At 46.1% G+C, this 72089-nt stretch overlaps 1 protein-coding gene across 1 annotated transcript; it reads left to right on the top strand.

Moving 5' to 3' along the window:
- Positions 1-2542: 2542 nt before the first annotated feature.
- LOC137357498 (G-protein coupled receptor 15-like) lies at positions 2543-33163 on the top strand. Its single transcript, XM_068023848.1, has 6 exons — positions 2543-2656; positions 12104-12199; positions 12624-12787; positions 12908-13151; positions 14146-14389; positions 32265-33163. Exons 1-6 carry the CDS (start codon positions 2543-2545, stop codon positions 33161-33163), a joined length of 1761 nt encoding a protein of 586 aa, XP_067879949.1.
- Positions 33164-72089: the final 38926 nt, after the last annotated feature.

Here is a 72089-nt window from a genome sequence, read left to right on the forward strand (position 1 = left end):
GTACTGTTCTTTGTTCTTTGTACCTTGTCGAATGTCTTCTCCTGATTGAGGGAGAGAAAGGTGACAGACAGACCAGTCCTCTGGGAAAGATGGATCAGCTCCTGCAATAGGTAGATGTTGTCCTGGATGGACCTGCCCAGGACTGTGTAGGACTGGCTGGGGTGGATCATGTCGGCCAGCATGGAACCCAGATGGGTAGACATAGCCCGGACAAGGATCTTATAATCCATTCTGAGGAGGGAGACCGGACGCCAGTTTTTAAGCAGGCGGAGATCACCCTTCTTCGGCAACAGGACATGACTGCCTGCCCCACAAGAGGGGCATCTCCCCTGTTGCCAGGCTTTCCCCCAGGACCCGCACGTAATTGCCCGCCCCCCCGGACGTCTCAGAACACCCTGAGGAACTCCACAGTCAGCCCGTCCAGACCCGGGCATTTTCCCCTTGACAGCTGGTGGTGGGCACTGGTCAGCCCTGCCAACGTGAGCGGAGCCTTCAAACCTTCGCCGCCCTCCAGTCAATCCTTCGGCATGCTCCCCCCCCCAAAACTCTGCACGCATCCTCGCTGACGGGTCCGGAGAGAACAATGTGCCAAAGTAGGTATGGACCAAATGGCCCATTCCCTCCGGTCTGTGACAGAGGATCCGTCGTCAGCCAGCAGCTCAAAGAGCTGCTTAGGGATCTCCCACCATTTTTCCAGCGCGTAGAAAAAAGGTGAGGCACGGTCCAAATACTTCCACCTCGGGACACTAAGAGCTGCAGGTCCCTCAGCATGTTTTCTTTGTATGCCTGCCACAGGGCCAAGTCCATGATGGCATGACCGAGATGGGTCTCCAAGTCAAGCATCTTCCTCTCTAGGTATCCGATATCGGCTTCCCGCCTCTTGGTTGACCTCCTCGCATACGCCTGACAGAAGACACAGATGTGAGTCTTGCCCTCATCCCACCATCCCACCATCCCACCATAGCCTCAAAGAGGGGAAGCCCCCCTGCTTCCTTCTCCAGTCAGCCTGGAATCGATGGAACGGGTCCCGGAATCACTCGTCCTCCAGCAGCCAGTTGCTGAAGTGTCAGTTTGCGGACCCCACCCGTGTGCGGAGCGGAGTGAACTCCGCCCACACCAGGCGATGGTCCGAGTATGACACCAGCCACAAGGAGGCCACTGAGATGTGGGAGCTGTACGCCTGCAAAATGTAGAGGTGGTCGATTCGGGACCCTCCTCCTTCAGACCTCCATGTGAAGGCGCTGGATTCGGGACTGAGATTCTGCCAGATGTCCACCAACTGATCAGCTCCCTCAACTTCTTCACCAACGTTTAGCTGCGCTGGGGACCAGAGTGATCCCTCACCTTGAGGGTACAGTTCAAAGCCCCTCCTGAAGATGATGCACTCACCGTTATCAATGGAGCTCAAGAGTGCGGACATTTCGTTAAAGAAGTGCGCTTGCTACATACCAGGCCTGGGCACGTACATGTCCACAATGTGGAGTGGCATGCTACCCAGGCAAACAACGAGGTGGAGCAAATGGCCCAGCACATGCTCCTTGACCCCCAAGATCTCTGGCTTAAATATTGGGGCCAACAAGATAGACACCTCACTAGAAATAGGGGTGATGTGACTCATGTAGACCCCACCCTGCTACTCCAGGTATCAGGTGGCTTCGTCTCCCGGAACGGCGTGGGTTTCCTGCAGAATGCTCACCGCATACCTCCCTTCCCTGAGGACTGAGAGATTGTGACATCTGCAGAGAAACCACCTGCTTCTGTTAATGCTGAGGTTGGCTCTGGTTATGTTCATGTCGAAAGTACTTTGATCCCAACACCACTGTGAGCAGGGAGCAGAAGTGCACCTCACCTTCCACTCTCCCAGCAACCCATTGACGAATGCTATAAACCGGTACCTCTTAACCAGTTTCACACTCGTGCCCTTCCCTCCCTTCTTGAGGGTGGCAGGGATAGACTGGGTGATCAGCACCAAATTGGACCACTGGCCGAGGGCCAGCTGAACTTTATTGTGGCAACCCCTGCATGCCACGAGGAAGCCCCAGAGTTCCGTGGTGGGGATGAGAGGAGACTCGGTGGGAGGCACGAAAGAGTCCACTGCCTCACTGGTGATGATTCAATGTCATCCTCCATGCCCCACACCGAATCCCCATCCTCATCCGGGTTGTCATCGCTAGTGTCTGACATACCCACCACACACAGTGGGGTGGATGCCCCGGGTGTGCCAACTGGTCCCACCTCCATCACGATGCACCCCCAGGATCGATGGTGGCTGAGTCATCTCTGGGTTCATCTATTTAGCTGGAGCTAATAGGCGACAATGCTTCAGGATCCCCCTCCACCTCCGCTGGCCAAAGAGATTCAAGGGGTTCAGGGTAAACATGCTCCCACAAAGAAAAAGGAGGAGGCAGTCAAATCTAGAGCCTCATGGATGTCAAAGAACCTGCAGGGTAAGATAAAGCAGATAAGGAAAGCTTATGTCCGACACCAAGAACTCAGTACTACAGAAAGCCTAGAGGAGTATAAAAAGTGAAGTGAAATCAAAATGAAAATTACGAAAGCAAAGAGTGGGCATGAAAGAATAATAGCAAGCAAAAGCAAGGTGAACCTGAAGATGTTTTATCAATATAATAAGAGGAAGAGAATAACTAAGGAAAGGGTAAAAGACCAAAGAGGTAACCTATGTGTAGGGGTGGAAGGTGTTGGTATGGTTCTTATAGAATAGTTTGCATCTGTCTTCACAAAAGAGGGGGACAATGCAGATATTGTAGTTAAGGAGGAAGAGTGTGATAAACATCGGGAGAGAGGAAGTATTAGTGGGATTAGCATCCTTGAAAGTTGATAAATCACCAGGGCCGGATGAAATGTACTCTAGGCTGTTAAATGAAGCAAGAGAGGAAATAACAGAAGGTCTGACCATCATTTTCCAGTCCTCACTGTGTATAAGTGTGGTGCTGGAGGATTTGGACGTCTGTTTAAAAAGGGAGCGAAGGATAGGCTGAATAATTACAGGCCTGTCAGTCTAACCTCAGTAGTAGGAAAATTATTGGATTCTATTCTGAGAGACAGGATAAACTGTCACTGAGAAAGGCACAGGTTAATCAAGGAAAGTCAGTATGGATTTGTTAAGGGAAGATCTTGTTTGATCAACTCGATCGAGTTTTTTTGGCAAAGTAACAAGGAAGATAGATGAGGGTAGTACAGTTGATGTGGTCTACATGGATTTTTAGTAAGGCTTTTGACATCGTCCCACATGGCAGACTGATTAAAAAAATAAAATCCCATGGGCTCCAGTGTAATGCAGCAAGGTGGATACAAAATTGGTTCAGTGGCAGAAAACAAAGGGTAATTGTTGATGGTTGTTTTTGCGACTGGAGGGCTGTTTCCAGTGGCGTTCCGCAGGTACTGGGTCCCTGCTTTTTCTGGTATATATTAACGATTTGGATGTAAATGTAGGGGGCATGATTACAAAGTTTGCTGATGACACAAATATTGCCCGTGTAGTAGATAGCGAGGAGGATAGCTGTAGGCTGCAGGAAGATATTGATGGTCTAGTCAGATGGGCAGAAAAGTGGCAAATGGAATTCAACTTGGAGAAGTGTGAGGTCATGCATTTGGGGAGGTCAAACTAGACAAAGAAATGCACAATTAATGGGAAAATACTGGGAAGTGTAGAGGAAGTGAGGGAGCTTGGAGTGAATGTCCACATATCCCTGAAGGTAGCAGGACAGGTCGATAAGGTGGTTAAGAAGGCATATGGAATCCTTTCCTTTATTAGCCGAGGTATAGTATATAAGAGCAGGGAGGTTATGCTGGAACTGTGTAACTCATTGGTTAGGCCACAACTTGAGTACTGTGTGCAGTTCTGGTCACCTCATTACAGAAAGGATGTAACTGCACTCGAGAGGGTACAGAGGAAATTTACGAGCATGTTGCCAGGACTGGAAAAATGCAGGAAAGTTTGGATAGGCTGGGGTTGTTCTCCTTGGAACAGAGAAGACTGAGCAGAGAGCTGATTGAAATGTACAAAATTTTGAGGACCCTGGATAAAGTGGAGCTGAAGGGTCTCTGAGCAGAGAGGTCAATGATGAGGGGCAGATATTTAAAGTGATGTGCAGAAAAAAATAGAGGGGAGATGAAGAAAAACCTTTTCACCCAGAGGGTGGTGGGGGTCTGGAATTCACTGCCTGAATGGGTAGTTGAGGCAGAAACCCTCAACTCATTCAAAAGGAGTCTGGATACACACCTCAAGTGCTGTCATCTGCAGGGCTACAGCCCAAATTCTGGAAGGTGGGATCAGAATAGATGGATAATTTTTCAGCTGGCACAGACACGATGGGCCGAGTGGCCTCTTTCTGTGCCTTAAACTTTCTATGATTCTATGATTTTAAGTCAGTGGCTCAGTAACAGGAAACAAAGGGTTATGGTCAACATATGTTTTGTGCAAATGGAAAGCTGTTTCCAGTGGCGTTCACAGGGCTCAGTGTTGGGACCCTTGCTGTTTGTGGTATATATTAATGATTTGGACTGAAATGTGGGAGGAATGATCGGGAAATTTGCTGATGATACAAAAATTGCCGTGTGGTTGATATTGAAGAAGATAGCTGTAGACTCCAGAATGATATCAACAGTTTGGTTGAGTGGGTGGGAAAGTGACAAATGGAATTCAATCTGGAGAAGTGTGAGGTAATGCATTTTGGGAGGGCAGATAAAGTGAGGGAATACACAATAAACGGGAGGATATTGAGCGGGGTAGAGGAAGTCAGAGACCATGGAATGCATGTCCATAGGTCCCTGAAGGTGGCAGGACAGGTAGGTAAAGTGGCAAAGTAGGCACATGGAGTGCTTTCCTTTACTGGCCGAGGTATAGAATACAAAAGCAGGGATGTAATGCTGGAACTGTATAAAACATGGTTAGGCCGCAGCTGGAGTATTGTGTACAGTTCTGGTCACCACATTACAGAAAGGACAATAATTGCTCTGGAGAGAGTACAGAGGAGATTTACAAGAATGTTGCCAGGGCTCGAAAGTTGCAGCTATGAGGAAAGATTGGATAGGCTAGAGTTGTTTTCCTCAGAACAGAGGAGGCTGAGGGGTAACTTAATAGAGGTGTATAAAATTATGAGGGGCCGAGATAGAGTAGACAGGATGGACCTGTTGCCCCTCGTGGAGAGGTCCATTACCGTGAGGCACAGATTTAAGGATTTAAGGTAGAAGGATTAGAGGGTATATGAGAAAATCTTATTCACCCAGAGGGTATCTGGAATTCACTGCCAGGAACGGTGGTGGAGGCAGAAACTCTCATCTCATTTAAAAGGTACCTGGACCTGCACCTGAAGTGTTGCAACCTGTAAGGCTATGGACCAGGTGCTGGAAGGTGGGATTAGATTGGGCGGCTAGTTTTTCAGCTGGTGCAGACATGATGGGCTGAATGGCCTCCTTCTGTGCCGTAACTTTTCTATGGTTCTTAGTCAGGATGGTGTGTGACTTGGAGGGGAACCTGCAGGTGGTGGTGTTCCCATGCGTCTCCTGCCCTTGCCCTTCTAGGTGGTAGAGGTCTTGGGTTTGGAAGATACTGTCGAAGGTGCCTTGGTGAGTTGCAGCAGTGCATCTTGTTTAAGGTAGTGGATTGGGTGCTCATCAAGCGTAATGCATGGTGTCAAATTTCCAGAATGTTTCTGGAACTGCACTCATCCAGGCAAGTAGAACCTATTCCATCCCTTGACTATTGAGTATAGAACAGGGGTCACAATTTCAAAATTAGGTAAACCATTTAGGACTGAGATGAAGAGAATTTTTTTCACTCAGAGGGTTGTGAATCGTTGGAATTCTCAATCCCAGTGCTGTGGATGTTCATTTTTAGAACATTACAGTGCAGTACAGGCCCTTCGGCCCTCGATGTTGCGCCGACCTGTGAAACCATCTGACCTACACTATTCCATTTTCATCCACATGTCTATCCAATGACCACTTAAATGCCCTTAAAGTTGGCGAGTCTACTACTGTTGCAGGCAGGGCGTTCCACGCCCCTACTACTCTCTGAGTAAAGAATCTACCTCTAACATCTGTCCTATATCGATCACCCCTCAACTTAAAGCTATGTCCCCTCGTGTTTGCCATCACCATCCGAGGAAAAAGACTCTCACTATCCACCCTATCTAACCCTCTGATTATCTTATATGTCTCTATTAAGTCACCTCTCCTCCTCCTTCTCTCCAATGAAAATAACCTCAAGTCCCTCAGCCTTTCCTCGTAAGACCTTCCCTCCGTACCAGGCAACATCCTAGTAAATCTCCTCTGCACCCTTTCCAAAGCTTCCACATCCTTCCTATAATGCGGTGACCAGAACTGCACGCAATACTCCAGGTGCGGCTGCACCAGAGTTTTGTACAGCTGCAGCATGACCTCGTGGCTCCGAATCTCGATCCCCCTACTAATAAAAGCTAACACACCATATGCCTTCTTAACAGCCCTATTAACCTGGGTGGCAACTTTCAGGGATTTATGTACCTGGACACCAAGATCTCACTGTTCATCTACACTCCCAAGAATCTTTCCATTAGCCCAGTACTCTGCATTCCTGTTACTCCTTCCAAAGTGAATCACCTCACACTTTTCCGCATTAAACTCCATTTGCCATCTCTCAGCCCAGCTCTGCAGCCTATCTATGTCCCTCTGTACCCTACAACATCCTTCGGCACTATCCACAGCTCCACCGACCTTCATGTCATCCGTAAATTTACTAACCCACCCTTCTACACGCTCTTTCAGGTCATTTATAAAAATGACAAACAACAGTGGCCCCAAAACAGGTCCTTGCGGTACACCACTAGTAACTAAACTCCAGGATGAACATTTGCCATCAACCACCACCTTTCAACTAGCCACTTTCTGATCCAAAGCTCCAAATCACCTTCAACCCCATACTTCCGTATTTTCTGCAATAGCCTACCGTGGGGAACCTTATCAAACGCCTTACTGAAATCCATATACACCACATCCACTGCTTTACCCTCATCCACCTGTTTGGTCACCTTCTCGAAAAACTCAATAAGGTTTGTGAGGCACGACCTACCCTTTACAAAACCGTGCTGACTATCGCTAATGAACTTATTCTTTTCAAGATGATTATAAATCCTGTGTCTTATAACCTTTTCCAACATTTTACCCACAACCGAAGTAAGGCTCACAGGTCTATAATTACCAGGGCTGTCTCTACTCCCCTTCTTGAACAAGGGGACAACATTTGCTATCCTCCAGTCTTCCAGCACTATTCCTGTCGACAATGACGACATAAAGATCAAGGACAAAGGCTCTGCAATCTCCTCCCTGGCTTCCCAGATAATCCAAGGATAAATCCCATTTGGCCCAGGGGACTTATCTATTTTCACACTTTCCAAAATTGCTAACACCTCCTCCTTGTGAACCTCAATCCCATCTAGCCTAGTAGTCTGTATCTCAGTATTCTCCTCGACAACATTTTCTTTCTCTACTGTAAATACTGACGAAAAATATTCATTTAACGCTTCCCTTATCTCCTCTGATTCCACAAACAACTTCCCACTACTATCCTTGATTGGCCCTGATCTAACTCCAGTCATTCTTTTCTTCCTGATATACCTATAGAAAGCCTTAGGATTTTCCCTGATCCTATCCGCCAATGACTTCTCGTGTCCTCTCCTCGCTCTTCTTAGCTCTCCCTTTAGATCCTTCCTGGCTAGTTTGTAACTCTCAAGCGCCCTAACTGAGCCTTCACGTCTCATCCTAACATAAGCCTTCTTCTTTCTCTTGACAAGCGCTTCAACTTCTTTAGTAAACCATGGCTCCCTCGCTCGACAACTTCCTCCCTGCTTGACAGGTACATATTTATCAAGGACACACAGAAGCTGCTCCTTGAATAAGCTCCACATTTCTATTGTGCCCATCCCCTGCAGTTTCCTTCCCCATCCTACGCATCCTAAATCTTGCCTAATCGCATCATAATTTCCTTTCCCCCAGCTATAAATCTTGCCCTGCGGTATATACCTGTCCCTGCCCATCGCTAAGGTAAACCTAACCGAATTGTGATCACTATCACCAAAGTGCACACCTACATCTAAATCTAACACCTGGCCGGGTTCATTACCCAGTACCAAATCCAATGTGGCATCGCCCCTGGTTGGCCTGTCTACATACTGTGTCAGAAAACCCTCCTGCACACACTGGACAAAAACTGACCCATCTAAAGTACTCGAACTATAGTATTTCCAGTCAATATTTGGAAAGTTAAAGTCCCCCATAACAACTACCCTGTTACTCTCGCCCCTGTCGAGAATCATCTTCGCTATCCTTTCCTCTACATCTCTGGAACTATTCGGAGGTCTATAGAAGACTCCCAACAGGGTGACCTCCCATCTCCTGTTTCTACCTCGGCCCATACTACCTCAGTAGACGAGTCCTCAAACGTCCTTTCTTCCACTGTAATACTCTCCTTGAATAACAATGTCACACCCCCCCTCTTTTAACATCTTCTCTGTTCTTACTGAAACATCTAAATCCAGGAACCTGCAACATCCATTCCTGTCCCTGCTCTACCCATGTCTCCGAACAGGCCACTACATCGAGATCCCAGGTACCAATCCATGCTGCAAGCTCACCCACCTTATTTCGGATGCTCCTGGCATTGCAGTAGACACACTATAAACCAAGTTCTTGCTTGCCAGTGCCCTCTTGCGTCCTTGTAACCTGATCCCTGACCTCACTACTCTCAACATCCTGTACACTGGAGCTACAATTTAGGTTCCCATTCCCCTGCTGAATTAGTTTAAACCCCCCTGAAGAGCACTAGCAAATATCCCCCCCCAGGATATTGGTACCCCTCTGGTTCAGGTGAAGACCATCCTGTTTGTAGAGGTCCCACCTACCCCTGAAAGAGCCCCAGTTATCCAGGAAACCAAAACCCTCCCTCCTACACCATCCCTGCAGCCACGTGTTCAACTCCTCTCTCTCCCTATTCCTCGCTTCGCTAGCACGTGGCACGGGCAACAACCCAGAGATAACAACTCTGTTTGTTCTCGCTCTAAGCTTCCACCCTAGCTCCCTGAATTTCTGCCTTAAATCCCCATCTCTCTTCCTACCTATGTCGTTGGTGCCTATGTGGACCACGACTTGGGGCTGCTCCCCCTCCCCCTTAAGGATCCCAAAAACACGATCCGAGACATCACGAACCCTGGCACCTGGGAGGCAACACACCAACCGTGAGTCCCTCTCGTTCCCACAGAACCTCCTATCTGTTCCCCTAACTATGGAGTCCCCAATGACTAATGCTCTGCTCCTCTTCCCCCTACCCTTCTGAAAAACAGGGACAGACTCTGTGCCAGATACCTGTACCCCATTGCTTACCCCTGGTAAGTCGTCCCCCGCAACAGTATCCAAAACGGTATACCTGTTGTTGAGGGAAACGGCCAGAGGGGATCCCTGCACTGCCTGCTGGTTCCCTCTCCTTCCCCTGATGGTAACCCATCTACCTACTTCTTTTACCTGAGGTGTGACTACCTCCCCATAACTCCTATCAATAACCCCCTCCGCCTCCCGAATGATCCGAAGTTCATCCAGCTCCAGCTCCAGTTTCCTAACGCAGTCCTTGAGGAGCTGGAGTTGGGTGCACTTCCCGCAGATGCAGTCAGCAGGGACACTCTTGGCGACCCTTACCTCCCACATTCTGCAGGAGGATCATTCAACTGCCTTTACCTCCATTCCCACTATTCTAAATTCTAAATTTGTTGAATATATTCAAGGTTTTGGCGTACTAAAGAAATTAGGGAATATGGGATAGTGTGGAAAGGTGCAGTTGGGGCATGTGGACCAGCCATGAATTTATTGAATGGCAGAGCAGGTGCGAAGGGCTGAATGGCTTCGTCTGGCTCCTATTTCTTATCTTTTTATGTTCTTAGAGAAGGGGAAAGAGAAAGAGATGACAGAAAGAGAGAGAGACAGAGAGAGAGAGCGAAGGTGTGTAGCAGAGAGACTGAGAGAATGAGAAGAGAGAGAGAGACCAGGAGAGACAGAGGTCTGAATTTTATGCCACCCCAGCGGGTCGGATGGTGGCGTGGGTGTGGCGTAAAATTGAGCGGGAGGCTCCGGGAAGCCTCCCTGGTCCACCTCTGCCTCCAGCCAAGTTTACGGATTCGGGTGGTCGGTGGGAAACCGCCCGCCCGTCCGAGGCCAATGAAAGCCCTTAAGTAGCCACTTAATGGCCACTTAAGGCCCTCGCCTGCTCCACGGGTCTTTTACCTGTGGAAAGCGGGCATGCTGGGAACGTGAAGGGGGGGCATGGTAATCAGGCACAGGTTGGCTGATTGAGGGCCGCCTCCCCTCCCAAAACACCCCCGGGACCCAAGACGCCGCCTCCCCTCAAACAACTACTCCAGCCTCACCAAGGAAGGACCGCTCCCCCTGGTGAGGCAACACCTACTTACCATCCCTCCTGGATCTATGACATCAGCTGGGCTGCAGTCCCAACAGTGGCCACTACTCCTGGTGGCTCTGCTGGGAATAAGAGCTACCGGCCCACTGATTGGCCGGCAGCTCACTGAGGCGGGACCTCCTCCCTCAAGTGGGCGGAAGTTCCGCCTTGGGACAATTAAAGCCCGGGAACCCATAAAATGCAGGACGGATCCCCAGGCTAGGCGGAAGCGGGTTTGCCATCGACTTTCACATCGGTGGTGAATTCCCGTCTGCCTAAGGTAAAATTCAGGCCCAGAGAAAAAGGAAGAAAGAGACACAAAGATGCAGAGAGAGACAAGCCTGCAGAGAGGCAGGAAGATGAAGAGACGGAGAAGGACAGATAGAGACAGAGAGGAAGTTACAGAGTGAGAGATGAGGAAAAGACATTGAGAGGAAGAGAGATAGTGAGAATGGGGAGAGGGACAGAGAAGTGTCAGTAGAGGAAGGCAGAGAGTGGGAGGAGGGGTGGCAGATACAATGAGATAGGCAGAGAGAGTGAGAGGTAGAGAGATACAGAGATGGAGCGACTGGGGCAGAGGGAGGAAGGGGCAGAGACACAGAGAGAGGAACAAAGAGCGTGACAGGATGAGAGACAGGTAGACAGTGTAAGGTAAAGAACGGATCAGTTCGAGAGATATTCAGAGACGGATATAGAAAAAGAGACAGAGAGAGAAGTAGAAATAGACATAGAGGAAGAAAGTGTGGAGTTAGAGAGTCAGAGTGGGTGAGGGTGTGAAAGAGGGAGGCAGTGAGTGAGATAGTCAGAGAAAGTGAGAGGGTGAGAGAAAAATAGAGAGATGGGAAAGAGAGGTATACTGAGAATGGAGAGAGCAAGGAAAAAGGGGAGAGAGGGAAAGGGAGAGAGAATTAGGGATGTGGACAGTGTGAGAGCAATAGGCAGAGCAAGAGAGAGAGGGATGAAAAAAAGAGAAGTACTTAGTGGGATATAGATAATGAGGGAGACAGAGAAAGAAGCAGAGAGATAGAGGGACAGGGACAGCTTAGCTCATCTGCTGCTGAAACCCTCATCCATGCCTTTGTTCCCTCGGGACATGATAATTCCAATGCACTCCTGGCTGGCCTCCCACATTCTACTCTCTGTAACTTTGTGGTCACCCTAAATTCTGCTGCCCTATTCTAACTTTCACCAAATTCTGTTCGCGCAACATCCCTGTGCTCACTGACCTACATTGTCTCTTGGCCCAGCAACACCTCAATTTTAATATTCTTATTCATGTAATCCAATCCCCTCGTGGCCTCGCCCCTCTGATTATCCCCATCTCCACTTGTGCTGTGGAAGTCTAGAGTCATAAAACGGGGCAAGCTGCACTGCCAGCTACTTCCAGTGTGTCTTGCAGGATACCCATTCTGGTTGAGGCTTTAGGGTGGGCGTAACGTGAATGTGCCTGTAACATGAGGAGCCGTCTTAATATGGGGTCAATCAGCCAATCCAGCAGCTTGGACAAAGGTTTTTGAAACTTGATCTGTACATATCCACTGAGCACCTCTCAGATGAATGTGCGTTCAGCAGCACACGGAACATCCGTCTAGCATTATTGAAAAGGACCAGGTATCCAAATTACACGTCAGGGGCTTTTGATTAACTTCTTCTATTGCAAAGGCAGTGGAGGTGTGGATGGTTTTCTGGAGGCTGCGTTGTGAGCTGCAGCATGCATTCAGGGAGGCCAGTGGATCTGGTGACCCAGCTCTGGCCGAGGTAACGGAAGTGTAGTTACAGTGCTTCTCTGTCCACAAGGGGGTGAAAGGTTATCGTGGGTCGGTGGTAATGTGGAGAAATCAGTTCTGCCATGAACTTATTGAATGTCAGAGCAGGTTCGAGGGGCTGAGTGGCCTACTCCTGCTCCTACTAATGTTCGTAACATGGCCAACACAGGGAGTAGAGGCTGCAGAGAGGGGAAGCTCTGCAAAGTGGGAGGAGGAGAGGGCTCTGCCCTTCCCACCCTCGGTTTTCCAAGAACCAAAAGAGCAGTGGTCCTAATCCCGACCCCTGAGGAACACCACTGTATACCTTCCACCACTTTGTTCTGGTTTCTGTTCCATGGTCACTGTTTCTATCCATGCTGTCACTGCCCCTTTAACCCATAGGGTTCAATTTTGCAAACCTGTCCATTGAATCACAGTTGATCAAATACCTTTTGAAAGTCCCTACACATAACTTCAATTACACAACCCTCATTAACATTCTTCATTGCTTTATCAAAGAACTGCATCAAATCTACCTCATCGTCATCTTTCTCGACTCCTCCACTGTTGCTAAATTATCAGACTGGTTATCTGACATCCAGTACTGGACAAGCAGAACTTTACTCCACTTAAATATTGGGAAGATTGAAGCCAATTTTTCCGCTCCCCACTCCAAACTCCATTCTTTTGTTACTGATTCCTTCTCTCTTCCTCCTCACAGTCTGAGATTAAGCCAGTCTTTTCAGAAGCTTGGTGCCACATTTGAGCATGAAATGAGTTTCCAATCTCATATTCGTGTCATCGCTATGACCTCCTATTTCCACCTCAGTAACATTGCTCAACTTCGTTCCTGTCTCAGCTCATCTGCTGCTGAAGCTCTCATTCATGCCTCCATTACCTCTAGACTGGACTATTCCAATGCACTCCTGGCTGGTCTCCCACATTCTAGTTTCTGCAAACTTGAGGTCATCCAAAACTCTGCTGCCCGTCTCTTAACTTTAACCAAGTCCCGTTCACGTGTCATCACGTGCTCACTGACCTACACTGGGTCTCACTCAAGCAATGGCTTGAGTTTAAAATACTCAACCTTGTTTCCAAATCCCTCCATTGCCTCACCTCTCCCTACCTCTGTAATCTCCTCCAGCCCCTCCAACCCCCAAGATATCTGGCCTCTTGTTCATGTTGATATAAATTTGTCTGCTACTGGTGACCACACCTTAAATTGCCTAGGCCCCAAGCTTTTAAATACCCTCCCTACACCTCTCCACCTCTTCACTTCTCCACCTCGCTTTCTTCCTTCAAGACACTCCTTAAAACCTACCTGTTTGACTAAACTTTTGTTCATCTGACCTTATAGCTTCTATTGTGACTTGGTGTCATACTTTGTTTTATAATGCCTTGGAATGTTTTATTACATTAAAGGTGCTATATAAATATAATTTGCTTTGTTGAAGTTTGCCAGACATGATTTTCCATTTGGATATCCATGCTGCTTGCCAGTTGTTATACCATGTTTTTTCAGGAATGAATACTTTAGTCCTGGATTTTGACCTCTAGACATTTCCTCAGCAGCAACATTAGACTGTTTACTCCATCTCTCCTTTTTTAAACAGGGTGTAACATTTGTAACCTTCCAGCCCTCTGTCACCACTCCCATATCCAAGGAGGATTGAAAAATTCTTGTCAGGGCCTCCACGATTTCCAAAACTCCTTCTCTCAGCAACTCTCATATATCGCATTCAGACCAGGCAAATGTTCAACTTTATTGTTGTGCAAAGAGTGTTGGAGTGATAAGGGCTAACTTAACCTGATTGTTCAGTGACTGTAATTAATGTCAGTCTTCATGGGCTCTAATTGTGTCACTGGAGGCTTTCCCTCTTCTATTAATAAGGGGCACTTTTCAGTGTGTTATTCCATAGTGTCAAAGGGCGTATAACATCTGGCACTAAAAAGGAATAGTGGTCCCAGAGAGTGGGAGAGGATAGTTGGAATCTGAGAACAATAGACTGGAATGTCACAAGAATGAGTCAGAATCTGAGAAGAATAGATTGGAATATTACAACAATGGGCAGGAGTTTCTCCTGGGATCTTCACATTCTTTCTACAGATTATGATTCGCTATCATTACAATCTCGGATCCATTACGCACTTATGATTATGCAATACATTTACTATCCAATCCTCGCTATTGTTGGTGTCCCTGGTAAGTCTCTCTATCCTGATATTGATTCTATAAACCATGTTTAACTGCAGTACTGTTATTATCATTTACTCTGCCCACCTTGCTGCTTTTGTTATTCCTGGTAAATCTCTTTCTCCAGCTATTAGCTCTATAAACCATTGTTAACTAGAATAGCATTCTTGTAATTTTCTCCCTCATCTTTGCTGCTGTTGCTGCCCCTGGTAAGTCTGTATTTCCCGCTATTAGATCTGTAAACCCTGTTCCACTGAAATACTATTCTTGTCTTTTAAAACTTTGGGAAGATTGAAGCCAGAGTCATCAATCTCCATCACAAAATCTGCCCCCTATCCATGAACTACACACCCCTCCCTGGCCAATGTCTGAGGCTGAAACAGATTGTTTACAACCTCTGAATTCTATTTTAACCTGAGCTTATATTCCCTCCATGGGCAACCCTGCCGACTACCACCTCTGTAATATTGCCTGCCTCCACTTCTGCCTGTCTATCTGCTGCACAAACCCTTATCTGTACCTTTGTTAAATTCACTCTTGACTATTCCAATTCTATCCTGGCCACCCTCCCAGTTCCAAGCCTCCATAAACCACAGTCCATTCAAAACTCAAGCCTGTATCCTAACTCACACCATACCTGGTTCACTTAACACTCTATGCTAACTGACCTATATTGGGGTCTGATCTGACAACACCTAAATTTTAATATTCTCATTGTTGTGTTTGACTCATTCCAATTCCCTGGTCATTTCCCATATAATTGCAGAACTTTTGCCTTCAAGTCTTTTTCCAAGTCCCCTTTTAAGGTGAATTGCCTTTCCTCAGTATCTCTCCCTGGCCGGGATTTTCAGCTCTAGAGCACCACTGGTGTCGACACTGCGGGAACCTGCATCCATAACATGGTGCAAGCCGAGCGGCTGGCCACTTCTGGCGTGTGCTGCACAGTGCCCCATGCTGGGCAGGGCTCTAGCCTGGGTGAACATTGTGTATTCTGGTAGCATGAGAAGTTGTCAAAAAGTGACATCAAGCATCTGTTTATGAGCTTTGATGCACAACTTTGAAACTTGGTCTGTGCATGTCCACTGAACATCTGTGTTAGTCACTGTCAGTTGAACATGTGTTCAGCAGCACAAGGAGTCCCCTGTCGAGCTATTTAAAAGGACCAGGCATCCAACTTGCAGGTGAGGGGCTGTTGACTTACTTTTCCAATGCAAAGTTAGTAGAGGTGCTGTGGATGGCTTTCTCGAGGTTGCGTTGAGAACTGCTGTAGACATTAGGAAGACCAGAGGATTTGGTGACCCAACACTGGACAAGGTATGGGGACTATAGCCACAGTACATCTAGGTTGGCAATATGAGTAGCAAATGGAGAAGAGGCTGTAGAGAGGGGAAGCTCTGCAAAGAGGGAGGAGGAGGGGGCTTTGCTCTACTCAGCCCGTGTTTTTCAAGAGCACCTACACCTAACCCAGGAGCAGTGTGCGAAGCGACTCTGATTCAATAAGAGCTGTTGCACTTCCTGCAGCACAACCTGGTTCTGCACCAAGTGTCGAATGGCGCTAAGCAGTGGCCATTAAGGTCACAGTTTCATTGAATGCATCCTGATCTTTCCAGGCTCGAAACGCATCTCCCACTAAAGCTGCCTGTCGAAGCCAGGTGAGGTGAATACACTGTTTTCTCCCACAGAAGGGAGAAGCAGGTTGAGATGTCCCGTGGCTTTGGCAGGATACCGGGGTTCTGGATGGTGTATGTGCCTCCATATCTACGAGGAGAGATACAGGAACTGTAGGCAGTTGGAGTGTGACCAGGCACCGTATGTCACGGTGCTGAATGTCCACCATCCTGGCAGCAGCCACATTACCTTCATTCTGAATCAATCAGTTGTTCCTACCATTTTTGGGCCTTCGCAGGGGAACCAGAATGTGCACCTTGGAGACAAAGGATGCCCCCTCTATACACAGCTCATAAACCCCACCTACTGACCCACGCAACAATAACACATCATAATGTGAGCAATGGAGACACCAGGAACATTGTGGAGCAGATCATCGGCGTGATGAACCAACGCTTCTGATACCTGAACCACTCGGAAGGACACACTGGAGTCCAAGGTCGTGCTCAGTCCTTCATATCATCGCCATCATAAGAACACAGGATGTCAACAATGTGCTGATGATTTTACAAAAATGAGGCTCCTGGAACTGGAGTGTCAGAAAGCAGCAAGTCATGGTAGACACTGGTGTTCCCCAAGGTTCAGTGCTGTGACCTACTTTTTGTGATAAATGTAAATGACTTTGCGATTGGGGTTCAATGCGCAGTCCATTATAAACTTTCCCAGTATATGAAATCAATTGTAATAGTATTCCCCTGTCATAGAGTCATAGAGCCATTATGGCACAGAAGGAAACCATTTGGCCCATCGAGTTCATGCTAGCTCTCTGTAGAGCAATCCAGTCAGTCTCATTCTGCCGCTCTGTTCCCATAGCTCTGCAAGTTTATTTCCCTCAAATATCCATCCAAAATCCTTTCAACATCATTGATCATCTCTGCTTCCGCCACCCTCGTAGTTAGTGAGGTCCAGGTCACGACAACTCACTGCATAAAAACAAGTTCTTCCTCACAATTTGTCAAACTTTCAAACTGGGGCTTAGGGCTGTCCACATAAGACCGTCTTATCAATTATTACACTGTGGTAGCTCATGTGATCGGTTGCAAAATGTGTTATCAATATTTTACAGTGCGATGAGGTTTGTGACTTTTTAGGAGTGAATCCTTCTTATCAGAAGCTGCCTCGAGGCAAGTCCTTCACCATAGGGTCGAGGCATGTCGATGAAATTCTTTTAACCTTTAAGGAAGATGAAATCTGCTTTTAATTTTTAGTTCCTAATGCATAGGAAAATAACTTTTTAACCTTATAACCCCCATATTATGGCCAGATTCCTTCACAATGAGGGATAGGGAGAAACTGTTCCCATTGGCGGAAGGGTCGAGAACCAAAGGGTGCAGATTTTAGGTGACTGACAAAAGAACCAAAGGCGACATGAGGAAAAACCTGTTTATGCAGTGAATGGTTCGGATCTGAAATGCACTGCCTGAGAGTGCAGTGGAGTCAGATTCAATTGTGGCTTTCGAAAGGGAATTGGATACTTATCTGAACAGAAAAAAGTAACAGGGTGACAGGGCATGGACAGGGGAGTAGCAAGAACTGAACTGCTTTTGCAGAGATTCAACATGGACACAACAAACTGAATAACTTCCTTCTGCGCCTTCTGTTCTGCAACAATCCTGTGTCACTGTGACTCGCCAGGTGCAGATCCCAACTCTATACTCGCCTCTAAGGTACACGCAGTGTTAGTATTCGAGTTGGTGACAGCAGTGTTAGATCAAGTGACAGGGGATATAAGTCAGTGCTGTGCTGATGCTCTGTCTCTCTTTGCCTCCTGGAGCTGCTGTGGCTGGGAATCTGGCAGTCTTTTGGTGTTATTGGGAAGCATAAAATCAGAAGGGGAGCTTTGGGGTGAGGGACTGGGGGTGAGATGGATTGCTGGAGGTCCGTGATCCCACCAATGTAAGCTTCCACATAATTCCAGACTGCAGGATGAGGGTGAGGTGGGAGTTAGGAAGGAGCATAAGCAGGAACATAGCATCATCCTGAATACTCTCCGTGATGCCGGATGCTACGGGCTCTGTCACAGCCAGTCCCATGATTTGGAGAACCATCTCCTCCCTCAGGCACAGGGGATGAAAGTATGCCTGGCCACTGCCAACTCTCTGCTGCTCCCTGTGATTATGAACTAACTTGTCCTGCAAGAGAGAGGGCAGAATGTCAGTGATTGTGTTGTACTGTGCTTGGGTGATGCATCCGCCATAGCTGAATGGCTGGAGTTAAGTCTAGGCAACGAGATATCGGTGTGAGGCCAGCATTAGTGGAAGGTGCGTGGGGGTGAGGTGGAGTATGTCAATGAGCTCATTAAAAATCTTCTGGCAAAGCACCCATGTCCAATGAGGAGAGGTTGGATAAACTCAGATTGTTTTCACCGGAACGACGGAGGTGGAGGGGCGACACCATAGAGGTTTACAAAGTTATGAGTGGCATGGACAGAGTGGATAGTCAGAAGCTTTTTCCCAGGGTAGAAGAGTCAGTTAGTAGTGGACATAGGTATAAGGTGCGAGGGGCAAAGTTTAGAGGGGATGTGCGAGGCGAGTTTTTTTACACAGAGGGTGCTGAGTGCCTGGAACTTGCTGCCGGGGGAGGTGATGGAAGCAGGTACGATAGCAACGTTTAAGAGTCATCTTGACAAATACATGAATAGGATGGGAATAGAGGGATACGGACCCCGGAAGTGGAGAAGGTTTTAGTTTAGACAGGCATCAGGATCGGCGCAGTCTTGGAGGGCCGAATGGCCTGTTCCTGTGCTGTACTGTTCTTTGTTCTTTGTTCCTCAGAGTCAGACTTCTTTCATTGACCTCCCTGGTCACCTACGACCATTCCCCTCGGAGCGTGCTCCTTGAGGGTCTCTGTGCCCTCCCCATCACCACACTGATGGAAACATGACCTCTCATCCCCTGTTAACCTCCATGACTAAGGTCTCCAGTGCCACATGTGGAGCCCTTTCCCTGCACTAGTGTTTTATTTGCCTTGCCTCCAATTGCAGCATTCACTGTTGGCATCTTCATCGTGAGCAACAGCAGAATCCTATGCTTCAGTGCAGCTTCCCTTTAAGAGGGACTGACTGCCTTGAAGAGTTGGGTGCCGACTGAAACACATGCCAGCCTCTCAAGCAGCTAGGCTCCCTGCTGATAATCCAGAAAGACAGCAGAGTGGGTGACCCTTGGCTGCATATAGAATTCATGGAAATGAGGAAGTAGTATGGAGTTTGTGTGCTGCCTGCCTTAACGGGAACAAGCATGAGCAGATCACAAATTGCAACTCCTATGCCCAAAAAGCAGCACAAACCTATCTTTCACACTGTCTCTTTTCCTCTCTCTCACACTCTCTGTCTCTTGCTCATACAATCAGAGATTGGTTCTTCACAGAAGGAGGCTATTCGGCCCAGCGTGTTAGTGCTGTCTTTTTGAAAGAGCTATCTAATTAGGGTGTAAGGGTCACACAGAGAGGAGACTTCACCTGAGTGAGACGCAGTCAGAGCGTGGAGGTGGGAATTCGGCGCAGAAGGGGAAAGAGTTGCTACTTTTTCCAGCCTCCAGTAGCTGTACAAGACACAAGTTGCTGCCCAGAAATAGAGGGTAACCTAGAAACAGCGATGACTGTTTAAACAAAGGTGTTGAGTCTGTGGGTTCAAGAGCACTCCAAAGAAAATGGATGTGTGACATACAGCAAACAAGGCAAGTGATTGGTCGGTGGACATTTTCTCTTTGTCTCACATCTAAACTGAGGAATTTTAATTGTGGTTAGTATAATATTAATTAAAATAAAAGAATAAGAATCTTCTGAAACTCAGGTAATTTATTGGTAAGTTTTTGATTGTAGTAGTAAGGTTTACTGGCAGTTGTAAAGCTTATTAGTGGTTGTGGGATTTATTAATTGAAAATTAACTAAGACAAATAAATAATTTAACACATAATCAAGATAACGGGGATGGTGATGTGTTGCTGCTGTAGTCTGTGCGAACTGGTGGACACCAGTGTGATCCATGGCAAATACATCTGTAGTAAGTGTGGCTCAAAGAGCTTTGGTTCAGAGTCAGTGAGCTGGAAATTGATCTCTAGACACTGCGATGCATCAGAGGGACAGAAAGTTACCTGGACACTTCCATTAGGATAGGGTCTTCTGGTTTAATCAGTGGGCAGGGACAGGAGGGCGTAACTGCCAGTGAGACAGGTAAGGGGATCGAAAAGATAGAAATGGAGGAGGCTCAGCCCTTGCAATTGTCCAACAGTTTCGAGGTTCTTGCAGCTTGTGTCGATGAGAGCGGGGGCTGCAAGGTGGACGAGCAAACTGAGCATGGCAGCGTGGCACAGGAAGTCATTCAAGCGGTGGGAGTAAATAGGTATGTTGTGGTAGTAGGGGACCTTATAGTCAGTGGGATAGACACAGTTCTCTGTCGCCAACAGCGAGAGACCAGAAAGCTGTGTTGCCTGTCCAGTACCAGGCTCTGCTGTGAGCTGCAGAGGAACTTGCAGTGGGTGGGGGAGAATCCACGTTGTCCACGTGGGTACCAACGAAATGGATAGGATGAGGAAAGAGGTTCTGCAAAGGGAACATGAGCAGCTAGTGGCTAAACCTCAAAGGTAATAATCTCTGGGTTACTACCGGAGCCATGAGCAAATAGGAGTAGGGTAAATAAGATTAGAGAGATGAATGTGTAGCTCAAAGATTGATGTGGGAGAAATGGTAGAGAGGGCTTTAAAATAAATAGTAGGGGGAAGGGAGCATGTGAGGGGAGATACAGTAAATTAAAGGGAAATGACAGGTTAATAGAGCAGGGGAGCAATTTGGGTAATAATAACCAGAATGTGGAAGGAAGGGACAGAGTATACAAATGCAAGCTTGCACTCGTAGATAAAGTCAGAGATTTCAAAAATGGTAAAAAGGACAGAGTTAAAGGCTCTGTACCTGAATGCCTGCAGCATTTGTAACAATATGGATGAATTGTTAGCACAGATAGAAATAAATATGTATGACCTGATAGCCATTACGGATACATGGTTGCAAGGTGACCAAGGATGGGACCTGAATATTGAAGGGTATTTGACATTTTGAAAGACAGGAAGCTAGGAAAATGTGGTGGGGTTGCTCTGTTTATTAAGGATGACATTACCACAGTAGTGAGAGATGACCTTAGCTTGGGTAGAGATAAGAAACAGTAAAGGTAAGAGGTCACCTGTGGGTGTAGTTTATAGGTCCCTAGCAGTTGATATGGGACAAAGTATACAGGATGAAATAAATGGTGCATTTAAGAAAGGTACTGCAATAATCATGGATGACCTTAATCTACGTGTCGATTTGGGGATGAGATTGGCGAAGTTAGCCTGGAAATTTTTTTTATTTTAGGGATACAACACTGGAACAGGCCCTTCAGCCCACTGAGTCTGTGCCACACAACAACCACCTTTTTATACTAACCCTGCAGGAATCTGATATTCCCTACCACCTACCTACACTAACAGGCCCTTCAGCCCACTGAGTTTGTGCCGCCCAACAACCACCCTTTTATACTAACCCTGCAGGAATCCCATATTCCCGACCACCTACCTACACTAGGGGCAATTTACAATGGCCAATTTACCTAGCAACCTGCAAGTCTTTGGCTGTGGGGGGGGGGGGGGGGGGGGGGGAACTGGAGCACCTGGCAAAAACCCACACAGTCACAGGGAGAACTTGCAAACTCCACAAAGGCAGTATCCAGAATCGAACCTGGGTCCCTGGAGCTGTGAGGCTGCGGTGCTAACCACTGCACCACTGTGCTGCCCCACATACATTTAGAGAGTATATTTGGGACAGTACATTCCAGCACAGGCCAGGGAGCAGGCTATTCCATAACTGTTAATCCGCAGACAGAATTAATCAATAACCTGGTAGTAGGGAGCCTCTAGGCAACAGCGATCATAGCATGATAGAATTTCACGTTCAGTTTGAACTGAGAAGTGTGGGTCTAAGAGCAGTGTTTTAAACTTAAATAAAGGTAATTATAAGGGTATGAAGACAGAGTTGGCTAAAGTGAACTGGGAAACTAGGTTCAAAGCTAGAGATGCATTGGTGTATTTAAAACTTACTGAGGAGAACTGGGAAACTAGGTTCAAAGCTAGAGATGCATTGGCAAAGTATTAAGGAGATATTTAATAACTCGCAGCAAAGATTTCTCACAGTGAGAAAGAAAGACTCTTTGAGAAGGAGACTTGATCCATGGCTAAATAAGGAAGTTAAGGAGATTTTCAAATTGAAAGAAACATTGTACAATTCTGTGAAGATTAGTGGTAGGTCAGAAGATGGGACCAATTTTAAGAACCAGCAATGAATATCTAAAATAAAAATATGTGGATGGAGAAATTAGAGTATTAGAAATTCGAGAAAACTAGCTAGTAAAATAAAAAAAGCAAGAGTTTTACAAGTATTTAAAAAGGAAAAGAGTAACTAAAGCGAGTGTTGGTCCTCAAGAGATTGAGTCTGGGGAATTGATAACGAAAAGCAAACAAATGGCGGGGACATTGAACAGGTATTTTTTTTTGTCTGCTTTGACTGTAGAAGACTTAGAAAACTTCCCAAAGTTACTTGGAAGACAAGAGGTAAAGGGCAGGGAGAAAATTAAAACAATCACCATCACCAGGGAAAAGGTACTGGGAAAACTATTAGAATGAAAGGCTGACAAGTCCCCAGGACCAGATGGCCTGTACCCTAGGATCTTAAAATAAGTGGTTGCAGAGATAGTCGAGGCATTGGTTATAATCTTCCATAATTCCTTAGTTTCTGGAAGGGTCCCAGTGAATTGGAAAATAGCATTCAAGAAAGGAGGGAGGCAGAGAGAAGGAAACTATAGGCCAGTTAGCCTAATATCTGCTGTAGGGAAATTGCTGGAACCCATTATTAAAGAGGTTATGGCAGGATGCATAGAAAATCATCATGGGTCAGGCAGAGTCAATATGGTCTGCTACCTCCCCCTCTCTCCCCTCTTTCTCTTTTCTCTCCCCCTTCTCTTTCTGTCTGAGAGTTACAGTCAGCATTAGTGCTTAGCACAGCAGCTTTGTGGTTGGTCATTTTCAAAAAAAAAAATCACATGTCAATTGTCACAGCTGACAGCTACTAGGAGCGGGAGCAGCGATTTCTGAACTCTGGACCGAGTCAGGGTTTTCTGGGAGCTTTTAAAAAAAAAGTCGCAACCCACTGGAAAACCCTGAATGTGTATGAAGTTCGGAAACCGCGGTTCCTGCTCCCAGCACCTGTCAGCTGTGAAACCAACTGGGCTTTAAAAAAAAAAACACACTGGTCTGGACAAACAAGACAACAGAAAATTTCTCATCTCTAAAATACAGCCACGGGCCGGATGGAAACTTTGGCGGGCTGTATCCTGGTCTGTGGGCCGTATGTTGGACAACCCTGGTTCAGAGGGAGCTGTGCTCTTTATCTAATCCCATGCTGTACCTGTCCTTGGAGTGTTTGATGGGAAAGTATAGAGGGAGTTTTACTCTGTATGTAATCCATGCAGTCCCTACCCTGGGAGTGTTTAATTGAACAGTGTAGAAGGGAGCTATATTCTGTATCTAAACTGTGCTATTATCCTGGCAGCAGCCACAATACTTTCAATTTGAAACAGTCTGCTGTTCCCACCATCTTTGATCCTCCATGACAAACTGGAATGTAGCTTCTCTAAGACAAAGGCTACCTCTATACATGGCTCACAACCTCCACCCTGCTGCCAATGAAAATAACACGTGTATAACGAGAGCAACGGAGCCACCAGGAACACCATGGAGCGGACCATCAGCGTGATGAAGCAATGCTCCCAATTCCTGACCCTCTCGGTGGTGGGGGAGGGGGGGGGGCGGGGGCAGCTCTCCAGTACACACTCGAGCAGGTGTCCAGGTTTACCCTTCATATCATTGCCATCATCAGGACACAGGCATTACCACCAGGAATCCGGAGGTCAACATAGGAGGAGGAAGAGGAGGAGCAGGGGAGGGAGGAGGAGGAGTCAGGCAGTCTAGTTGCTGGATGCCTTTGACCCAGACAGGTTGCCGGAGCATGTCTGTGAAAACTCTGGTTCCAAAAAGACAACTTCCCTTTCACACCATGTATTCCCCATTCTCCCCCGTTACATTCATCTGAGGCATCCAATCACAGCCTCTGCTTGGTGACAATCCTGCAATAAAAACCACCAATAAAAACCTTTTCACTAACATCTTTATCCAACAACACATCCAATATGCACACAAAACTGAGCCTTTGGGTCTTCCCTCGGTGGCTGTCTCGTGGGTTCCCTTGACTTGCCGAGTGCTCTGACACAGTGTTACGCCAGTGGCTGCAGGATGGCTCGGGGAAGGCAGTTGACTTTCACGGGGTGGGGGGGGGGGAACTTCAGATGACCTTGCAGGATGCCGTGGAGCAGCTCTGGGCCTTGAAGGCCCGGATTCGGACTGCACCACCTCGACATGGCTGCAGCAGCCTGGGCTGGCTGATGGGCAACAACAAGGACACTGCTGGAGTGGCAGTGAATGGAGAACAAATGCTGTCATCCTGAGAGCGGACAGCAGGTTCGTACTCCATGGAGCCTCTGCCACTCCCACGGGGTGTCACTTCAACAATCCTAGTAATCCGTTGGAGCACAGATTGCGGGACTTCTGAGAAAGCCTGCAAACCTCTTTGAGCACTGAGATCCACAGCCATGACAGCAATCCTGCATGGCAGCATAGATCTCATAACCTCAGTCTGCAGCACTGAGACATTGGGTATCTACTGCCTGTGGTTGATGGTTGTTGGTATGCAATGGTTTATCATGGCTGGGTCTGCTGGTGCCATCACAGAGTTAGCGACTACCTCAAAGTGGAAAGAATGGGCTTTTGGCCCTGCACAATGTGCTCTGCCAAGTTTGAGAAGGACTTCTCCATGCGCCTTGACAGTGACACCAAACTGTCCAGCAGGCAAGTCATATTGGGAACATGTAGATTTCATGGGAATGAGGAGACAACACAAAGTTTGTGCGTCATCTGCCTCAACAGGAGCGGGCACGGGTGGATTGCAATTCGCAATCCCTACATTCAAAAAGCATTGCAAACTTCTCTTTCTCTGGGTCTCTATCTCCCTTTCTCTCTTTCACCCTGTCTCTCTCACTTGCTCTCGTCCTCTCTTCAATCTCTGTCTGTTGCTCACAGAATCAGAGGTTCATGTACCTAGAACACCCTCTCCGTAAATATCACCCGCCTTACCCTTTAATCTAACATTATCAATCGATATTAGGGTATTAAGGTCCCCTGATATCACAACTCTATAGTTCCCGCAGACCTTTGTGATTTCCCTGCAGATTTACTCCTCTCTCTCTCTCTCTCCCTCTCACTATTTGAAGGCCTATAGAATACCCCCAGTAATGTGATCATCACCTGTTTTTGCTTCAAGCTCTAACCAAATAGATTCTGTCTTTTCCCCCTCAAGGACATCCTCCCTTTTCAACACTGCAATGTATTCCCTGATCAGTACATCCACCCCATTGCCCTTCTTTTCTTCCATGACTTTTCTGAACACTTTATATCTTTGAATATTAAACCTCGAGTCCTCACCATTTTGAAGCCATGTTTCCATCATTACATCATATCCCTACAAGGCTATTTGTGCTTGTAGCTCACCAGCCTTATTCACAACAATCTGTGTATTTCCATGCATGTATTTTGAACCTGTCTCTTTATTTCTTGTAATCCTTCTTAGTCAGCTCTTATTGAATATGTACTACCTCCTTCTCCAGGATGATCTAACACTCTCACTCCTTTATGCACCTTATCCTCTTTTCTACTTCCCAATGCTGGTGCCCAACCCCCTTCCAATTTAGTCTAAACCCTCCTCAATCACACTGGTGAATTGATACCAGTCCTGTTGAGGTGCAACCCATCCCTTTTGAATAGGTGCACCCCCCCCACGACAGAACTGCTCCCAATGCCCCAATAATCTGAAACCGTCCTTCTTGTGCCATGCTTCAAGCCATGCATTGATCCTCCCTATCATCCAATTTCTATACTTGCTGCTGCAATGCACTGGGAGTAATCTCCAGATTACTACCTTCGACCTCTTACATTGCCACTTCCCCCCTAACTCCTGAAAATCTGACCATAAGACATCAGAATCTGCCCGTGCTATGTCGTTGGTGCTGACATATGTCACAACTTCTGGCTCACTCCTTTAGTCCTGAGGAATATCCTACACCCCCTCTGTGATGTCCTTTACCCTGGCACCAGGAGGGACTAACAATTATTTTTCTTTTGTTTTCTTCTTTCAAGGGATGTGGGTGTCACTGGCCAGGCCAGCATTTATTGCCCATCCCTAATTTCCCTTGAGAAGGTGGTGGTGAGCTGCCTTCTTGAACCGCTGCAGTCCATGTGTGGTTGGTACACCCACTGTGCTGTTAGGAAGGGGATTTTGACCCAGCGACAGTGAAGGAGCAGCGATATAGTTCCAAGTCAGGATGGTTTGTCACTTGGAGGGGAATTTACAGGTGTTGGTGTTCCCATGCCCTTGTCCTTCTAGGTGGTAGAGGTTGCGGGATTGGAAGGTGGTATCGAAGGAGCCTTAGTGAGTTGCTGCAGTGTATCTTGTACATGGTACACACCGTGTACCTGTACATCCTGCAGAATACCCTGCCCCCTCTCTGTGATGTCCGTTATCTTGGCACTGTGCGTCGCTGGTGAAGGGAGTGAATGTTAGTGGATGGGGTGCCAATCAAGCAGCTGCTTTGTCCTTGATGGTGTTGAGCTTCCTGAGTAATGTTGGAGCTGCATCCGTCCAGGCAAATGAGGAGTATTCCATCACACTCCTGACTTGTGCCTTGTAGATGGTGGACAGGCTTTGGGGAGTCAGGAGGTGAGTTACCTACCACAGGATTCCTAGCCTCCGACCTGCTCTTGTAGCAATGGAATTTATATGGCTACTCCAGTTCAGTTTCTGGTCAATGGTAACCCCCAGGATGTTGATAGTGGGGGATTCAGTGATCGTAATGTCATTGAATGTCAAGGCGGGATGGTTAGATTCTCTCTTGTTGGAAATGGTCGTTACCTGGCACTTGTTTGGCATGAATATTACTTCCCACTCATTAGCCCAAACCTGGATATTGTCCAGTTCTTGCTGCATTTCTACACGGACTGCTTCAGTATCTGAGGAGTCACGAATGGTGCTGCACATTGTGCAATCATCAGCGAACATCCCCATTTCTGACCTTATGACTGAAGGAAAGTCATTGATGAAGCAGCTGAAGATGGTTGGGCCTGGAACACTACCCTGAGGAACTCCTGTAGTGATGTCCTGGGGCTGAGATGATTGACCTCCAACAACCACAACCATCTTCCTTTGCGCTAGGTATGACTCCAGCCAGCAGAGAGTATTCCCCCTGATTCCTATTGACTCTAGTTTTGCTAGGGCTCCTTGATGCCATACTCTGTCAAATGCTGCCTTGATGTCAAAGGCAGTCATTCGGACCTCGCCACTGGAATTCAGCTCTTTTATACATGTTTGAACTAAGGCTGTAATGAGGTCAGGAGCTGAGTGTCCCTGGTGGAACCAAGCTAAGTGTCATTGAGCAGGTTATTGCTGAGCAAATGCAGCTTGATAGCACTGTTGACAACACTTTCCATCACTTTACTGATGATCAAGAGTAGACTATTGGGCTGGTAATTGGCTGGGTTGGTTTTATCTTGCTTTTTGTGTACAGGACATAGCTGGGATAATTTCCATATTGCCGGGTAGATGCCAGTGTTGTAACTGTAATGGAACAGCTTGGCTAGGGGCTTGGCAAGTTCTGGAGCACAGATCTTCAGTACTACTGCCAGAATATTGTCAGGACCCACAGACTTTGCAGTATCTGGTGCCTTCAGTCAGTTCTTGATATCATGTGGAGTGAATCGAATTGGCTGAAGTCTGGCATCTGTGATGCTGGGGACTTCAGGAGGAGGTTGAGATGGATCATCCACTCGGCAGTTCTGGCTGAAGATTGTTGCAAATACCTCAGCCGTTTCTTGACGGTCACAGAAATGCCTGTGAATTTCCTATAACCACTGCTTTTCTACTTTTTGCTATTTTCTGCTGTGCAGTTCCTTACCCATTGGTTCCATGGTCCCTCCTTGAAGGTGTCATCTCTCCCTGCAGTCTCCAATGCTGAGTACATGTACATACCCCAAAGTCACCTGCACCTCCAGCTGCTTGCTAGTCTTCCGGATAGTCAGCCATCTCCTATCCTGAACTCTCACTGCCTGTGGAGTGCTGGAACGTATGATCTAGCAAACCCTCCTCCTTCCTGATGCTCTGTAATGACTCCAGATGCCCTTCAAGCTCGGATATCCTGAGCTTGAACACAGGCAGCTGGAGACACTTCCAACAGACGTGATCCCCAAGAAACGTGAGGGGTCCTGTAGTTCCCACTTGGTGCTGTAATTGAAAGCAACAGGTCTCAGCTAGCAATCCATGATCGGAAAAGAAATCTCGATGGCCTCATTTAGAAATTAGTTCATCATGTGTACAAACCATTAATTTAATTATTGCCTTTCGGGAAGCTCTGTGCCTAATTCTCCAATTACAGATTCTTGTGTATTGCTGTAAATTGTATTGTTGTCGAAGATTTTTGTCTTTCATCAGGAGAATGGCAAGAATAACCAACGTAAGGGAAAAGAACAACAACAATTACAGATTCCCTTACTGTTATACTTGATCTGATTGAAATTAATAATTTCCTGGCTCACAGTTTAAAGAATGCCCTAAGTTTAGAGAGAGTAAAAGAGAAATATTCACCAAGCAAACACTTCGCTGCTGTTCTGTGATGTCACACATTGATGATTTTCTCTTTCTTTTCTAACATGTTCTGCCATCAGCTCTTTAGACCCCGACCCACCTTGCTCTCACCCTCACTGCTGGTCTTGGGCCATCTCTAGCCCCCACTCTTCATCCCACCAACCCCCTCTCGCTGGCCCCCCACCAGTCTCCCTCAGCTCTCACTCTCACTGCTATTCACAAGCCTGCTGTGCTGCCACTCTACATTAGCTGTCAGTCCCACCCTGATCTCACTCTCGCTACTGGTTCCGGGCCTGCTCAGCCACTACTCTTTATTACCCACTGCTTTGACTCTCTGTGCTGTTTTTGGGTCTGCTCTGACTGTGCTCTTTATTTACAGAAGAATTCCATTTCAACCATCAAGTCTGTGATGGCTTTCCATGGAGCTATGCAGTCAGTCCCACTTACCCGCTCGATCCCCGCAGCCCTACATTTCTATTTCTCTCAGGTGGTCACCAACTTCCTCTTGAAGTCATTGATCATCTCCGCTTCCAGCACCCTTGTGGGCAGCGAGTTCCAGGTCATTATAACCCACTGTGTAAAAAAGTGCTTCCTCATATTCCCCCTACATCCTTTGCCCCCAACCTTCAATCTGTGTCCCCTAGTCCTTATACCATTTGTTAATGGGAACAGCTTTTTCTTGCCCAACTTATCTAAGTCTGTCATAATCACATACACTTTCATTAATTCTCCTGTCAATCTCCTTTCTTCTAACGAGAACAAACTCAGCTTTTCTAACCTAACCTTATAACTGACATCCCCCTTCCCTGGAACCATTCTGGTAAATCTCCTTTGTACCCTTTCAACAGCCCTCACATCATTCCTAAAGTGTGGCCACCAGAACGGGACGCTGTGCCCACGTTGGGTCTGACCCAGAGCTTTATAAAAGGTCAGCACAACTTCTCTACTTTAGTACTCTATGCCTCTATTTATGAAGCCAAAGATCCCAAATGCTTTAATAACCACACTCTCAATATCTCCTGCCATGTTCAAAGATCTGTGCACATGCATGTACCCACAGACCCTCCTGTTCCTGTACACTTCTTAGAACTGTGCCATTAAGTATAGATTACCTCTCCCTATTCCTTCTGCCAAAATGCATCACCTCACACTTGTCAGTATTGAATACCATCTGCCACTCTCTGCCTTCTCCACTCGCCTACCTATGTCCTGTTATATGCTATTCATATCATCCTCACTGTTTGCCACAACTCCAAGTAGGGTGTCTTCAGCAAATTTTGGGATTCTACTTTGTATTCCAGGATCCAAGTCATTTATATATAGCAAAAAAGTAAAAAAAAAAAACTGTGGTCCCAGCACTGACTGTTTGGGAACATCACTGTCTACCATCCTCCAGAGTGAAAAGAACCATGTCCTTAAGCCATTTTTTAAAATCCAATAGTCATTTGGTAGTACAGAACTTGAGTATTGCTGAAAATAGAGATATGTTATCGAAGCTTTTCATCTTGCACTCATCAGGACAATCCACAAGAAGATCAATGTAAGGGAAAACAACCATTTTATACTGTATGAGAAGAGAGTGCTAATTGGTTGCAAGTGAACGTTGATTGGTAGAAGCATTGCCATGGAGAATGCACCAGTTTATGGTGACTGCCAGTTCACTACCAAGCTTTGTTTGTAATTTAAACTAGGCAGCTTGACTCTGATAGGTCAAGCCATTGCCCTGAGGAATGAACCAGTGAATGGCTATTACTTATTTTGTTTAGCTGAAATAGGCGTAATGTGTGTACATGTTCTTTCTCTCTGTCTTCACGTGTTGTTTCATCCCAAATATAATCCTCTATTCAGGAAAGGGGGCAACAGAAGCAGTTAGCCTAGCATCTGTCATTGAGAAAATGCTGGAATCCTCAGTAAGGAAGAAGCGGCAGGACATTTAGAAAATCATAACGGAATCAGGCAGAATCAACAGAGTTGTACAACAGGGAAATATTATTTAACAAATTTATTAGAGTTCTTTGAGGATGTAACAAGCAAGGTGGATAAAGGGGAACTAGTAGATGTAGTTTATTTGGATTTCCAAAAAGCATTTGATAAGGTGCCACATAAAAGGTTATTACACAAGATAAAAGCCCTTGCTTTTGGAGGTAATACATTAGAAAGGATAAAGGTTGGCTATTTAACAGGAAACAGAGAGTTGGGATAAAGAGGTCATTTTCAGGTTGACACACTGTAACGGGGACATCAGCTATTTACAATCTCTATAAAGGCCTGGATGAAGGGACAGAGCACATTGAAGCCAAATATGTTGAGGATACAAAGATAGGTAGGAAAGAAAGTTGTAAGGAGAATGCAAAGAGTCTGCAAAGGCATATAGATAGGTTAAGTGAGTAAGCAAAAAATTGGTAGATGGAGTAAAATGTGGGAAAATTTGAGGTTGTCCACTTTGGCAGTAAGACTTGGAAAGCAGAATATAATTTAAAGGGAGAGAAACTGCACAACACTGTGGTGCAGGAGGACCTGGGTTTCCTTGAATCGCAAAAAAGTCAACCTGAAAATGACCTCAGCAAGAATTAGGAAATGCAGCAAGAATTAGGAAAGCAAAAAGAATGTTGCCCTTTATTGCAAGGCGAATGAAGTATAAAAGTAGGGAAATCTTGCTAGAACTGTACAGGACATTGGTGAGACCGCACCTGTGTACAGTTTTTGTCACCGTATTTAAGAAGGGATATACTTGCATTGGAAGCAGTTCGGAGAAGGTTCACTAGGCTGAATTCTGGGATGAAGTGGTTGTCTTATGAGGAAAGGTAGAGCAGGTTGGGCCTATACTCATTAGAGTTTAGAAGAATGAGGAGTGACCTTATTGAAACATATAAGATTCTGAGGGGGCTTGACAGGGTAGGTGTCAAGAGGATATTTGCCTTTTAGGGGAATCTACAACTATGGGGCACAGTTACAAAATAAGGGGTCTCCCATTTAAGACGGGCATGAGGAGGAATTTCTTCTCTCAGCGGGTTGTTAGTGTTTAGAATTATCTTCCACAGAGATCAGAGGAGTCTGGGTCATTGAATGTTATACAGGCTGAGTTATATAGATTTTTAATGGACAAGGGAGTGAAGGGTTATGGGGAGTGGGGGTGGTGTTGCTGACAGGAAAATGGTGTTAAGGCCCCAATCAGATCAGCCGTGATCTTATTAAATGTCGGAACAGGGCTCGAGGGGCCGAATGGCCTACTCCTGCTCTTATTTCCTAGGTTCTTAATTTCGATATATTGGTGGATTTCGTTTCAAGGTAATCCCTGTTTTCAGCAGATAAACCTGTCAAAGGTGCAATCCTTTCAAATCATCGCTGGATACAGTAACATGTTTGAAAATCTCAATAATTTCTCAATCAAATTGGCAACTTTGCTCCCTGCCTGATGTATAATTTTCTTGTTTATCTCCCACCCTCACAGCTAACTTGGTGACGATGGGGATCCTGTCTCAGGGAAAGTGCGGTCTGTCCAAATGTGTCACTCGTTACCTGGTGGCGATGTCAGTGGCGGATCTACTGGTCGTTTTCCTTGACCTGATATTGAGGCATATTCCCATTGTTTATGCGGAACAGTTTATTTTCCTGGAGTCCATCCCCGTGTGTAATATCCATGCTGTCCTGCTTTACGCAGCCACAGACTGTTCTGTCTGGTTCACTGTCACTTTCACCTTTGATCGATTCATGGCCATTTGTTGCCAGAAGCTGAAAAGTAAATATTGCACCGAGAAAACTGCAGCCATTGTTCTGGGAACAGTGACTGTCCTGAGCTGTTTAAAGAACATTTTCTGGTATTTTATGTTTACAGGTCTGTACTGGCTGGCGAACATCCCCTGGTTTTGTGGTGTAACATGGGATGTTCGGTTCTCTCCAGTCTGGGGAACAATCGAGTCCCTCCATCACATTCTAACCCCGTGTGTCGCATTTGTAGTCATTCTGCTACTCAATGTTTTCACCATCAAACACATTTTAGTAAGCAGCAGAGCACGCAGGAGACTCCGGGCTCACAGCAGTGGGGAGAGTCGCAGAGACCCAGAGATGGAGAGCCGAAGGAAATCCATCATTTTACTGTTAGTTATCTCAGCTAATTTCATATTGTTATGGACACTGTTTATGGCGTATTCATTATGGTCCCGAATGTGGGAATTGGGGTATAAGTCTGTATTTCTGCCTGTTTATCTGCTGGAAATGGGCTTCATGCTGCAGCTCCTGAGTTGCAGCACCAATACTGCGATTTATGCTGTGACTCAGACTCAGTTCAGAGAGCAGTTGAAGAATGTGCTGAAATATCCCTTTACTCCAATTGTTAAATTCATTCAATGATGAGAGGAACTGAGTCACTGACATTTCCACATCTTCTCATTTTACATGGCATTTCCAACAGCTGGTGGAGAGCAGTTGCTATGGTGACAAAGTGGGGATAGGGCCTGCCGCTAGCGTGACAGAAGCAGTAGGGTATGATACTATGGTGACAGAGGGAGGGTGGGCATGTTGGTACAGTGGCAGAGTGGGGCCGGGGCCTGTTGTTATAGTGACAGAGCAGTGGCAGGGCAACTTCCCCTTGGTGCCGGGGCAGGGGTGGGGGGGGGTTTGCGGCCCTGTCGCCATGGTGAGAGAGCGGGACGGGGCCTAACACTAAGGCGACAGAGCAGGGGTGTGGCCGGTCACAATAGTGACAGAGTAGTGGTGCTTGTTTCCCATGGCGACAGGGATTTGGGGCAAGGCCGGTTCCCCATGGTGACAAGAGGGGTTGCCTGTTTCCCGTGCTGATGGGGTAGGTGTGGGGTCTGTTCCCCATGGTGACGGGGGTTAGGGGGGTTGAGGTGTGTCCCTCATAGTGATGGGGCATGAGGGAAGGCCCTGTTTCCCCATGGTGATGTAAGAAATGAGGCCTTTAATAACTGATACTTCTCATAATAATATAGAATTCTGATAGAAATAATTCTCTCTCTTACTATGAAAGATTTTATAGTCGACAACCAGGAGAGCATAGGCCTGCTGTCTCTGCCAAGGACATAACTCTAAGACAGGGTATGAAACACGACAATTCTAAAGCTGATAAGGTGGAGCCTTGTACGCTCTCTATACAAGTATCTGGCAGAAATTAACCACAGTGGCACAGTGGTTAGCACCGCAGCCTCACAGCTCCAGCGACTAGGGTTCAATTCTGGGTACTGCCTGTGTGGAGTTTGCAAGTTCTCCCTGTGTCTGCGTGGGTTTTCTCCGGGTGCTCCGGTTTCCTCCCACATGCCAAAGACTTGCAGGTTGATAGGTAAATTGGCCATTATAAATTGCCCCTAGTATAGGTAGGTGGTAGGGAAATAAAGGGACAGGTGGGGATGTGGTGGGAATATGGAATTAGTGTAGGATTAGTATAAATGGGTGGTTGATGGTCAGCACAGACTCAGTGGGCCGAAGGGCCTGTTTCAGTCCTGTATCTCTAAACTAAACTAAACTAAATACCAAGCACGAGATAAGGTCAAAGGTGACTTCGGGGGCAAAATGATGGACAAGGAGTAGCAGATGACCCATGACACCTCGGGTACCTGTCCTATATTCATTGATTAGAAGGGTTCAAACAAGTGATTAACATAGGGTGAACTCCCAGCTCTCAAAAATAAGGCATATCAATAGATGCTCAGAGGAGCAGAGACCATAGCCCCCACCTGGCAGAAGATAGAAAGCTTCCAGACATCTCAGCTAATAGGGCTTTTAAAATCATTGTAATCCTTTATAACCATTTACAATCCTTTCAGATGCATTATGGCCCTTAATAACACTTTATAATACTTTATAGGTCTTTATAAATCTTCATAAAACTTTATAATACTTTATAGGGCTTTATAAGTCTTTATATCGTTTTATAGTCCTTTATGATCATTTCTAACCCTTTGTAACCCTACATAATCCTTTCTAACCCTTCATAATACTTAATATTTTAGACAAACATACAAACAATCGAATTTGGAATGGGACTAAGCTATTACACCCCTCGAGACTGCTCTGCCATTTGATAAGATGATGGCTGATCTCTTTGTAGCCTTGACCCTACTTGCCTGTCTACCTCCCTACTATGTTTCACTCCCTTGTCAATCAAGAATTTATCCAGCACATCCTTTAAAAATATTCAATTACCCTGCCTCCACTGCTCTCTGGGGAAGAGAATTCCACACACTGACGACCCTTAGAGAGAAAACATCTCTCCTCATTCCGTCTTAAATGGAAGACCCCTTATTGGTAAACTGTGTCCCCGAGTTCTAGTCTCTCTAATAAGGGAAAACATCCTCTCCGCAACCACCCTGTTAATTCCCCTTAGGATTTTTCAATAAGATCACATCGCATTCTTCTAAACTCCAATAGATACAGGCCAAAACTGTCCATCCTTTCCTTCATCGCAGGAATCAATCGAGTGAACTGAACTTCTCTGAACTGCTTCTAATGCAATTAAGTCCTTTATTAAATAAGTAGACTAAAACTGTACATAGTACTCCAGATGTGGTCTCTCATGCTCTGTCTCTCTCAATCACTCTCTTTCTCTCTGTCTCATCCCATGTCTATCTCTCTCTCTCATGCTTAGTCTCACTGTCACTCGCCCTCACTTTCTCTCTGTCTCTCTCTTTCTCTCATTCCCTGTTTGTTCATCTTTCACATGCTCTGCCTGTCTCACTCTCTCTCCCCCTTTCTTTGCCTGTCAAGATCTCTCACTCATGCTCCATCTCTCCCTTACTCACTCCCTCTTTCTATCTCTCTTACTCATACAAATATACAAATTAGGAGCAGCAATAGGCCACTTGGCCCCTCAAGCCTGCTCTCCCATTCTAGAAAACCATGGCTGATCTGATTGCAACTCAACTCCACATTCCCACCTACCCTAATAATCTTTCGCCCCCTTGCTTATCAAGAATCTATCTACCTCTGCCTTAAGTATATTCAAATACTCTGCTTCCACCGCCTTTTTATGGAGAGAATTCCAAAAACTCACAACCCTCTGCACTGAGTTCTGCTGGACGGCACAGAGTACGAAGAAGGGAGTTTGGTAATTGAGGGAGTTCGGGAAGGAGGGGGAAAATAAATTAAGAAGAAAATAAATTTGAGTGCACAGAGTGTAAAGTGGGAGTTTGGTCTGTGAGGGAGGGGCTCCTTTCTTTATTTCTTTGGTCTACCCTTTTCAGCCTCCCGTAGCTGCCTCTCTCTTCGGTGTAGGGGAAGACGTTGATTGGTGAGTAACTGGCAAGCTATTTTACTTCTCATGTAATAAAAAGTTTTTAAAGTTTTGTTATGGCAGGTCAACTTGGTCAAGTGGACTGTACATCCTGTGGTATGTGGGAAGTCATGGATGCACCACATGTCCGAGACAAACACATCTGCAGGAAGTGTCACCGGCTGCAGAAGCTTGAGCTCCAGGTTGTGGAACTTGAGCAGTGGCTGGAGTCACTGCTGTGCATCTGCGAGGCGGAGGACTACGTGGATAGCATGGGTAGGGAGGTGGTCACTCTGCACGTTAGGAGCATGCAGGCAGAGAGGGAATGGGTGACCACCAGGCAGTCTATGAGAACCAGGCAGGCAGTGCAGGAGTTCCCTCAGACTATCTTGCTTGCTAATCGGTTTTCCATTTTGAATACTGGTGAGAGCAATGGTTCCTCGGGGGAGTGCAGCTAGAGAAAAGTCTGTGGCACCACGGGTGGTTCAGCTGCACAGGAAAGGAGGAAGAAGAGTGGAAGAGCAATAGTGATAGGGTATTTGATAATTAGGGGTTCAGAGAGACGTTTCTGCAGCAGTAAATGTGACTCCAGGATGGTTCATTGCCTCCCTGGTGCCAGGGTCAAGGATGTCAAGGACATCCTTCTGGGGGATGGTGACCAGCCAGAGGTCATGGTTCACATTGGTACCAATGACATAGGTAGCAAAAGGGATGAGGTCCTGAAAGCAGATTTTATGGAGTTAGGAAGGAAATTAAAAAGCAGGACCTCTAGAGCAGAAATCTCAGGATTACTCCCAGTGCCATGTGCTAGTGAACATAGGAATAGGAGGATTGATCGATTGAACATGTGGCTGGAGAATTGGTGTTGGAGGGAGGGCATCAGATTCCTGAGGCATTGGGACTGGTTCTGGGGTAGGTGGGACCTGTACAAGATGGACGGGCTACACCTTAACAGGACCGGAACTAATATCCTCGCAGGGAGATTTGCTAGTGCTATTGGGGAGGGTTTAAACTAGCTTGTCAGGGGGATGGGAACCTGAGGGGTAGCTCACATTGGAAGGAAATAAAACTGGTAAAAGGAAGTAGAAAAGTAGCAAGTGACATTAGAAGGCAGGCGAAGCAAAGGCGAGAATCAGCTCGTCTTAAAACACCAAATAATGTCAAGAAGACAAGGTTAAGGGCACTCTACCTGAATGCACGCAGCATTCGCAACAAGGTAGATGATTTATAGGCCCAAATTGAGGTAAATGGGTATGATCGAATTGCCATAATGGAAACATGGCTACAGGGTGACCAAGACTGGGAACTGAATATCCAAGGATTGACATTTAGGAAAAAAGGAAAAGAAGGTGGTGTTGCGCTGATAATAAGGGAGGGGATCAGTAGCATTATGACCAGGTGAGGAGGAGGTCTAGGGTTCACTTTCAGCCTTCACCTGGTCTTACCATAACAGGGTTTAGTTTTAAACATTCCGTGTTCTTAGCTCTCCCTTAGTGAATCCTTGCTCACCGCTTTCCAATTATAAGGCAAAGAAACCAGCACAAATATGCTTTCTTAGGTTTAAAGAAGAAAAGTTGACATTAATTAAAATTAAACTCTAATTCAATTAACACCTACAGATACATGACACGCCCACGCTAGCATGCATATACAATACACACATCTAAATAAAGACAGAAAAGAGCAGAAGAAAATACAGCGGAAAAGTTTGAGGCAATATCTTAAGAGTTTTTGTTACGGTTCTTCGAGCTCGCTGTATAGTTCTTGATTGTAGGTAGATCTTACTTTTTATTGGGGACCAGTATTCTTCTTAAACCTTGTTTGCTGTCGGAGACTTTTCTCTCTTGGGGTCCATGAGTTTTCAGTGGATTCAGAGGTTTATGAGAAAGAGATGGGAACAGACAGAGCAGATCTTCTCAGTTCCAGGAGCAAACAGTTTTTTTTCCCTTCAAACTCTTTGTACAATTCAGAAAAAACCCGGCTGCCAAGCAGATTAGTCATGTGACTAACTGGTCTGACCACGTCTTGGATTGCATCACCTTAGCAGTCTCTGCGATGTTCCTGCAACACACAATACCTGGTGATCCAGTTCCATTGTGGGTTGAATGTGTCAGGGAGGGGCTCTTTGTCCTTCCAAGCATGGTCTGTTAATTTGAAAATGTCTTTTGCAGCCACGGCTGATCTGTTTAACAAGTCCTTTCTTCACTCCAGTAACAGCTTAAAATCAATGTTCATGACAAAATTAATGTGCCTCATTCTTGGCAGGTGGGGGCCTAGCATGACAGTATGTTAGTAGGGGAGGATCTCTGATTGGAAGAACAAAATGTGGAATCATTTTGGATGGAGCTAAGAAAGAGCAAGGGGCAGCAAACATTGGTAGGAGTTGTTTATCGGCCACCAAACAGTAGTGGTAGTGTGAGGCATGGTATTAATCAAGAGATTAGAGAAGCATGTGGCATGGGTAATACAAGTAATCTTGGGTGATTTAAATCTGCATATAGACTGGGTAAACCTAATGAGGACTAATGCTATGGAGGACGACTTTCTGGACTGCATTAGGGATGGTTTTCTAGAGCAGTATGTTGAGGAACCGACGAGAGAACAGCTATTTTAGATGTAGTTTTATGTAATGAGAAACGCTTAATTAATAATAATAACAAAAACAAAACATGCTGGAAATACTCAGCAGGTCTGCAGCATCTGTGGAGAGAGAAGCAGAGTTAACATTTCAGGTCACACTAATTAATAATCTTGTTGTAAAAGAACCTTTAGGGATGAGTGACCATAATATGATAGAATTTTACATTATGTTTGAAAGTGAGGTAGTTAAATCTGAAGCCAGTGTGTTAAATTTGAACAAAGGAAATTATGAAGCTATGAGGTGAAAATTGGCTGAGGTGGATTGGGAAAATACATTGAAAGGTATGACAGTACATAGGCAATGGATAGTCTTTAAAGCAATATTAGACAGTTTACAGCATACATTCCTCAAGGCACAAAAACCCAAAACCCAAAAGTAAAGGCAGTCAAGCGTGGATAACAAAGGAAGTTAAGGATTGTATAAGATTAAAAGCCTATAAAGTTGCCAGAAATAGTAGTAAACTGAGGATTGGGAGGATTTTAGAATACAGCAAAGGAGGATGAAGAAACTGATAAAGAAAGGGAGAATAGAATACGAATGTAAGCTAGCAAAACATATAAAAACGGACTGTAACAGCTTCTATAGGTACGTAAAAAGGAAATGCTTGGCAAAGGCAAATGTGAGTCCATGTTTGACGAGCCTGCTGGAGTTTTTTGAGGTTTTACTAACAAAATTGTTAACGGGGAGTCAGTGGACGTGGTATACTTGGATTTTCAGAAGGCTTTTGTTAAAGTTCTCCACAGGAGGTTGGTTAGCAAAATTAAAGCACATGGGATAGGAGGTAATATATTGGCATGAATTAAGGATCAATTAACAGGCAGAAAGCAGAGAGCAGGAATGAATGGGTCATTCTTGCGTTGGCAAGCTGTGACTAGTGGGGTACCGCAGGGATCAGTTCTTGGGCCCCAGCTGTTCACAATATATATCAATGATTTGGATGTGGGGACCAAATGTAGTATTTCCAAGTTTGCGGATGACACAAAACTATGTGGGAATGTGTGTTGTGAGGAAGATGCAAAGCGGCTTCAAGGGAATTTGGACAGACTCAGTGAGTGGACAAGAATGTGACAGATGGAATATAATGTAGAAAAATGTGAGGTTACCCACTTTGGTAGGAGGAACAGATGTGCAGAGTATTTCTTAAATGGTAAGAGATTAGAAAGTGTAGATCTACAAAGGGACCTGGGTGTCCTTGTCAATAAATCACTGAAAACTAACATGCAGGTGCAACAAGCAATTAGGAAGGCTAATGGTATGTTAGCCTTTATTGCAAGAGGATTTGAGTGCAGGAGTAGTGAAATCTTGCTTCAATCGTATAGAGCCTTGGTTAGACCGAGCTTGGAGGACTGTGTGCAGTTTTGGTCTCCTTACCATCGGAAGGATATTACTGACATTGAGGGAGTGAAACCAAGATTCACCAGACTTGTTCCCGGGATTGTGGGACTGTCCTACAAAGAGAGATTGGGGAAACTGGGCCTGTATTCTCTAGAGGTTTGAATGATGAGAGCTGATCTCATTGAAACCTAGAAAATACTTAAAGGGATAGACAGGGTAGATGCAGCTGAGATGTTTCCCCTGGTTGGGGAGTCTAGAACCAGGGGACACAATTTCAAAATAAGGGGGACTAGGACAGAAATGAGGAGAAATTTCTTTACTCAGAGGATTGTGAATCTTTGGAATTCTCTACCCCAGAGGGCTGTGGAAGCTCAGTCATTGGGTATGTTTAAAGCAGAGACTGACAGATTTCTAAATACAAATGACATCAAGGGACATAAGGATAGTGTGGGGAAAAGGCATTGAAGTGGATGATCAACCATGATCATATTGAATGGCAGGGCAGGCTCGATGGGCTGAATGGCCTACTGCTCCCATGTTCCTACATTCCTCTGTTCCTATGTTCCCCGAGAGAGAAAAATTCTTCTTATCTGTGTCTTAAATGGGCAATCCCTTATTTGTAAACAGTAACCCCTAGTTGTAGATTTTCACACATGGGGAAGCATCCTTTCCACACCCACCTTGTCAAGACCCCTCATGATAGAATATGTTGCCTCTTACTCTTCTAAACTCCAATGGATACAAGCCTAGCCTGTCCAATCTTTCCTCATAAGACAACCAGGCATTAGTCTAGTAAATCTTCTCTGAACTGCTTCCAATGCATTTACATCCTTCCTTAAATACGGAGACCAATACTGTACACAGTACTTCAGATGTGGTTTCACAGATGCCCTGTATAGATGAAGCATTATCTCCCTACCTTTGTATTCAATTTCCCTCACAATAAACGATAACACTCTATTAGAATTCCTAATTACTTGCTGTACCTGCATTCTAAACTTTTGGAATCCATGCACTCGGACACCCAGATCCCTCTGCATCTCACAGCTCTGTAGTGTCTCACCATTTATGTAATATGCCTCTTTTTTATTCTTCCTGCCAAAGTGGACAATTTCACATTTTCCCACATTATACTCCATTTGCTAGATCTTTGCCCACTCACTTAATCTATCTATATCCATTTGTAGCCTCCTTATGTCCTCTTCACAATTTACTTTCCTACCTATCTTTGTATCTCAGCAAATTTAGCAACCATACCTTCGATCCCTTCATGCAAGTTATTTATATAAACTGTAAAAAGTTGAGGCCCTGTGGCACACCACTCGTCACAGATGGCCAACCAGAAAATTACCCATTTATGCCTGCTCTCTGTTTCCTGTTAGCTAGCCAATCCTCTATCCATGCCAAAATGTTACCCCCTACACCATGAGCTTTTATTTTCCACAAATATAACCTTATCAAATGCCTTCTGGAAATCTAAGTACAATACATCCACCAGTTCCCCTTTATCCACATTCTTCAAAGAACTCCAATAAATTTGTTAAGCATGATTTCCCTTTCACAAAACCATGTTGACCCTGCCTGATTGCCTTGAATTTTTCTAAATGCCCTGCTATACTGTCTTTAATTATAACCTCTAACACTTTCCCTATGATAGATGTTAAGCTAACTGGCCTGTAGTGTCCTGCTTTCTGTCTCCCACCCTTTTGGAATAAAAGAGTTAAAATGGCTATTTTCCAATCTAATGAAACCTTCCCCGAATGTAGGGAATTTTGGAAAATGAAAGCCAGCACATCAACTATCTCACTAGCCACTTTTTTAACACCCTAGGATGCAGTCCATTAGGACCTGTGGACTTGTCAGCCCGCAGCTCCAACAATTTGCTCAGTACTTTTACATTTACTCCAAGTCTATCTCTCTCTCATGCTCTGTCTGTCACACTCTCACAGCCTCCTCTTTCTCTCTCAAACTCTCTCTCTCCTACTCCCTCTCTTTCCCTCTCTCAGTCCCTGTTTCTCTCATTCCCCCCTCTCTCTTTCTTATTTCCTGTTTCTCTCTAAGTCACATTTCCTGTCTGTCACTCTCTCTCTCTCATGCTCTGTCTCTCGTTCGCCCTCACTGACGCTCTTTCTTTTTCTCTCACTCCATGTCTGTCTCTATCTCATGCTCTGTCTGTCTCACTCTCACTCCCCTCTCTTTCTTTCTCTATCACTCCCTCTCTTTCTTTCTCTCCCATTCCCTGCTTCTCTCATTTATCTGGCTCTCTCTCTTTATCTTATTTCCTGTCTCTCTATCTCTCGTTCCATGTCTGTCTCTCGCATGCGCTGTCTATCCCTCTCTCACTCCTTCTCTCTTTCTGTTTCTCCTTGTCTTGCTCTCTCATCCCTGTCTGTCTCTTTCTCTCTCTCAGTCCCTGGATGGAATATTACGCACAAGAACAAAGAACAGTACAGCACAGGAACAGGCCATTCGGCCCTCCAAGCCTGCGCTGATCTTGATGCCTGTCTAAACTAAAACCTTCTGTACTTCCGGGGACCATATCCCTCTATTTCCATCCTATTCATGTATTTGTCAAGATGCCTCTTAAACGTTGCTACCGTACCTGCTTCCACCACCTCACCAGCAGCAAATTCCAGGCACTCACCACCCTCTGTGTAAAGAACTTACCTCGCACATCCCCTCTAAACTTTCCCCCTCTCACCTTAAACCTATGTCCCCTAGTAACTGACTCTGCCACCCTGGGGAAAAGCTTCTGATTATCCACTCTGTCCGTGCCACTCATAACTCTGCAAACCTCTATCATGTCGCCCCTTCACCTTTTTTTTTACAAGTCAAAAAGTAAAAAAAGTCACCTCCGTCGTTCCAGTGAAAACAATCCGAGTTTATCCAACCTCTCCTCATAGCTAATACCCTCCAGACCAGACAACCTCCTGGTAAACTTCCTCTGTACCCTCTCCAAAGCCTCCACATCCTTCTGGGAGTGTGGCGATCAGAATTGCATGCAATATTCTAAGTGTGGCCTAACTAAGGTTCTGTACAGCTGCAGCATGACTTGCCAATTTTTACGCTCCATGCCCCGACCGATGAAGGCAAGCATGCCGTATGCCTTCTTGACTACCTTATCCACCTGCATTGCTACTTTCAGTGACCTGTGGACCTGTACGTCCAGATCTTTCTGCATGTCAGTACTCCAAAGGGTTCTGCCATTTACTGTATACTTCCCACCTGTATTAGACCTTCCTAAATGCATTACCTCACATTTGTCCGGATTAAACTCCATCTGCCATTTCTCTGCCCAAGTCTCCAACCGATCAATATCCTGCTGTATCCTCTGACAAGCCTCATCACTATCCGCAACTCCACCAACCTTTGTGTCGTCTGCAAACTTACTAATCAGACCAGCTCCATTTTCCTCCACGCGGTGGCGTAGTGGTATTGTCACTGGACTAGTATCCCAGAGACCCAGGGTATTTCTCTGGGGACATGGGTTCGAATCCCACCACAGCAGAAGGTGGAATTTGAATTTAATTAATAAATCTGGAATTAAAAGCTAGTCTAATGATGGCCATGAAACCATTGTCGATTGTTGTAAAAACCCATCTGGTTCACTAATGTCCTTTAAGGAAGAAAATCGGCTGTCCTTACCTGGTCTGGTCTACATGTGACTCCAGACCCATAGCAATGTGGTTAACTCTTACATGCCCCCTGAAATGGCCTAGCAAGTCCCTCAGTTGTACGTAACCGCTACGAAGTGAATAAAAAGGAATGAAACCGGACGGACCAACCGGCATCGACCTAGGCACCGGTAACGACAACGGCAAACCCAGCCCTATCGACCCTGCAAAGTCCTCCTTACTAACATCTGGGGGCTTGTGCCAAAGTTGGGAGAGCTGTCCCACAGACTAGTCAAGCAACAGCCTGACGTAGTCATACTCACAGAATCATACCTTACAGACAATGTCCCAGACACTGCCATCACCATCCCTGGATATGTCCTGTCGCACCGGCAGGGCAGACTCACCAGAGGTGGCGGGACAGTCGTATACAGTAGGGAGCGAGTTGCCCTGGGAGTCCTCAACATCGACTCCGGACCCCATGAAGTCTCATGGCATCAGGTCAAACATGGGCAAGGTAACCTCCGACTGATTACCACCTACTGCCCTCCCTCAGCTCAGTACTCCACCATGTTGAACTCCACTTGGAGGAAGCACTGAGGGTGGCAAGGGCACAAAATGTACTCTGGGTGGGGGACATCAATGTAGCACCACTACTGACCGAGCTGGCCGAGTCCTAAAGGACATGGCTGCTAGACTGGGTCTGCGGCAGGTGGTGGGGGGACCAACATGGGGGAAAAACAGACTTGACCTCGTCCTCACCAATCTGCCTGCTGCAGATGCTTCTGTCCATGACTGTATTGGTTGGAGTGACCACCGCACAGTCCTTGTGGAGATGAAGTCCCGCCTTCACATTGAGGATACTGTCCATCGTGTTATGTGGTACTATCAGTGTGTCAAATGGGATAGAATTCAAACAGATCTAGCAATGCAAAACTGGGCATCCATGAGGCGCTGTGGGCCATCAGCAGCTGCAGAATTATACTCAACCACAATCTGTAACCTCATGGCCTGGCATATCCCCCACTGTACCATTACCATCAAGCCAGGAGACCAACCCTGGTTCAATGAAGAGTACAGGAGGGCATGCCAGGAGCAGCACCAGGCATACCTCAAAATGAGGTGTCAACCTGGTGAAGCTACAACACAGGACTATCTGCATGCCATACTGTGTAAGCAGCATGCGATAGACAGAGCTAAGCAATCCCATAACCAACGGATCAGATCTAAGCTCTGCAGTCCTGCCACATCCAGCCATGAATGGTGGAGAACAATTAAACAACTAACTGGAGGAGGTGGCTCCACAAATATCCCCATCCTCAATGATGGGGGAGCCCAGCACATCAGTGCGAAAGATAAGGCTGAAGCATTTGCAACAATCTTCAGCCAGAAGTGCCAAGTTGATGATCCATCTCGGCCTCCTCCTGAAGTCCCCAGCATCACAGATGCCAGACTTCAGCCAATTCGATTCACTCCACGTGATATTAAGAAACGACTGAAGGCACTGGATACTGCAAAAGCTATGGGCCCTGACAATATTCCGGCAATAGTACTGAAGACCTGTGCTCCAGAACTTGCCACACCCCTAGCCAAGCTGTTCCAGTACAGCTACAACACTGGCATCTACCCTGCAATGTGGAAAATTGCCCAGGTATGTCCTGTACACAAAAGGCAGGACAAGTCCAACCCGGCCAATTACCACCCCATCAGCCTACTCTCAATCATCAGTAAAGTGATGGAATGTGCCATCAACAGTGCCATCAAGCGGCACTTGCTTTGCAAAGTGACGCTCAGTCTGGGTTCCGCCAGGGACACTCAGCTCCTGAGCTCATTACAGCCTTGGTTCAAACATGGACAAAAGAGCTGAACTCAAGAGGTGAGGTGAGAGTGACTGCCCTTGACATCAAGACAGCATTTGACCGAGTATGGCATCAAGGAGCCCGAGCAAAACTGAGGTCAATGGGAATCAGGGGGAAAACCCTCCGCTGGCTGGAGTCATACCTAGCGCAAAAGAAGATGGTAGTGGTTGTTGTAGATCAATCATCTGAGCTCCAGGACATCACTGCAGGAGTTCCTCCTGGTAGTGTCCTAGTCCCAACCATCTTCAGCTGCTTCATCAATGACCTTCCTTCAATCATAAGGTCAGAAGTGGGGATGTTCGCTGATAATTGCACAATGTGCAGCACCATTCGTGACTGCTCAGATACTGAAGCAGTCCGTGTAGAAATGCAGCAAGACCTGGACAATATCCAGGCTTGGACTGATAAGTGACAAGTAACATTTGCGCCACACAAGTGCCAGGCAATGACCATCTCCAACTATAGAGAATCTAACCATCTCCCCTTGACATTCAATGGCATTACCATCGCTGAATCCTCCACTATCAACATCCTGGGGGCTACCATTGACCAGAAACTGAACTGGAGTAGCCATATAAATAGCATGGCTACAAGAGCAGGTCAGAGGCTAGGAATCCTGAAGCGAGTAACTCACCTCCTGACTCCCCAAAGCCTGTCCACCATCTACAAGGCACAAGTCAGGAGTGTGATGGAATACTCTCCACTTGCCTGGATGGGTGCAGCTCCAACATCACTCAAGAAGCTGGACACCATCCAGGACAAAGCAGCCCGCTTGATTGGCACCCCATCTACAAACATTCACTCCCTCCACCACCGATGCACAGTGGCAGCAGTGTGTACCATCTACAAGATGTACTGCAGCAATGCACCAAGGCTCCTCAGACAGCAACTTCCAAACCCGCGACCTCTACCAACTGGAAGGACAAGGGCAGCAAATGCATGGGAACACCACCACCTGCAAGTTCCCCTCCAAATCACACACCATCCTGACTTGGAACTATATCGGCCGTTCCTTCACTGTCGCTGGGTGAAAATCTTGGAACTCCCTTCCTAACAGCACTATGGGTCGACCTACGCCAAATGGGCTTCAGCGGTTCAAGAATGCAGCTCACCACCACCTTCTCAAGGGAAATTAGGGATGGGCAATAAATGCTGGCCTGGCCAGCATCGCCCACATCCCATGAATGAATAATTCTTTTTTCATATATACTACAAACAGCAAAGGTCCCAGCACTGATTCCTGCAGAACACCACTAGTCACAGCCCTCCATTCAGAAAAGCACCCTTCCACTGCTTTTGAATACATTTGAATGTACTTTCCCAATCCATGACAGCCAATTTGCCTCATACCTTCGTCATTTCCTATGTTTAGATTTCAGAACCTAGTTTCGGACTGAACTACATCACCTTCAAACTTAATGTAAAATTCTATCATATTATGGCCAGTCTTCCCTCGAGGGTCCTTTGCAACAAAATTATTAATTGGCCCTTTTTCATTGCACAATACTAGATCTAAAATAGCCCATTCTCTAGTCCATTCCTCAACATGCTGTTCTGGAAAACCATCTCGATACATTCCAGGAATTTGTTCTCCACAGCATTAGTGCTAATTAGGTTTACCCAGTCTATATGTAGATTGAAGTCCCCCATGATTACTCTGTTACCCCTGATGCAGGCAACTCTAATTTCCTGATTTATATCGTGTCTTACATTACAACTACTGTTTGGTGGCCTATAAAGAACTCCTACTAATATTTGCTGCCCCTTGATGCTTCTTAGCTCCACCCAAACTAATTCTAAATCTTGATCCTCTGAACTAAGATTCTCTCTCACTAATGCACTGGTCTCATCCTTTATTAACAGCATTATACCACTTCCTTTTCCTTTTTGCCTATCTTCTTAAATGTTGAGTACCCTTGGTCATTCATTTTACACCCTTGGTTACCCTGCAGCCACGTCTCCATAATGACAATTAGATCTTACCTATTTTATAGAGAGATACAGCACTGAAACAGGCCATTCGGCCCACCGAGTCTGTGCCGACCAGTAACCACCCATTTATACTAATCCTACATACTAATCCTATTTACTTCCATTTGTGCCGTCTATTCATCTACCTTGTTGTGAATGCTGTGTGCATTCAGATAGAATGCCTTTAATTTTATCTTGTTTATTATTTTCACTACTTATAGCCTTATCTGCTGGAACATTTCTAAGTATCTACACTCTGTTCATTCCTGCCACACTCAGATTATCAATTCCCTTATTGTGTCCGTGCTCTCTTGCTTTCTCTTCTCTCTTTAATTTATCACATCTTTTCTCCCATGACCTTCCCCCTCTGACTATATAGTTTAAAGCATTCTGCACCACCCTCGTTAGATGACTCACCAGAACATTGGTCCCAGGTTCAGGTGAATACCACCCCAACGGTATAGCTCCCACTTTGCCCAGTACTGGTGCCAGTGCCCCATGAATTAAAACCCTTTTCTCCCACATCAATTTTTGAACCACGCATTTAACTGTCTGATCTTATGTACCCGACTCCAGTTTGCTCGTGGCTCAGGTAATAACCAAGAGATTATTACCTTTGAGGTTCTGCTTTGTAATTTAACCCCTAGCTGCTCATACTCTCTAAGCAAATCCTCTTTCCTAGTCCTACCTATGTCATTGGTACCGACGTGGACCACAAGAACTGGATCCTCCCCCTCCCATTGCAAGTCCCTCTCCAGCCCAGAGGAGATGTCCCAAACTCTTGCTCCGTGCAGGCAACTGTTGGAGAATTTTCTGAGCTTTGCTAATTATTACTTAACTTTGTAGAAATAGAAAAACAGGACACAGCTTGTAGCTAACCTAACCAACGGTCATAAAATGTAGACAGAGCAACTGACCACAACCCACTGTCTTAGGAAGGGACAGAGCTCATGATGGATTTTGGGGAAGTGAACTCAGACTGTTCGTTGCTGACTCTTCCGCTTTTATCATGTTTGTGCAACCTAGCCAGAAGTAACGGCCAGATATAGTATCTGGAGTGGGCATTGAATTAAGGAACTAACTTGTTATTGTTGAAACTGATGTTTTGCTGACCTCGTACTCTGCATGGTGCACAGTCACGTAGACGGTGTTGTGATCATCTTGTGGGCGTTTATCTAATTGTGAAATTGTTAGCTCTGCCTCTGTTATACTATATAAATCCACGGCGATCTGTAGCTCTTTGGAGTAGCACTGGACCGCCTTGAGGTAAGGTGTGCACTCCCATGATATCATGCAATAAAGTGTTTGTTCTCAAAGTCTGAGTCCAGAGAATTTTGTTCAACAATTGGGCACAATCTGGATTTTCTCCAACAGTTTTTGGCATAGTCGGCAGGATCCCTGAGTTCACGGGATCCAAAAGAACCTAGTGAAAAAACTAATCGACAGGATCAGGGCTAAGTCAACTTTTCTGCGACCCTAGTGTCTCAATCACCCAGCCTGAGCCAGAATTAAGAGGGCGACTGGGCCCCACGTGAAGGCCAGATAACTGGGAGAGGGGGACAAGAGGGGTCAAGGAAGAATTGGCTGAAACCTGATCAGAAAAGATCTAAAATTCCGCGAAGGGAAGTTGAAAAGTAGATAAGTAGCAAATCCAGTAAAATGTGGCGAATTCGGTGTAGTAATACCAAATTCCGGGAATTTGGTGATCCTAATTTGAGTTTGCATGAGCTGTTCCTCCACCGGGTGGAGTAAAGAGGCTGTGGGACAAAAGGAGTTAGGACAACCGTCTGGGACGGTGAACGACTGGGGCTGTAACTAAACTACCAAATTGACCCGACAGGCACGTGATCGTTGCTCCTGAGTACACGAGCCGGAATCTGGCCCTAGAGAGAGAGGCTGTGGGACGGAGGGAGAACGAAAGAGCGTTGTCCTGAGAGACAGGGGTGTGCCGGTTAGCTGACCTTGAGAATTTAACATTAACTGCGCCTGTTCGTATCCTTGTGTCTATTCGTTTTGTTGTGTCTTGTTTGTTTTCCTTTGATTTAATGCTACTTGATTCATAGAAAAGAACTCGTAAATTTAGAAGGTTTTGAGAAAGTAGAAGTAAGAGTGGACTCAACGGCTTCCAAGAAGGAAGGGTTGCCCCTGGGGACAAGTAAACCATGTCCTCTGGAGAAAGGCGACCCACGTCCGTTTACCCCCTCGAAGGAGACGCAGAAGCGCCACGGTAAATATGTGTTTTAAATATGTTTTAGGGTAAAAACAAGTAACTGTGTCTTTGATTCGACTGTGAGAATGTCGGACGCTTCCGCGAATGAATTGAATATCTGGGAAGAACAGCTTGTGTTCTGTACAGATTGTGTTCTGTAGAACTGACTGTCGTTATCTCTTTGTTGTCTGGCTTTAATGTTGAAAATTGAATTCTATTAAGTTGTTTGGAATTGAGTGAGTGTGAAAAGTGATTGTTGAGTGTGTTCATTTCGATTTAGTGTTGTGCACCCAGGAATGGGATATAAAATTTAATTATATTTTAAGTTAAAGTTTTATTTTTAGTTGGTTTTGCAACTGTGAAAAGGCAATGAACAATTTTCTGAGGGATAAGCTTCAGCCTTGAAGGTCTGAAGATGTCTGGCAGAAATCTAATTTGGGGTTTGGAACATTGTTTTAATTGGAAACTCCGCTATTGTTTTATTTTACAGTCTAAATTTGAAGACATGTTTTACTGACTGTTATATTGTTTTAATGGAAAGAAAGGATAGAAAAGGAGATATAGGAAAGATTCTGTCTGTTTAAAAAGATTCTGTTTGTGTAAGGACCTAGTGTTAAGTCTTTTGTTGTAAGAATGTTAAATAACTTTTTCTTTAGTTTTTGGTTTTATTACAGTCATTTGAAAAGGCGCCTGAAGAAAGAACAAGAAAATGATGTAATTTACCTATCTTTTAAAATAAGCATGTGCTATTCTGTTCTGTTGTGTGTAGTTAATAAGTATTATAAGTTAATAAGTCTGAATTGAATTAATACTGTTAAGGTTAATTGACCTGTTTAAGTTGAAGAACTGGAAATTTCATTTGCTGCAACAATGAACTTTCAAGTTTATTATGTCATGTTTTGGAGGAGTCTTAAGTTCCGGACGTGGGACTCTCTCATATAACATCGGCAGTTTTGATTTTAAAAATATTATAGCAGTGAATTGGAATTGGAATCATTTTTGTAATAAAAATCCTTGGATCAGGAACCTCTTACAAAAGATACTAAAAGTTTGGAAACAATTGGAGTTTAATCTAAAATGCTGTCTTTCCTGATGGAGATGCTTTCCTTTGAAGTTGAAAATGTTACACATGATTTTGTTGTTTTTTTAAACCCTAAGGATACCAAAAGGATTGAAAAGGTTTAAAATAGATAGTTCTTTTCGATCAGAGAAAAAAAAGTTTCGTAAAGTGACGTAGCTGAGAATGTTTTGCTCCGCCCCCTTGGAGACAATCAAAGAACTTAACCCGCTGCAGCTTCTTGCATTGCTGAGAGTCAAATTTATAGATATTGGACATTGCCAAATTTTACATTCCTAAGTTGACAGATAGAATTGGACAAATTAACCCATTGGGCTCAGGGGCAGTGGATTCTTTTTAAGCAGGTGACGGCAGGTTCCAAGGCCACATGAGAACTGATGCCACAACAAGAGTTCCAGCAGCTTTGAGAATTTAAAACTTAATTGCAGACATCAAATATCATAGCATCTTTATCAATGAGACAAAATGCTTGAGAAGGAAAGATAGTTGCAAGCATTTCTGTCCTTAACGTACAAAAAGTACAACCAAGTCTGGGCATAAGAAATTGGTATCAATAAACAAAATTTAATTGATAGGAGTGGTTATTTAAAGCACTCAAAGGGAAATCTATCTGATATTTAAGAGGACAATAAAAGTTTTAGAAAATAACAAATCAGTGGTTTTACTGTGTTGGACATTAGCAATGGGTTCTGGTCCATACAGTTGGCACAAGAGTGTCAATATAAATTTGCGTTTACGTTCAAGGGACAACAGTACATCTGGACGTGTCTCTCCCAGGGATTTTATAATAATCCATCGATATTCCACCTTCCTTCAGAAGGTCAGAGTGAAAGTTAGGCTGAAAATGGCACTGATAATGAAGGAAAAGGTTTCATATTTGGACATAGTAATAACACAGGGAAAGCATGAGACAGAGCAAAAGTGAGTGCAGACAATCCTCGAACTCCCCCTAGCGCAAGATATTAAAGCTCTAAGATACAAAAAGGACAGTTCCTATTTCAGGTTGTGAGATTAAACAGACAAGAAGCACCAACTCCACGGTTAACCCCATATCCGAATTACCGACGAGTAAGGTTACGACCTAACAGCCACAAGTGACTGGTCTCCCTTGCCCAGTCTTGACTACAGGACTAGAACATGGACTTGCGATAATAAAAACTAATAAAATTGTATATGATAATGTAAAGCTTGAGTTGGTACCGGAAATATTGATTTTCTCAGATATCCAGCTACCTGACTGGTGCCCTGAGAAGACCCGAGAGTTGTACAAGGTATTACTGTGACAATTGTTGAGACAGGAATTTGGTAATGAGAAAATGATAAATAGATTATATAAAATACAATGATATTTTACCCTATGTTATGGAAATTGGAAAAGAGGTAATTGGAACAACATTGTCCATTGTCTGAGTGTAGTCTGGAAAACCAGGTGATCATATGTCCTCGTCCTATATATAAAACGGCAGAATCAAAATATGGATTTAATACCACTGTAAATTGCACCATGGAAATTAGGAAAGCATTGTCAGGACTTACCCATGTGGCCTAAATGGGAAAGGGGAGATATTGCTTAACCACCACAGTGAAGGAGTATCAGTATGGACATAAACGGACTTGTCCGGTGAGCAACAGTACATTTTGGTTCAACCCACAAATACCAACCCGAGTAGGGAAGATGGAGTTGGTACAGATACATCAACAAATGACAGAAACGATAACTGTGACAGAAAGTATTAAGGAGGATTTGACAAATTACCTCCGGGACTATGAATATACTATTCAGCCATTGCCCACACGCTTGGGTAAAGAGAAATAGCAGCTAGAAGCCATTGCAAGCTGGAACAACAGTCGAAGATGCTACAAGATGAGATTGACGAGATAAATGATTCTACCTGGCAGGAGGACTTATGGAATTGGGGGTCAGACGTGCAGATACACCCCTGGTTTAGAATTATCTCCCATGTCCTGATAGTGGTTTTGGGTATCATGGTGTCAGATGTGACTTACTTAATTTGGCAACTTAAGAAATTAATTAGGCAATGCAAGAGGATGTATGAACACAGGTTGGACAGCTACCCGAAAAGCAATTAGTGTTTGAACTTGCTCTGTCAAAGGAGGGACAATTAGTTATGCCATAAAAGGGGTAATTGTATAACCTTTTCATATATACTTAAAGTGAGCAAATGAATGATCAATGTACTTTATGAAATTGTATTATGTTTGTACAATCGATTATGTAACAGTGATGCTTAAATGAGATGGTAATTGTACAAGTGTACCACCTTTTATGTTGTAAACAAGTATTTGAAGCCCCTGCAAAACTTATGCCTTTACAGAGTTCCCGCTGCCCCCTTGTGATATAAGCAGGCAACTATTGAGCGTGACCCCTCCGGGTGTTGAAGGATGTTTCTAGACAAATAGAGACCATTAAAGGCACCTAGGTGGGATCAAGGGAAGGATTCTTAAAAGGGTTGTAGAAGAGTCAAGAGGGGACTGTGAGAACGGAATTTTAGAATTTTAAGAACAGAATTTTATGGGAACATTTAAGCTGAGATTAATCAATCATGTATTGCTAGCTTGGCCTTGCAGCTGGTACAGCGTGATGGCAGGAAAAGATATTATGCTTCAATGACTACTTTAAGCCCCATACCTCTCCCCTCTACTCATGATGATGTTGCGTTATCATGGTATGATAAAAGGAGGGATTGTTGGAGAATTTTCTGAGCTTTGCTATTTATTACTTAACTTTGTAGAAATAGAAAAACAGGACACAGCTTGTAGCTAACCTAACCAACGGTCATAAAATGTAGACAGAGCAACTGACCACAACCCACTGTCTTAGGAAGGGGCAGAGCTCATGATGGATTTTGGGGAAGTGAACTCAGACTGTTCGTTGCTGACTCTTCCGCTTTTATCATGTTTGTGCAACCTAGCCAGAAGTAACGGCCAGATATAGTATCTGGAGTGGGCATTGAATTAAGGAACTAGCTTGTTATTGTTGAAACTGATGTTTTGCTGACCTCAGACTCTGCATGGTGCACAGTCACGTAGGCGGTGTTGTGATCATCTTGTGGGCGTTTATCTAATTGTGAAATTGTTAGCTCTGCCTCTGTTATACTATATAAATCCACGGCGATCTGTAGCTCTTTGGAGTAGCACTGGACAGCCTTTAGGTAAGGTGTGCAACCCCATGATATCATGCAATAAAGTGTTTGTTCTCAACGTCTGAGTCCGGAGAATTTGTTCAACAATTGGGCACAATCTGGATTTTCTCCAACCGCAACACAGCCTTCTGGACTCTCAGTCTCGGTTGCAGAGAACTGTGTCTATTCCCCTGACGCTAATGTTCCCTACGACTGTTACTTTCCTATTAATTCCCCCCCGATTGAATTGTTTTCTGTACCGCTAAACCATAGTCAGTTCGTTCACTCACTCTGCAGCCCCATTAACCAGCTTCCTCTCACTTGCCAGGTTTATCAGTAAATCCTCTGACGAAAGCCCCAAATTGTGATATATTCATCTCACTCATCCAGAATAAAATGTCATCTTTCGCTCTTTTTACATTAAAACATTGACATCCATTCTGCTCAGCATTTATTTCAGTCTTCTTTCTATTTTGTACATTTCCGAATAAAAATATTATTTCAATTTTCTCACGATGGAAGAAGTGAATAGAAAAGATTTTCTGCAGTGACACGGAGTGTAAAACAGTAATGGCTTTACTCAGATTCACGTCAAGTTGGAGCTTGGCTATGTTCATCATCGCACCCTGCAAAGAACCAGTGAACTGTGCTGAGAGAATTTCTTGTTTTAATTTAAAATGCCTGCTCTGTGGCAGGAACAACAATGAACCAGATAACGTCATTTGCAAGGTACAGAGACTTTCCAATTAACGGTGAGATATGTCCAAATTAATCAGTTATGAGGCCTCGAGAAACCTTACAAGACTGAGATAATACAGACCGAATGATTTGTTGACTTCTTCTGCAAAACATCTTTTTCTGAAATAAATGCAAAATCCTGCAGATTCTGGAAATCTGAAATCAAACCAGAACGTGCTGGAAATACTCAGCAGGTCTGGCAGCATCTGTGAAGAGAGAAGCAGAGTTAACGTTTCAGGTCTTCCGAAAGGTCACCTTGATCTAAAAGTTAGCCATCTCAATTGATGAAGTTTGCACCCAATCCTCACTGAAGGAGGTGCACAGATGATGGACAGGAGCAGAGCAGGCTTTCTCAAACAAAGGGGTCAGCATGCGGTTGGACATTTTGTCCAAAGACAAATGTCAATTGTACAATAAGCCGCTGTCAGTGTGATGTCTTGTCCCTCCCTTAAATGTATGTGATCAAAGAAATTGCTGGAGGAAACTTTGTGTTGCAACCGAAGGGGAAGGAGTGATTGGTCAGTCACTAGGAAACTACAATCAACGTGAGGTTGACTGCTCTCAGGTGATTTATGTATTTTGCTTGCTTTGTATTTCAGAATCAATAATTAGATGTGTTAACTATTCTATCGTATGACAGTGCATTGTAATGCATGACTTTTAGATATATGTAGTAACACAATAAATTTGATATCTGACTCAGTGTATTGAGAGTATTCCATTATTTCTGTAATTCTCGTGTCTGAACCAGAATAAGTGGATTAACAAGTCCTACATACCGCCTCAGTACTGGCCCTCTGAGAGTGCAGTGCTCCCTCAGTACTGCCTCTTCGACAGTCCAGCGATCTCCAAGCACTGATCCTCTGGCAGTGCAGCATTCCCTCAGAGCTGAGTAACCGGGGGTACTCTCTGTTTGAGATTTTGTGGCTGGAACCCCTGAGTGTTGTGGGACCACTTTAGGAGCTGAACCACCCTAAGAGCTATAAGTGAGGATCACTAGAGGAAGTGATGCCATGCCACACATGACCAGGATTTATGGGTGTAGCCCGGCGGAGTGACATGTGTTTAGATGCAGCTCGTGCAGTAGCTGTTTGTATATATATGTTCCGGTTGATTTATAATAAAACCCACATTTTCTCTGGGTATTACTTGGAGTCCAGCGAATCTTACGATAGTTTCCACACCAAAAGAACAAATAATATTACACTGAGCCATCTGCTAACATGGGGAATAGGCAAGAGCTAGACCACATCCGTCAGAGCAGGCACCAAGCTCAGGCACCATAGCTGCTGGATCCTGTGCAGAGTATGTCCATGCTCCCTCATCCCTGGTCCAGTCTCCCCGCCAAAGCCCCTCAGCTGCACTTGTTCTGAGGTGAACGCCATTTCCCTAACCCGTACCATCTGACTCAGAGACAGAGAGAGAGGGATCACAGTGACCAGGCTGGGGGCACGGACGGAAGGCAGACATAATGGGCTGGATTTAGTTCTCGCCCAGGCCTCAGGGTCCGTGGCGTAGAGACCTGAAGATGACTCCGGGAGAGGGTACAAGGCACCCTGATTCCCGGAGGGCCCAGCCCCATGTTGCCGGCGGCAACAAGGCCTTGTGGCGCAGCCCCCCGCCGCCTGGCGACAGGACCACCATTTAAATGCATTAAAATTAATGAATTAATTAAGTTACGTTCCCGCGGTCTGTCCTGGCGGTGACCTTTGTGCCGCTGGGCAGCACTCCCACGCCTTCAGATCCTCCTCTGGGGAAACGAGGTGTCACACTGGTGGGGAGGGGGGGAAGGAGGTAAGCTTCTCAGTGTGTGGGAGGAGGGGCATGGGAAGTGAGGTCAAAGTTACTTCATTGGTGTAGGGAATGGTGGGAAGGGTTTTAGGTTAAAGTTTATGCAGTTTGCGAGGGGGAAGGTCAGGTGACGGTTTTGGGGGTAGAGGGCAAGTATTAATTTGATAGCTGTTGGAGGGGACTGCATCTTTAAACAGCCAATAGCTGATGTCATTGCTGGGGACGGACAGCCCATCCCCTCCATGTGAACTGGGTGGGGGGATATGGGGCGGGGCAGCCCACCCTGGCAATTCCAATGAGCCGCCGCAGGGCTCTGGTCCCTGGCGTAGCGGAGAGGCTTCGCGCACTGACACTACCTTCAGCACCGGGGAGCTGGCACCGGACTACCTGCAGACAGCCAGTAGTCAGGCTACACCAACAGCAGCAGTCGCCGGGGCACGCAGATAGTCCTACCCGCCCCGGCCGGGACACAGTTGGAGATTCCCCCGGTGCTGCACACCCGGGGACATCGCAGAGGCGCGGGGAGGAAGTGTGGGCCCGCGGACTGGTTACAGGCCCTGGATCGGCAGAGCCCCGAACTGGAGATTCCCGGAGTCAGCGACTCGCATCGACATCAGCATCAACAACGGTTTCTTCCCTGAGGTAAAATCCGAAAGCACGATTAAAGATCCGAGAGCGGCCATCTTTGGGAGGGGCTGCGAGGTCGCAGTCCTGCTGGTAAGGTCAAAGGTCGGGCTTTGGTGTATGTCGGGCTTCTGTGAGGAGGGTGAGTATTGACCAGGTAAGGCTTAGTTTTTTTAAATTACTAATTTCTGTCTTTCTTTCTTTCTTTTAAGCCAGAAGTAACGCGGGGGGGGGGGGGGGGGGGTGGAAATCACAGTCAGTGGGGTAGTATATTCCTCCTGTGAAATGTGGGCAATCAGGGAGAAGTCAAAGGTCCCTGATGACTACGTTTGTAGGAAGTGTGTCCAGCTTCAGCTCCTTTCAGATCGCATGGATCGGCAGTTGGACTCACTGAGGACCATACAGGAGTCAGGAAGTATCATAGATAGGAATATCAGGGAGGTGGTCACACCGCAGGTTCAGCCAGGAGGGGCAGGCAGGTTGTGCAGGAGTCCCCTGTGGCGATTCCCCTCAATAACAAGTATGCCGTTTTGGATACTGTTGCGGGTTGGGGGGGGAGCGGTGGTGGCCTCTCAGGGGAAAGCAGCAGCAGCAGCAGCAACAGCCGGGTCAATGGCACTACGACTGGCTCTGTTGTACAGCAGGGAAGGTCAAAGTATCGGCGATCGGTAGTGATGGGGGACTCCACAGTCAGGGGCACAGAGAGGCGTTTCTGTGGCCGCGAGCGAGATTCCAGGATGGTGTGTTGTCTCGCTGGTGCCAGGGTCAAGGATGTCTCCGAGCGGTACAGGGCATTCTGAAAGGGGAGGGTGAGCTGCCAGAGGAGGTGGTGGAGGCAGGAACAGTAGCGACATTTAAGAGGCATCTGGACAGGTACCAGAATGAGCAAGGCATAGAGGGATATGGAATTAATGCAGGCAGGTGGGATTAGTATAGATAGGCATTATGGTCGGCATGGACGCGGTGGGCCGAAGGGCCTGTTTCTATGCTGTACGACTCTATGACTCTAAGATTGCGGTGGCTCCGTGACATGTATCCAGCGTGGGCGGGCTGCCGTTTGTCCAGATTCAGCCCAATAAATGAAGTAAAAGTTCAATTGACACAAAGAGATTTCTAGCATCTGTAGCAAAGAACAAAGAACAGTACAGCACAGAAACAGGCCATTCGGCCCTCCAAGCCTGCGCCGATCTTGATGCCTGTCTAAACTAAAACCTTCTGCACTTCCGGGGTCCATATCCCTCTATTCCCTTCCTATTCATGTATTTGTCAAGATGCCTCTTAAACGTCGCTATCGTACCTGCTTCCACCAGCTCCCCCGGCAGCAAGTTCCAGGCACTCACCACCCTCTGTGTAAAAAACTTGCCTCGCACATCCCCTCTAAACTTTGCCCCTCGCACCTTAAACCTATGTCCCCTAGCAACTGACTCTTCCACCCTGGGAAAAAGCTTCTGACTATCCACTCTGTCCATGCCGCTCATAACTTTGTAAACCTCTATCATGTCGCCCCTCCACCTCCGTCGTTCCAGTGAAAACAATCTGAGTTTATCCCACCTCTCCTCATAGCTAATACCCTCCAGACCAGGCAACTTTTTGGATTGTGTGAGAATAATGTTTTTTTTTTATTGATTCAGAGCAGTTTTGAGGAACTGAGAATTGCACCAGTCGAGGTGGAGAAGGGTCTTTGACTGCTGTTTCCCCTCCTGGCCTGAAGGGGGGCACTCTGACTCTACACCAGCCCACTCCCCCCACCCCCGAGCTGAGATCTTCTCCCTCCCCACGTTCCCCCAACACTTGGGGTAATTTCAGATCTCCAGTGATTCCTGTAATTCAGTTGATGAATTCTGGGGATAAATATTCCATTCATGGACTGGAATCACTGGGACACACCTTTGGACTGTTCTCAGTTGTTTTGTTTATGAATTAATTGAATAATTGATGTAACCGGATATTTAAGCACACCCTTGAACTGCTCTCTGAACTTGGACTGAGTCACCACATAAATTATCGTGTTTGTGCAGCAACTTAAAAACTGCAACATCAACCCGACTTGTTCAAATATATATTCAGAATTGTTATAATCCTTCGGATCTGTTCCTGTAATGCTATAATATAAAAATTCCATAACAGTCACCGACCACAGAAGTATGAAGCTGCCGGAAACAGTGAAGAGTAAAATCACAGACTTCCTTCTGCTCTCCATCTCTGGGTCACTGCGATTCTCTCCCTCTCTCTGACCCCTCAGTCCCTTACGGACTCGACTGGCCACTAAAATGTGTCTGACTGTCAGAGCGTTGAGCAGCAGAATTAAAGGGAATGGGAGCAATGGGGTTAAAACCATATCTAACCAGTCAAATCCCATCCACCCGGGCTCAGTATAATAGCTTGGCTTATCACGACAGCCCCATGGTACATTGTCGATTATCTCTCCAGGTTCAAATGTAAAGTAAAAGGGGATGTTTTTTGAACAGAGCAGAATGCAGGTTGTTGCTAGAACCACAGCCGCAGTTTTCTCGGTGCAATACTTAGTTTTCAGCTTCTGGCAACAAATGGCCACAAATCGATCAAAGGAGAAAGTGACGGTGAACCAGACAGAACAGTCTGTGGCTGCACGATGTAGGACATAGTTAACACGACACACAAAGGTGATGCTCAGTAAAGATCCGGGGAAATAATAATGACTGATCCGAAACACAAAAACCTCAGTGACAATGACCATGAGATCTGCCGTTGCCATGGCCACCAGGTAGTGAGTGATGCAAGTGGAGAGTCCGCACTTCCGCCGGGACAGGATCACAATCGCCAGGAAATTAACTGGAAGAGAGAGAAGGGAAAAGAGACTGGAAATTACTGATCAAACATTCTCCGTGTCTGACCCAGACAGTAAGGGCAGGATTTTAGCACCAAAAACAGGTGGGTTGGGGCTGGGTCAGAGGTTAAAATTAAAAAGCCTCAACCCTGACCCCAGCCCACCTCCAACCCGCCCACTTCCGGGTTTAATGGAGTCGGGACAGGGGGCAGGTCAGACAACTGCTCCCAGGGGGCAGTTTGTTAATTTAAATATTGTGCTGAGACTGGAAGTCTGTGATTTAATCTGTTATCAGGTTTAACTTTGGCTGACTCGGTTTCTCCGACAAACCACACAAAGAAACCTGGGATTGGCGACAGGAACCCCTCTCCCAGAATGGGACACTCTCCCCTGTATCAGAACACCCCAGGATCGGACCCCTCCTCAAGGATCAGACCCCACCGAGATCAGACCCCCTGGGATCGGATTTCCTGGAATAGGAATCCTCCCCAAACCCAGGAGTTGGGGATCGGACATCTCTGGGATCAGACTGCCCACCACATCCCGGAGTCATGGTTTTGTGCTGCACTGGTCCTGAGGCCTACTCCAGAGACCCCCTCCCCGACAGGAAGCCAAGTCTGTCAATAAGACGGATGTCAGGGGAACGTGCCCGTGCAAGGCTTTTGTGAGACCACACCTAGAATAATGTGCCCAGTTTTGGGGCTGAATTTAGTGAGCCCACCGCCAGTCGCCATTCCTGATTGGCACATGGGTGGCCACCCCGCTACGATCATGTGACAGGGGCAGGGGGCCAGATGCTGAATACAGAGTCTAATGGCCCCGTAACAGGTTCTGGTGAAATATTATAAAGGCCTACCAGTACTGCATTCATTCCTGCCTGGTTTAAAAGATTGTCCTCCAGAGTGTGTCAGCTGCCCCAGGACCCCTTCTGCTGTCTGATTGGCAAGGAGTTGATGGGTGGGCCCACAATGCAGCAGCATCTCCCTCGAGAATCTCCTCCAGGCTGCAAAGGAAAGGTGCAGGTCCTCTTCCCCAGCGATGGCAGGATGAGGGCCTTCTACCCAACCAAGCAAGCCTGGCCGGAGGTCGCAGAGGAGGTCAGCAGCCGCGGGGTCAACCCCCCTGAACAAGATGGAGAATGATCTCCTGCATTCTGGCAAAATGATTGTTCCTTATGTCACATGAAGGAGGAAGCGGGACATAGGGAGGGAGGTACCACAGAAGGGGGTTAAGCATCACTTCATCCTTACAGACAGCCTGGTAGATGCAGGAAGGATGTTCTGGATGATGGTAAAGTCCAGAACCAGAGGTCATAGTCTAAGGATGCGGGTAAACCTTTCAGGATGAAGATGAGGAGAAATTTCTTCACCCAGAGAGTGGTGAGACTGTGGAATTCACTACCACAGAAAGCAGTTGAGACCAAAACATTGTATGTTTTCAAGAACAGATGCATGGCTGCATTTTGACCACAGGCCACCCTCTTTCACAGCTCACCCCCATTAACTCTTACCTGAGTAACATAGAAAATAGGAGCAGGAGTAGGCCATTCGGCCCTTCGAGCCTGTTCCGCCATTCATTATGATCATGGCTGATCATCCAACTCAGTAACGTGTTCCCGCTTTTGCCCCATATCCTTTGATCCCTTTCGCTCGAACAGCTATATCTAACTCCTCTTGAAAACATACAATATTTTGCCCTCAACTGCTTTCTGTGGCAGTGAATTCCACAGGCTCACTACTCTCTGGGTGAAGAAATTTCTCCTCATCTCAGTCCTGAAAGGTTTACCCCGTATCCTTAGACTATGACCCCTGGTTCTGGACTCCCCCACTGTCGGGAACATCCTTCCTGCATCTACCCTGTCAAGTCCTGTTAGAATTTTATAGTTTTCGATGGGATCCCCCATCACTCTTCTGAACTCCGGTGAATATAATCCTAACCGACTCAATCTCTCTTCATATGCCAGTCCCGCCATCCCGGGAATCAGTCTGGTAAACTTTCACTGCATTCCCTCGATAGCAAGAACATCCTTCCTCAGAAAAGGAGACCAAAACTGCACACAGTATTCCAGGCCCTGTATAATTGCAGCAAGGCCAACGTACCATTTGCCTTTTTTACCGCCTGTTGCACCTGCATGCTTACCTTCAGCGACTGGTGTACGAGAACACCCAGGTCTCATTGCATATTCCCGTCTCTCAGTTTATAGCCGTTCAGATAATAATCTGCCTTCCTGTTTTTGCTACCAAAGTGGATAACCTCACATTTATCCACATTATACTGCATCTGCCATGCATTACCACTCAACGTTCCAAATCACCCTGAAGCCTCTCTGCAGCCTCCTCACATCTCACCCGCCCACCCAGTTTTGTGTCATCTGCAAATTTGGAGATATTACATAGAACATAGAACATTACAGCGCAGTACCGGCCCTTTGGCCCTCGATGTGCGCAGACCTGTGAAACCATCTGACCTACACTATTCCATTTTCATCCATATGTCTATCCAATGACCACTTAAATGCCCTTAAAGTTGGCGAGTCTACTACTGTTGCAGGCAGGGCGTTCCACGCCCCTACTACTCTTCGTTCCCTACTACATTTAGTTCCCTCATCTGAATCATGAATCTATATTGTGAATAGCTGGGATCCTAGCACCGATCCCTGTGGTACCCCACTAGTCACTGACTGCCATTTGGAAAAAGACCCATTTATCCCTACCCTTTGTTTCCTGCCCGCCAACTAATTTTCTATCCATCGCAATACACTACCCCCAATCCCATGCGCTTTAATTTTAGACGCTAATCTCTTATGTGGGACTTTGTCGAAAGCCTTCTGAAAGTCCAAATAAACCACATCCACTGGCTCCCCCTCATCAGGGCGGCACAGTGGCGCAGTGGTTAGCACCGCAGCCTCACAGCTCCAGCGACCCGGGTTCAATTCTGGGTACTGCCTGTATGGAGTTTGCAAGTTCTCCCTGTGTCTGCGTGGGTTTCCTCCGGGTGCTCCGGTTTCCTCCCACATGCCAAAGACTTGCAGGTTGATAGGTTAATTGGCCATTAGCAATTGCCCCTCGTATAGGTAGGTGGTAGGGAAAATATAGGGACAGGTGGGGATCTGGTAAGAATATGGAATTAGTGTAGGATTAGTATAAATGGGTGGTTGATGGTCGGCACAGACTCGGTGGGCTGAAGGGCCTGTTTCAGTGCTGTATCTCTAAAAAAAAAACTCTACTAGTTACATCCTCGAAGAATTCTCGCAGATTTGTCAAGCATGACTTCCCTTCCGTAAATCATGCTAACTCTGTCCGATTCTACCACTGTTTTCTCAGTGCTCTGCTATAAAATCTTTGATAATGGACTCTAGAATTTTCCCCACTACTGACGTCAGGCTGACTGGTCTATAATTCCCTGTTTTCTCTCTGCCTCCCTTTTTAAATAGAGGGGTTACATTAGCTACCCTCCAATCTGTAGGAACTGTTCCAGAGTCGATAGAATCTTGGAAGATGACCACCAGTGCATCCATTATTTCTAGGGCCACTTCCTTAAGCACTCTGGGATGTATACCATCAGGCCCTGGGGATTTATCGGCCTTCAATTCCATCAATTTCCCCAACGCCGTTTCTCTACTAATACTGATTTCCTTCAGTTCCTCTCTCTCACTAAGCCCTGTGTTCCCCAACATTTCTGCTATGATATTTGTGTCCTCCTTCGTGAAGACAGAACCAAAGTATTATTTAGTTGGTCAGCCATTTCTTTATTCCCCATAATAAATTCCTCTGTTTCTGACTGTAAGTGACCTACATTTGTCTTCACCAATCTTTTTCTCTTCACGTACCTATCGAAACTTTTACAGTCAGTTTTTATGTTTCCCGCAAGCTTGCTCTCGTACTCTGTTTCCTCCTTCTTAATCAATCCCTTGGTCTTTCTTTGCTGAATTCTAAACTGCTACCAATCCTCAGGTCTGTTGTTTTTCCTGGCAAATTTATATGCCTCTTCCTTAGATCTAATGGTATCTCTAATTTCCCTTGTAAGCCATGGTTTGGCTACCTTTCCCGTTTTACCTTTGCGCCAGACAGGGATAAACAATTGTTGCAGTTCATCCATGTGCTCTTTGAATGTTTGCCATTGCCTATCCACCGTCATCCCTTTAAGTAACGTTTCCCAATCTGTCATGGCCAACCCGCACCTCATACCTTTGTAGTTTCCTTTACTAAGATTCAGGACCCTAGTCTCAGAATCAACTACATATTCTATCATATTATGGTTGCTCGTCCCCAAGGGGTCTCGCACCACTAGATTGTCAATTATTCCTCTCTCATTACACAATACCCAATCTAGAATGGCTTGTTCTCTGGTTGGTTCCTCAACGTATTGGTCCAGAAAACCATCCCATATACACTCCAAGAATTCCTCCTATATGGTATTGTGACTAATTTGATTTGCCCAATCTATATGCAGATTAAAGTCACCCATAATTACAGATGTTCCTTTATCGCATGCAGCTCTAATTTCCTGTTTAATGCCATTCCCAACATCACCACTGCAGTTTGGGGGGGGGGGGGGGGTCTATATACAACGCCCACTAATGTTTTTTGCCCCTTAGTTTTTCTCAGCTCTGCCCATACAGATTCCACATCATCAGAGCTAATATCCTTCCTGACTATTGCATTAATTTCCTTTTTAACCAGCAATGCAACTCCACCACCTTTTGCTTTTTGTCTGTCCTTCCTAAATACTGAATATCCCTGGATGTTCATTTCCCATCCCTTGTCACCTTGCAGCCATGTTTCCATAATCCCAACTATATCATACCCGTTTACATCTATTTGCGTGATTAATTCATCCATTTTATTGCGAAGGCACAAAGCCTTAAGGCTGTTTTTTTTTAACATTACTTGTCCCCTTTCCACTGTTTTTCACTGTGGCCCTGTTTGATTCTGGCCCTTGATTTCTCTGCCTATCACTTTTCTTATTCCCCTTACTGTCTTTTGTTCTTGTCTTTGATCCCCCCTCCTCTGACTCCTTGCAAAGGTTCCCATCCCCCGACCATTTTAGTTTAAACCCTCCCAACCACTCTTTCAAATACTCCCCCGAGGACATCAGTCCCTGTCCTGCCCAGGTGTAACCCATCCAGTTTGTACTGGTCTCACCTCCCCCAGAACCGGTCCCAATGTCCTAGGAATCTAAAACCCTCCCCCTCACACCATCTCTTCAGCCATGTATTCATCCGCTATATCTTGCTATTTCTACACTGACTGGCACGTGGCACTGGTAGTAATCCTGAGATCACTACCATTGAGGTCCTACTTTTCAACTTACTTCCTAGTTCCCTATATTCTGCTTTTAGGACCTCATCCTTTTTTTTTAACCCATGTCGTTTGTACCAATATGTACCACGACCACTGGCTGTTCACCCTCCCCTTTCAGAATGTCCTGTAACCGCTCTGAGACATCCTTGACCCTAACACCAGGGAGATAACATATCATCCTGGAGCCTCTTTCATGGCCACATAAACGCCTGTCTATTCCCCTTACAATTGAATCCCCCATATAACTATTGCATTCCCACACTTTTTACTCCTCCCCTGTGCAGCAGAGCCAACCGTGGTGCAACGAATTGGGCTGTTGCTGCTTTCCCCGAGAGGCCATTGCCCCCAACAGTATCCAAAGCAGTATACCTGTTTTGCAGGGGAATAGCCACAGGAGATTCCTGCACTGTCTGCCTAGTCCTCTTGCTCTGTCTGGTGGTCACCCATTCCCTTCCTGCCTGTGAGATCTGAGCGTGCGGTGTGACCACCTCTCTATACGTGCTATCCATGATACTCTCCGCCTCGTGGATGCGCCACAGTGTCCCCAGCTGCCGCTCCAGCTCCGAAACCCGGGCTTCCAGGAGCTGCAGCTGGACACACTTCCTGCACACATGCTGGTCCCGGGCACTGGAAATGTTCCCGGCTTCCGACATGGAGCATGAGGAGCACACCTTGGCATGACTTAACCCTTTAAATTAAATTAAACCTTCTGGAAGATCTTAATGTCCAATTCTCTCAATTATTCTAGGGCCCGTCTTTCCTGGTCCTCATTACCACAGAACTCCCTAAAAAAAACACTACTTACTATATTTGAAATAAACTTTAAACTTTTAAACTTTTCTTACCTGAGATTGTTACCCAGCTATTTAGAGATATTCCCTAACAGCAGTGACACACCACCCAATCACCTTGCAGCTCTCCTGTGACGCCACTGATGGCTTTTTTTTTCCAAAACTCTTGTGCACTGGAAGAGGTCCGACTGCACTTGGCATTCTCCCCACAGGTCCGACTGCTCTCCGCTCCACTCCTGAAGGTGAGAGACTGGGCCTCGATCCTTGGGTTCGATTTATAGTCTTCACTCTCAGTATTCTCCCCACAGGTCCGACTGCTCTCCGCTCTGCTCCTGAAGGCAAGAGATTGGGCCTCGATCCTCGGGTTCGATTTATAGTCTTCACTCTCGGTGTTCTCCCCACAGGTCTGACTGCTCTCCGCCCCGCTCCTGAAGGTGAGAGACTGGGCCTCGATCCTTGTCACCGGAGCGGCGGCAGGTGGAACTGGGAGGAACCGCATCCTGAGTGGGACCTGAAAAGCAGAGAGTGGGGCTCAAGGACCTTACTCACCTAAAGGCAGGAGCAGCGGCTGGCTCTCGCTCTCTGTGGCAGCTTGCGCTTAGATTCAAAAGAGGAGAAAAAGACTTACAGTGACATCACAGGAAATGTGTGCAGGAAGTGTATCCATCTGCAGCTACTGGCTAGCCGCATTATGGAGCTGGAGCTGCGGGTGGATTCACTGTGGAGCATCCGTGATGCTGAGGACATCGTGGATAGCACGCTTAGCGAGGTGGTCACACCGCAGGTAATGGATACACAGGCAGAAAAGGGATGGGTGACCACCAGATGGAGTAATAGGTGCAGGCAGGTAGTGCAGGAGTCCCCTGTGGCTATCCCCCTCTCAAACAGATATACCGATTTGGATACTGTTGGGACGGGGGGGGGGGGGGGGGTGGAGGATGGCCTCCTAGGGGAAAGCAGAAACAGCCAAGTTCGTAACACCACGGATGGATCTGCTACACAGCAGGGGAGAAAAGACTGAGAGAGCCATAGTGATAGGAGATTCAATTGTAAGGGGAGCAGACAGCCATTTTTTTTCTTTTGCAGCGGCGACAGGGAGAGCGAGGTGGCAGCTGGGTAAGTAAGTCCCATATATTTGGGCAGCGGCTGAACCCGAGACACTACACCTGTCGTGTCTCCCACCTGCCCTCCTCCTCTAACCAAAAGAAAAAGGACTCGGTGGTGTGCAGATAAGGTAAGGCTTTTTCTATTTTTTTTTCTGTTTGATTGGTAAAAACTTTTCGTTCCTTTTTCATTTATCTAAATTGAGACTAAGTTAAGCTTAAGATTGAAAACGGCAGGAGATCTCAGACAACAAAAACAAGAAATGCTGGAATCACTCAGCAGGTCTGGAAGCATCTGTGGAAAGAGAAGCAGAGTTAACGTTTCGGGTCAGTGACCCTTCTTCGGAACTGACAAATATTAGAAAAGTCACAGATTATAAGCAAGTGAGGTGGGGGTGGGGCATGAGATAACAAAGGAGAAGGTGCAGATTGGACCAGGTCACATAGCTGACCAAAAGGTCACGGAGCAAAGGCAAACAATATGTTCATGGTGTGTTGAAAGACAAAGCATTAGTGCAGATTAGGTATCAATACACTGAATATTAAACAGCAGCAAGTGCAAACCTGAAAAAAAACCCTGAAAAACACAGTGGGTAAGCAAACTGAACAAACTAAGATGAAATGAAATAAATGCAAAAAAAGATTGTAAAAAATGTAAAAAAGAATGTAAAAGAAAAGGAAGAAAAAATAACTAAAAATGAAAGTAAAATGGGGGGCTGTCATGCTCTGAAATTATTGAACTCAATGTTCAGTCCGGCAGGCTGTAGTGTGCCTAATCGGTAGATGAGATGCTGTTCCTCGAGCTTGCGTTGATGTTCACTGGAACACTGCAGCAATCCCAGGACAGAGATGTGAGCATGAGAGCAGGGGGGAGTGTTGAAATGGCAAGTAACCGGAAGCTCAGGGTCCTGCTTGCGGACTGAGCGGAGATGTTCCGCAAAGCGGTCACCCAGTCTGCGCTTGGTCTCCCCAATGTAGAGGAGACCACACTGTGAGCAGCGAATACAGTATACTACATTGAAAGAAGTACAAGTAAATCGCTGCTTCACCTGAAAGGAGTGTTTGGGGCCTGGGATAGTGAGGAGAGAGGAGGTAAATGGGCAGGTATTACACCTCCTGCGTTTGCAGGGGAAGGTGCCCTGGGACGGGGACGAGGTGGTGGGGGTAATGGAGGAGTGGACCAGGGTGTCGCGGAGGGAACGATCCCTTCGGAATGCTGACAGGGGAAGGGAGGGGAAGATGCGACTGGTAGTGTCATCACGCTGGAGGTGGCGAAAATGGCGGAGGATGATCCTTTGGATATGGAGGCTGGTGGGATGAAAAGTGAGGACAAGGGGAACCCTGTCACGGTTCTGGGAGGGAGGGGAAGGGGTGTGGGTAGAGGTGCGGGGAATGGGTCGGACACGGTTGAGGGCCCTGTCAACCACAGTGGGGGGAAATCCTCGGTTGAGGAAAAAGGAGGTCATATCAGAAGCACCGTCATGGAAGGTAGCATCATCAGAGCAGATGCGTCGGAGACGGAGAAACTGGGAGAATGGAATGGAGTCCTTACAGGAGGTAGGGTGTGAAGAACTGTAGTCGAGGTAGCTGTGGGAGTCGGTGGGCTTATAATGGATATTGGGAGACAATCTATCCCCAGAGACAGAGAAGTCGAGGAAGGGAAGGGAAGTGTCAGAGATGGACCATGTAAAGGTGAGAGAAGGGTGGAAATTGGAAGCAACAGGAGATCTCAGACCCGTGTTATGCTCCTCTTGCTCAATGTGGGAGCTCAGGGACACGGCTGATGTCCCTGACTCCTTCACGTGCTCTAAGTGTGTCCAGCTGCAGCTCTTGTTAGACCGCATGATGACTCTGGAGCTGCGGATGGACTCACTTTGGAGCATCCGCGATGCTGAGGAGGTCGTGGATAGCACGTTTAGCGAATTGGTCATACCGCAGATTAGGATTGCTGAAGGAGAAAGGAAATGGGTGACCAAAAGGCAGAGAAACAGCAGGAAGGCAGCGCAGGTGTCCCCTGCGGTCATCTCCCTCCAAAACAGGTAAAACGTTTTGGATACTGTTGGGGGAGATGGCTCGCCAGGGAAAGGCAGCAGTAGCCAGGTTCATGGCACCGTGGCTGGATCTGCTGTTCAGAAGGGCTGGAAAAAGAGTGGAAGGGCGATAGTCACAGGGGATTTGATTGTAAGGGGAGTAGATCGGCGTTTCTGTGGTCAAAAACGAGACTCCCGAATGGTATGCTGCCTCCCAGGTGCACGGGTCAGGGATGTCTCAGATCGGCTGCAGAACATTCTGAAGGGGGATTGTGAACAGCCAGTTGTCCTTGTGCACATAGGCACCAATGATATAGGTAAAAAATGGGATGAGGTCCTACAAGCAGAATTTAGGCAATTAGGAGCCAAGTTAAAAAGTAGGACCTCAGAGGTAGTAATCTCAGGATTGCTACCAGTGCCACGTGATAGTCAGAGTAAAAATGAAAGAATAGTCAGGATGAATGCGTGTCTTGAGAGATGGTGCAGGAGGGAGGGGTTCAGATTTTTGGGACATTGGAACCGGTTCTGGGGGAGGTGGGACTATTACAAATTGGACAGTCTACACCTGGGCCGGACTGGAACCAATGTCCTTGGGGGTGCTTTTGCTAACGCTGTTGGGGAGGGTTTAAACTAATGGGCAGGGGGATGGGAACCAAATGAGGAGGTCAGTGGACAGTAAGGAGGTCGTAACTAAAGCCCGTAAGAAACTAGATAATGAAGTCAGCGTGACTAAGGGGAAGAGTAGGCAGGGAGAAGATGATGAAAGCAAAGGGACTGGTGGTCTGAGGTGTATTTGTTTTAATGCAAGAAGTGTAGTAGGTAAGGCAGATGAACTTAGGGCTTGGATTAGTACCTGGGAGTATGATGTTATTGCTATTACTGAGACTTGGTTGAGGGAAGGGCATGATTGGCAACAAAATATCCCAGGATATCGATGCTTCAGGCGGGATAGAGAGGGAGGTAAAAGGGGTGGAGGAGTTGCATTACTGGTCAAAGAGGATATCACAGCTGTGCTGAAGGAGGGCACTATGGAGGACTCGAGCAGTGAGGCAATATGGGCAGAACTCAGAAATAGGAAGGGTGCGGTAACAATGTTGGGGCTGTACTACAGGCCTCCCAACAGCGAGCGTGAGATAGAGGTACAAATATGTAAACAGATTATGGAAAGATGTGGGAGCAACAGGGTGGTGGTGATAGGAGATTTTAATTTTCCCAACATTGACTGGGATTCACTTAGTGTCAGAGGTCAAGATGGAGCAGAATTTGTAAGGAGCATCCAGGAGGGTTTCCAGAGCAGTATGTAAATAGTCCAACTCGGGAAGGGGCCATACTGGACCTGGTGTTGGGGAATGAGCCCGGCCAGGTGGTTGAAGTTTCAGTAGGGGACTACTTTGGGAATAGTGATCAGAATTCCGTAAGTTTTAGAATACTCATGGACAAAGACGAGAGTGGTCCTAAAGGAAGAGTGCTAAATTGGGGGAAGGCCAACTATACCAAAATTCGGCAGGAGCTGGGGAATGTAGATTGGGAGCAGCAGTTTGAAGATAAATCCACATTTGATATGTGGGAGGCTTTTAAAGAGAGGTTGATTAGCGTGCAGGAGACACATGTTCCTGTGAAAATGAGGGACAGAAATGGCAAGATTAGGGAACCATGGATGCCAGGTGAAATTGTGAAACTAGCTAAGAGGAAAAAGGAAGCATACATAAGGTCCAGGCGGCTGAAGAAAGACGAAGCTTTGGAAGAATATCGGGAATGGAGGACAAATCTGAAACGAGGAATTAAGAGGGCTAAAAGGGGTCATGAAATATCTTTAGCAAACAGGGTTAAGGAAAATCCCAAAGCCTTTTATTCATATATAAGGAGCAAGAGGGTAACTAGAGAAACGATTGGCCCACTCAAGGACAAAGGAGGAAAATTATGCGTGGAGTCAGAGAAAATGGGTGAGATTCTAAACGAATACTATGCATCGGTATTCACCGAGGAGAGGGACATGACGGATGTTGAGGTTAGGAATAGATGTTTGATTACTCCAGGAAGTGTTGGGTATTCTAAAAGGCATTAAGGTGGACAAGTCCCCAGGTCCGGATGGGATCTATCCCAGGTTACTGAGGGAAGCGAGAGAGGAAATAGCTGGGCCCTTAACAGATATCTTTGCAACATCCTTAAACATGGGTGAGGTCCCGGAGGACTGGAGAATTGCTAATGTTGTCCCCTTGTTTAAGAAGGGTAGCAGGGATAATCCAGGTAATTATAGAGCAGTGAGCCTGACGTCAGTGGTAGGGAAGCTGCTGGAGAAGATACTGAGGGATAGGATCTATTCCCATTTGGAAGAAAGTGGGCTTATCAGTGATAGGCAACATGGTTTTGTGCAGGGAAGGTCATGTCTTACCAACTTAATAGAATTCTTTGAGGAAGTGACAAAGTTGATTGATGAGGGAAGGGCTGTAGATGTCATATACATGGACTTCAGTAAGGCGTTTGATAAGGTTCCCCATGGTAGGCTGATGGAGGAAGTGAAGTCGCATGGGGTCCAAGATGTACTAGCTAGATGGATAAAGAACTGGCTGGGCAACAGGAGACAGAGAGTAGCAGTGGAACGGAGTTTCTCAAAATGGAGACGTGTGACCAGTGGTGTTCCACAGGGATCTGTGCTGGGATCACTGTTGTTTGTGATATACATAACTGATTTGGAGGAAAGTATAGGTGGTCCGATTAGCATGTTTGCAGACGACACTAAGATTGGTGGAGAAGCAGATAGTGAAGGGGACTGTCAGAGAATACAGCAGAATATAGATAGATTGGAGAGTTGGGCAGAGAAATGGCAGATGGAGTTCAATCCGGGCAAATGCGAGATGATGGATTTTGGAAGATCCAATTCAAGACTGAACTATACAATAAATGTAAAAGTCCTGGGGAAAATTGATGTACAGAGAGATTTGGGTTTTCAGGTCCATTGTTCCCTGAAGGTGGCAACGCAGGTCAATAGAGTGGTCAAAAAGGCATACGGCA

This window comes from Heterodontus francisci, chromosome 48 (genome assembly GCF_036365525.1).
Source record: "Heterodontus francisci isolate sHetFra1 chromosome 48, sHetFra1.hap1, whole genome shotgun sequence".
Lineage (NCBI taxonomy): Eukaryota > Metazoa > Chordata > Chondrichthyes > Heterodontiformes > Heterodontidae > Heterodontus > Heterodontus francisci.

Coding starts and splice junctions, on each gene's coding strand:
- LOC137357498 (XM_068023848.1), top strand. CDS start 2,543: ATGAAAATTACGAAAGCAAAGAGTGGGCATGAAAGAATAATAGCAAGC. Junction 12,200..12,623: donor GTGACCCAGCTCTGGCCGAG/GTAACGGAAGTG, acceptor ATTGAATCACAG/TTGATCAAATACCTTTTGAA. Junction 14,390..32,264: donor CGCTATTGTTGGTGTCCCTG/GTAAGTCTCTCT, acceptor CCACCCTCACAG/CTAACTTGGTGACGATGGGG.